Source organism: Acomys minous (assembly GCF_964271855.1).
Source record: "Acomys minous genome assembly, chromosome: 19".
Taxonomy (NCBI): domain Eukaryota; kingdom Metazoa; phylum Chordata; class Mammalia; order Rodentia; family Muridae; genus Acomys; species Acomys minous.
This window is the reverse complement of record NC_140499.1, coordinates 30065528-30137006: the sequence shown is the minus strand read 5'-3', so window position 1 is coordinate 30137006 and position 71479 is coordinate 30065528. Positions and strand designations below refer to the sequence as shown.

At 42.9% G+C, this 71479-nt stretch overlaps 2 protein-coding genes and 1 long non-coding RNA gene across 4 annotated transcripts; all 3 read right to left on the bottom strand.

Annotated features, from left to right (window-relative positions):
- Nucleotides 1–524: 524 nt before the first annotated feature.
- Nucleotides 525–19351, bottom strand: LOC311590441. Its single transcript, XR_014776881.1, has 4 exons — nt 18899–19351; nt 16319–16422; nt 2445–2564; nt 525–575 (listed from the first exon to the last, which is right to left on the bottom strand). It is a non-coding gene; the product is annotated as an uncharacterized lncRNA (long non-coding RNA).
- A 9697-nt stretch (nt 19352–29048) lies between these two features.
- Nucleotides 29049–35287, bottom strand: COMMD2 (COMM domain containing 2). The gene is made up of 5 exons (XM_084769415.1): nt 35139–35287; nt 34965–35042; nt 34100–34182; nt 33297–33470; nt 29049–29562 (listed from the first exon to the last, which is right to left on the bottom strand). Exons 1-5 carry the CDS (start codon nt 35203–35205, stop codon nt 29365–29367), a joined length of 600 nt encoding a protein of 199 aa, XP_084625541.1. The 5' UTR covers nt 35206–35287; the 3' UTR covers nt 29049–29364.
- A 5619-nt stretch (nt 35288–40906) lies between these two features.
- ANKUB1 (ankyrin repeat and ubiquitin domain containing 1) lies at nt 40907–61858 on the bottom strand. Of its 2 annotated transcripts, none has more exons than XM_084769741.1 (6): nt 61305–61858; nt 60225–60368; nt 54190–54406; nt 50088–50202; nt 44920–45846; nt 40907–41841 (listed from the first exon to the last, which is right to left on the bottom strand). In XM_084769741.1, exons 1-6 carry the CDS (start codon nt 61392–61394, stop codon nt 41739–41741), a joined length of 1596 nt encoding a protein of 531 aa, XP_084625867.1. In that variant the 5' UTR covers nt 61395–61858; the 3' UTR covers nt 40907–41738. The 2 variants fall into 2 exon arrangements, with proteins under 2 accessions (XP_084625867.1, XP_084625868.1); XM_084769742.1 differs by having other exon boundaries at nt 60225–60340; nt 61305–61406.
- Nucleotides 61859–71479: the final 9621 nt, after the last annotated feature.

Below are 71479 nucleotides of genomic sequence, written 5' to 3'. Positions count from 1 at the left end.
TGCGTATCCTTTTCTCAAACTCCGTTATTTACAGTGGTATACCACAGTCTCAAGAAGGTCAGCAGGATATGTTTGTCTATTTTTTTTCCCCTTGGTTGGTTGAATGTTCATTAGTTTTCTAATTAAGGCAACAAATCTGTATAACAAATTTTATCATCTTTACCATATTAAATAAAATGTATAGATCGCTAATATTGAGCATTCCTGATAGTTTCCTGTTAAAAGACTATACTTTTTGGCTTCCTTTGTGGTAGGAAGCAGGGAACCAGGAGGGCATTCTCTCATCCACCTGCGTGGGACATATGGCTCAATTTCCTGCAGGTGACATCCTGTCACCATGTGACCAATAGGCATAGTCCTGCATGCCTAAGGTCAGCTGTGACTCTCCCTTTCTGCCTCTCCATCTTTTTAGGTTGCCTCAGAAATCTAACAGTATTCACACTGACAGTTCAGCCAATGGCCCCACCGTTTCATCCTGTACACTTGAGAGACTAAAGTTAGATGGCTTACCTGGCCGGTGGACAGAGAGAGAGAGGCATAAAGGCGGCCATCTTCCAAGATTCTTCCTCACTCTCCTTAGGGCAAAAGATTGGCAACTTAAAACAAAGGCCGTGAGGGCTTTCTCCAGCCTACCTTTCTTCAAGCTGACCAACTCAGAATTAGGGAAGGAAAACTCTTTAGAGGCTTAAAAAACAAAACGAAACAAAACAAACAAAAACAAAACAAACAAACAAACAAACAAAAACAGCCCTAGAGAAGAGTCTGGATTTTCAGCTTTGCAGAGGGTCCTTTTCTCTGTGTGTCCTCTGCGCGTCTTTCCTCGCCCCCAATAAATGCCTTTCTTCAATTGCTGATTCTGACTCTTCCTGTTTGAGGTATTAGAGATTTCTCCACTGCTGCAATCCCTACCTCTGTCCTGGCAGACACCATATTACTTTTTCCTCTATGAATCTGATAACTGTAGAGGTGACTTTCACTGACGTTGTATTAAGGCTGGTCTCTGTATATCCGATTGTTAATTGCTAAACTGTTAGCGAGCTAAATACTAACAGATTCTGGCATTGTCATTACTATTGAATCTCCTGTCTCAATGTCATGTGAAAAATTGTTCTCTATTATCTCTGATTGGTCAATAAAGAGTGGAACAGGCTAAAGTGGGAGGGAGAGTTAAGGTGGGACTTGTATTTTTTCAGGGGGGGGTGCCCGTGGGAGCAGGGAGAGAGACAAGGGAGGGTGGGGGAGGAAGGGGGGTCACGAGGGCATCAGGAGGTTGCCATGAGAGAGTCTTCAGGAGGACAAAGATGGAGCAGGAGCAGCCAGGAGGTATTAGACAGCAGGTGACGGGGCAGACAGATGGGAAGCAGGCCAGGCTAGCATAGAGCTTTAAAGCTATGAATAAATAGCAGGTCTACATCCCATTATTTAGGAGTAAGAGCAGGTACACCAAAAGAATCCTTTAACTCCACAGATTATATAAATATAATCAAACAGTGTCTTCTTGGAGCTGACTTGTTATATTTACATGTTCTCTTAGTTTAATTTTATTTTCAAATTATTTTATGTGGGTGAGTGTTTTGCCTGCAAGAGGATTTTGGATCCACTGGAACTGGAGTTACAGATGGTTGTTCAGGCCTAAAAGCCATCGTCCAATTCTCCTTCCTTCCTCCTCCCTCCCTCCCTCCCTCCCTCCCTCCCTCCCTTCCTTCCTTCCTTCTTCCTTCCCTTCTTTCCTTTGTTCTTTCTAATTCTCTCACACATTATGTCTAGACCACAGTTTCACACCTCCCATCCCTTCCCTGTCTCCAGATCCATTTCTACTCCATTTCCCTTCGGAAAAAGCAGGCCTCCTGGGCTGGAGAGATGCCTCAGCAGTTAAAAGCACTGACTGATCTTCCAAAGGACCCGTGTTCAATTCCCAGCACCCACATGGCAACTCACAACTGTCTGTATTTCCAAGACCTGACACCCTCACACAGACAAACATACATGCAAAACACCAATGCACATAATGTGGGGTCCCAGAGGGTCCCTTATTTGAGACCCCTGAGACTCCTGAGGCCCCAAAAAGGCTTTATCTAGGGGCCAAGCCAACTCTATGATAGGCTTCAGTTTGTTGTTAGCTTAGAAAAGTTCTAAGTCTCCATTTCTCAAATGAGCTCAGTTGTTACTAGGAAATACTGCAGAAAATGGGCAGCCAATCAGAGACAGCCTGGCCACCTGGCCGGAGGAAGATAAGATTGCTTAAGGTTGATTATCTGCTGGTCTGATTGCTTAGAGATGATTTACTGCCAGTCTGGAACTATCTTATTTTATAATTAACTACTGAGTGCTGACTAAGGCTGCCTAAGCCTTTTCAGTTTGCCTGCACTTTTTTCAGTTTGAATGTTCCAATCATGTTAAAGATTACCCAATCCTCCTTGGAATTCCCCTAAATGCAATTTTACCTCAGGGTGGCATTTTGTCTAAGTGGTGACTCCAGCATGCTGGATTTCTTCAGAATAAATGTTCTTTGCAGCTTGCATACTGTTTGAGTCTGGGGTCTTTCCTTCGGTGTGTTTTAGACCCTAACAGTAAGATAAAAACAAATTAAAAAAAAAAAAAAAAGATCAGGCCTCCGAGGGATATCAATTGAACATGGTATAAGAAGTTACAATAAATTTAGGCACAAACAGTTCAAGGCTGGACAAAGCAACCTTGTAGGAGGAAAGGGTCCCAAGAGTCAGGCACAAGAAAGAGTCAGACACCCCACTCCCACTGTTAGGAGTCCCACAAGGTCACCAAGCTGCACAACTATCATGTATCTGCGGAGGACCTAGTTCAGACCCATACAGGCTCCGCTGCTTTGTTGATTCTGTGGGCTCTGTTCCCATGGTGTCCTCAAGCCCTCTGATTCCTGAAATTCTTCTTTTCCCTCTTCAGTGAGATTCTCGGAGCTCCATCTAATGCTTGGCTGCTCTGCAGCTGCTCCCATGGTGTCTGGATGAAGCTTCTTCAGATAGGCACCTATCTACAAGTACAGAATCTATAATTCCTTAGGAATTATTTCATTAACAACTGTGGGCGCGCGCGCGCGCGCGCACACACACACACACACACACACACACACACACACACACACACAGAGTCATGTCTGGTTCTATTCGAGGTCCCTAGACTATTCATCTTCTGGTTCTTGGCCATCCAGGCAATGCCAGGTGTGGGCCTCAAGTTGGACCAACTGGTTGGTTGGCCACTCCCGCAAGTTCTGTGCCACTGTCATCTTTCAGGCAGGACAAATTGTAGGTTGAAGGTTCTTCCGCTGGGCTGATGTCCTTGGGAAGGGTAAATAAAATACATTTTGTAGGTGGATTGGGGGTATGTAGGAATGGGAACAGGGAGGATCAGGCAGGGGTGACGACGGAGGGAGGGAGTACTAGGAGAGAACTAGAACTGGGGTCCATCTGAGGGATGATGTGAAAGCCTAGTGCAGTGGAGACTTCTTGGAATCTCTGAGGGTGACCCTAGGAAGATTTAGTAATGCCAGATATGGAGCCTGAATCAACCATAATCTTCCAACATTTTGTTGAACCTGGATTAACATTGATTGCAAGAGAAGAGTGCCACATAGCCTGAGTGAAAGTTGGCCTGGACCAATCAAATTCTCCTTCTTCTGAGAAAGTGTTCTGACAGTTGCAGGCTTAAGCTTCCATTAAACTGTGAACTAGGATTGAAAGATCAAATAGAGTCAGGGCATTACTCACCGGTGGTCATATCCACAAAGGGAAGAAGAAGAAGATGTGTGTGTATGTGTGTGTGTGTGTGTGTGTTAAGATTTATTTATTTATTATGTATACAACGTTTTGCCTGCATATATGCCTGCCTGCACACCAGACAAGGGCACCAGATCTCATTATAGATGGTTGTGAGCCACCATGTCGTTGATGGGGATTGAACTCAGGACCTATGGAAGAGCAGCCAGTGCTCTTAACTTCTGAGCCATCTCTCCAGCCTGAGTGATGTGTTGTTTTTAAAGAAGAAAATGCAAATTGTTCAATTTTACCAATAAAGACTCAGGAGCCAGATGCTGGGGTAAAAAACCTGTTAGCTCAGAGACGCAGAGAAAGCACCCAGATGATCTTCCTACTCAGCCAAAGCCCCAGAAGGAAAAAGGTAAATGCCCTTTTTTCTCCTCCCCATTGTCTTAAATGTTCTCCAACTCAAAGTCCCTCCTTTCTGTTTAATCCCTGTCAGCTGGTTACTTGCTTTGCCTCTTCACTTAGGGTTAACTTCATTTATTCTTGGTTACAGAAAGCTTTTGAATTAAAGGTGTGTGCTAGGGCTGAGCCACACCACAACCACCTCTTTGCAATAAATAGAGAATTCTTAGATTAAAGGTATGTGCTAGGGCTGAACCACTCCACAACTAGAAACAGGGTTTTGTTTTTGTTTTTTGTTTTTTGAAACAGGGTTTTTTTCTGTGTAGCCTTGGCTTTCCTGAACTGGCTTTATAGACCAGGCTGGCCTCGAACTCATGGAGATCTGCCTGCCTCTGCCTCTTGAGTGCTGGGAGTACATGTGTGCCCGGCTAGAAACAGGTTTTTGTAGTTCACAATCTCAGGGTTCACAATGAGGTCAAATATCCTGCAGCAGAGATAGCTCAGTAGGCAAAGGCATTTGCTATTAATCCTAACAATCAGAATTTGACCCTTGGGACTCACAAGTTTGGGAGAACTGACTCACTCTGACTTCCACAGGCATACTTTGGTGCATGAGTGACCACGTGTGCACATGTGCACACATATAAATAAAATATAATTAGAAGAAAATCTTGAAGGTCCCCTGCTTCCCCAGAGGCCACTCCAGGTGAAACAATTCCAGGTAGACCACCTGCCTACAGACTGTCCCCATTCTCTGAGTGCCTAGAAGTCAATGAAAATGATTGTACAACACATCCAAACCACAATTAACATGGTGCTAAGAAGAAATTTCATAGCACTAAGTGCCTTCATTAAAAAAAAAAAAAAAAAAGAGAGATCTCATATTAGCCACTTCACAGCAACAAAGTGTGTTGAACAAAAAGAAGCAAGCACACCCAAATGGAAAAGACAGCTGAAAATAATCAAACTCAGAGCAGAAATCAATAAAATAGAAACAAAGAGAATAATACAGCCGGGCACGGTGGCGCACGCCTTTAATCCCAGGACTTGGGAGGCAGAGGCAAGCAGATCACTGTGAGTTCAAGGTCAGCCTAGTCTATAAAGGGAGTCCAGGATAGCCAAGGCTACACAGAGAGACCCTGTGGGGGGGGAGTAAGAAAGAAAGAAAGAAAGAAGAAAGAAAGAAAGAAAGAAAGAAAGAAAGAAAGAAAGAAAGAAAAAATAATACAAAGAATTAATGACATAGAATTGGTTCTTTGAGAATATTAATATAGACAAACCCTTATACAAACTAACTAAAAGAACAAGAGAGAATATCTAAATTACCAAAATCAAAAAGGGGTGCTGTAGGATATTTAGTCCCAGTGTGAACCCCAAGATTGTGAACTATAAAAACCTGTTTCTTGTTTGGTGTGGCTCAGCCCTAAGACACACCTTTAATCCAAGAGCTTTCTGTATACAGGATTAAATAATGTTAACCATAGGTCAAGAGACGGAACAAGTAACCATCTGACTGGGAGTAAAGAGAAAGGAGGGGCATTGAGTTGAAGAGTACTTAAGACAGTGTGTAGAAGCAGAGGGGGTTTTGGCTTTTTTCTTCTGGGACATTGGCTGAGGAGGAAGGGCAAGTGGGTATTTTCTCTGTGCCTTTAAGCTAGCAGGCTTTCACTGCAGCATCTGCCTCCTGTTGATAAAATCAAGTGATTGGTATTTTCTTTCATAACAACAAAGGGGAGCATAACAACAGACACCAAGGAAATCCAAAGAATCATCTGGTCATACTTTAAAAATCTATACTCCACAAAATTGGAAAATCTGAAAGAAATAGATAAATTTCTTGAGAGGTACCTTTTACCAAAATTAAATCAAGATCAGATAAGCAATCTAAATAAATCTATAACCCCCTAAGGAAATTGAAGCAGCCATTAAAAGTTCCCCAACCAAAAACCAAGAAACAAACCAAGGCCAGACAGTTTTAGCTCAGAATTCTACCAGACTTTCAAAGAAGAAGTAATGCCAATACTCCTCAAATTATTCCACAAAATAGAAACAGAAGCAGAAGAAACATTGCCAAGTTTATTTTATGAGGTCATAGTCACCCCATACCCAAACCACTCAAAGATTCAGTAAGGAACGAGAATTACAGATCAGCTTCCTTTATGAACATAGATGAAAAAAATACTCAACAATATACTTGCAAATTGAATCCAAGAATACATAAAATATATCACCCATCATGATCAAATAGGCTTTATCCCAGAGATGCAGGAATGGTTCAACATATGAAAATCTGTTAATGTAATTCACCATATAAACTAACTGAATGAAAAAAAAAAAACCCCACACGATCATCTCATTAGATGTTTAAAAAGTCTTGTAGAGGAATATTAATTCAAAACATGGCTTCTCTGACGAGAGATCACATTAAAAAACCTTCTAGGTCTGTGTGATCTGGCTGGAATATAGACATGCCTTTAATTCCAGGAGACAGAGGCAAGCAGATCTCCGAGTTCAAGGCCAATCTGGTATAGAGCAAGTATCAGGCAAACCAAAGTTTAGGTTCAGGAATGGTGGTACATGCTGTATTCTTTCAGATCCTCAGATCCCAGGTCCAGCAAACAAGATATTCATAGGTTGCCCAAAAGTCAGCAAAGGAGTGGGTCTGGGGGAGAGAGGAGGTGTGAGTGTGTGTGCAGAGGTGGCGTTGGTGACGGTAGAAATGGAAGGAGAGAAGGCATGTATTGTGTAAGAGAAGATTACAATTTGAAAAATGCCAAAGTTCCCAGCACTCAGGGAGGCAGAGGCAGGTGGATCGTTGTGCGTTCCAGGCCAGCCTGGTCTACAAAGCAAGTCCAGGACAACCAAGACTACACAGAGAAACTCTGTCTCAGAAAAACAAAAAATAAAAAAGGAAGGAAGGAAAGAAGGAAGGAAGGAAGGAAAGAAGGAAGGAAGAAGAGAAAAAAGGCTAAAGTTATTCCAACGTAGGGCTTGAATAATACAGAGCGTGACTGTTTATGACAAGCGAGGGCACACCACTGCCGTGCCAAGCGCTGGATCGTGATTATGATCCAAGTTTTGACTAAACTGTAGTGTCTGATAGTTTAGGAAGGAAGTGGGGAGGCAGACTATAGAGTTTTCAATACATGAAAAAATAAGAGAATATACATAATCTGGGTATATTATCCCGGAGGGTATGAAGCAAGTCAAGCGCCTAAGGAACAGTTCTGTGATTCTCACTGGATGGCTTGTTAGAGTGGTATGAGACAGACCCAGCTCTTAGATCTGTTTTGAGTTGCTTAGTGTCAGCATGTATGTGTCTCCATACAAGGGTGGTGGTAATTTGTACATGTGTTTATATGACAGGAAGCAAGGTTAGGAGGCAACAGTGTCCCAATTTCACTTGCCATGTATTACAGTGAATTTATTGGGCACATAGTCTGAAGTTACTTCTTCCTTCTTTCTTCTTGTGGCCTCACACAAAAGGCATTTCTACAAGAAACAAAGGCCTGAAATTAAGCAATAAGGGCATTCTACCAACTACCAAATATTTTACATCCAAATTATAGCTTTACATACAACACTTTCTTAGAGTAATGCTCCCCAAACTGTGGAAGCAACTAATGAGTTTCTCCTGCAACTCAGTTTATCACTTGGAGACACTACACAAAGGACTGAGTCATCCACAGAGATGCAATGATATGCTGTGAGCTTTCCCATAGAGGAACTAATTGGATAAATGTAGTGCTGTGGGCATTCTGATGACAGTGGCAAGGCTCAAACTAAATTTTTTTTTGTTTCAAACATTTATATTTCACAACTGTCTCAATTTGCTGCTGAATTTTTCTTCCATGATATTGACTTTTTCACCCATATTGCTATTACTTTTTCTTCTTCTTCTTCTTCTTCTTCTTCTTCTTCTTCTTCTTCTTCTTCTTCTTCTTCTTCTTCTTCTTCTTCTTTCCTCCTCCTCCTCCTTCTTCTCCTTCTTCTTCTTTTTTTTGGTTTTTCTTTTTTTTTTTGTTTTGGTTTTTCGAGACAGGGTTTCTCTGTGTAGCCTTGGCTGTCCTAGACTTGCTTTGTAGACCAGGCTGGCCTCAAACTCACAGAGATCTGCCTGCCTCTGCCTCTCAAGTACTGGGATTAAAGGCATGTGCCACCACCACCTGATGCTATTACTGACTTCTTAAAAAATGAATTTGTATTAATTTATTGTATGTGTATTGTATTCACATGAGGGTGCAAATCATGCCACACACGTGCAGGTTCGAGGACAAGTTACAGGAGTCAGTTCTATATATCATGTAGGTTTCAGGGACTGAATTCCAGTTGTCAAGTTTGGCAACAAGGATCTTTTTGTTGTTGTTGTTGTTGTTGACTTTCATTTCCAGATTCTGAATTTAATTTGTGTGTTAGCTTTTTGGGTTCTGTTGGGTTTTGTTCATTGTTGTCATTAACCCGACACAAGCCAGGGTTATCTGGGGACAAAAAACTTAAATTGAAGCCAGGCATGGTGGAGCATGGCTTTAATCCCAGCACTCTGGAGGCAGAGGCAAGTGATCACTGTGAGTTTGAGACCAGCCCGGTCTGCAGAATGAGTCTAGAACAGCCATAGCTATTACACAGAGACCCTGTCTTTAAAAAATGAACAAACAGCCGGGCATGGTGGCGCACGCCTTTAATCCCAGCACTCGGGAGGCAGAGGCAGGCGGATCGCTGTGAGTTCGAGGCCAGCCTGGTCTACAAAGGGAGTCCAGGACAGCCAAGACTACATAGAGAAACCCTGTCTCAAAAAACAAAAAACAAACAAACAAGCAAACAAACAAACAAACAAAACCCCAACAAACATAAAGAAACTTCATTTGAGAAAATATCTCCATCAGATTGGCCCGTAGGTAAGTCTTTGTGACCTTCCCTTGATAAGTGGTTGTCATGGGAGGGTCTGCCCGCCGTGAGCAGTGCCACTCTGGGTCATGGGTTGTATTAGAAGGAGGGATAGTGTTTTTCCCATGATCTCTGTTTCTGTTCCTGCCTCCTGGTTCCTGCCCCACCTTCCCTTCAGTATGGTCTGTAAATTAAGCCCTTTCCTTCCCCAGGTTGCTTTTTGTCATGGTGCTTATCAGGGCAATAGAAAGAAACTCAATCAATCTGCTTTGAGCTCACTGACCATTTTCACTAGTAAGATTTGGAAACCTTTCTTTCAGGGCCCTCACATCCAGGGGTTGAGGTGGTATGCCCTTTGGAGGAGTTGCACAGCCTCATTTTGCATGCTTTTGTGTTTCTGTGCTGTGATTTGTATACTCTGCTGGAAAGATGCAGCCGTGGGTGGGTATCAAGTTTCCTGCAGATGGTCTTGAACGATAGGTGGGTGTGTGAGTGTGTGTGTGAGTCCCTCCCCTCTCCGAAAGATAAGGCTCTGAGCTATTAACACCGGGGTTAATTACAGTTGATGAGATCTCCTTCAGGCCATTGAGGATGGGTAGTCCTTCTCACATTGCTGCCTGATCCAAGCCTCCTGCTGCCAGACCCTTGGGCTCCTTGGTGTCCACTGTTGCTTTTCACCTCATCCTGTAGCCATGGCAGCCAAACCACACTCCTGGAGCTTGAGCTCCTAAAGGCACTCAGCTTTTAAAAGTAGATTCTCTTTCAAGATGGCGCTGGCTACTGCCCTGCAAGCCATACAGCAAGAAAAATTGGAATGGGAGCCGGGTGGTGATGGCATACGCCTTTAATCCCAGCACTCAGGAAGCAGAGGCAGGAGGATTGCTGTGAGTTTGAGCCCAGCCTGGTCTACAAAGTGAGTCCAGGACAGCCAAGGCTATACAGAAAAACAGGGGGGGGGGAAAGTAGAAGAAAAAAAGAAAAATTGGAGTTGGTTTCTTGCCAGTGTTGACCTGTCTGCCAGGGAATTCAGTCTTAACCAAAACCAAAGTTAGAGGAGAGATCTGAACTCTTGCCATCTGGTTCCTTCCACACCACTAACCGTGTGTCCATCTTACTTCTGTGTTGTCTGTCTTTTCCTCTGCTCTCTTAAGTTACCTGAAAAAATACCATGAAACTTACGGGGAAAAGAGCTTAATTGGAGGCTTATTGTCCTAGAGAAGAGTCCATCACCATTATGTGGTGAAGTATGGCAGCAGGCAGGCAGATGGCTGGAGCTGAGAGATGACATCTTATATCTTAAACCAGAAGCAGGAAGCAGACAAAAAGTGCACAGGGAACGGCACAAGGCTTTGAAACCCCAGTGACATATGTCCTTCAGCAAGGTCATCTACCTCCTAAACCCTCTCAACTAGCACCATCAGCTGGGGACCAAGTGTTCAAATTTCAGAAAGCATTATGAACATCTCATTTAAACCACCACAGTAGCTTTCACTCCCTGTGTGGGTTTTTTTTCCCTTTCTTTCTTTCTTTCTTTCTTTCTTTCTTTCTTTCTTTCTTTCTCTCTCTCTCTTTCTCTCTCTTTCTTTCTTTCTTTCTTTCTTTCTTTCTTTCTTTCTCTAGACAGGTTTTCTCTGCATAGCCATGGCTGTCCTAGACTTGCTTTGTAGACCAGGCTGGCCTCGAACTCACAGTGATCTGCCTGCCTCTGCCTCCTGAGTGCTAGGATTAAAGGCGTGCACCACTATGCCCTGCCTCAGAGTTGGCTTTTCTCATCATCCACTCTAGCTCCCAAATAAATGATAGAGATTTAAACTGGGCACATAACCATATAAACTTATCCTGTATGCTAATCTTGCTATTTTCCTAGCCATATGCCCTGAGTTACTTGCCATATTGGTTTTGACTGGCCTGTTTCTGCTCCTCATGGCAACATCCTCTGTCTATCTCTTTTGCCTTCTCTTTTCTTCCTCTCTCTCCACCTCACAGTCCCTACCTGAGATCCCAAGACAGGGAATGAGAATTCCACCTACCTATCTCCTCTACCTAGAATTGGCTGCCCATCTTCTTTATTAACCAATCAGAGATAACTGGGGAGCAAAATTTACATACCATTGATCAGTGTATGTGACAATGGCCCCTCGTCTGGACTGCAACAAGATCTCAGGGCCCATAATTCAGCATTTGAATATACAGAGCACTAGGCCGACCCCCAACACTCTTTTTCATCTAAGAAATGGTGACGCTAATCAAAACCTGGGAGGTGTTTGTGATTCTTTCTTTTCTTCATGCTCTGTATCTAACTTCTCATCAGGTCACCTGAGCACTTTTCCTACAATCTACCCAAACACCTGTTTTCTCCCCCTCGGTGCTGCTACCACTGTGCTCGAGCCATTATTGTCTCTTACCTGGAGTGTTGACACAACTCCCTAAATAGTGCACATGCTTCTGGCTATTCTACCACCACTCGGGTCTCTACACGTGGCCCGAGGAATTCCTTAAAGCATCAGGCAGCCAGGTAAGCATGTAGTTTCCTTTTAAAATTCCAGTAGAAAATTAGGAACTTAACCGTGGTCTGTGAGTTGTTAGGCAGGAAGTTGGCTGTGGGAAGGGACAGCCAAATAGATCCTCCAAGAGGAGAGTATAAAGCAGCAGCAGCAGCAGCAACAACAACAACAACAAAACCCAAAACAAAGAAACAAAACAAAAATATATACTTTGGATTAGGTGAGTCTAGCTGGGTTATTTTAAGCTGGTTTCAGCTCTTACCTGAAAGTGCCAGGATTCCCTTTCCCCTAGAGGAAATGCTTAAGCCTCTTATTAATATATGGCTTAAACATATTCATTCTTAGCGGGGCATGGTAGTGGACACCTTTAATCCCACTACTCTGGAGGCAGAGGCAGGAGGATCACTGTGAGTTTGAGGCCAGCCTGGTCTACAAAGCAAGTCCAGGACAGCCAAGGCTAACACAGAGTCCCTGACTCAAACCAAACCAAACCAAACCAAACCAAACCAAAACACAAAAAACAAACCAAAACCCAACATATTAGTCCTTACACCTTCTATGCATACTTTAACTAAATTTCGGGTAAATGGGCTTCCAAGAACACGCCCCTTCCTGGAAGTGGCCACCTTGAGGCAAGACAAAGAGTGCAGTATAAACGGCTCTTGTTCTAAAGAGTGTGTTCCTGCTTCCTTGTTTGTTAAATTGAAACTCTGGCCATGTGCTCTATTACTTTATCCTGTTGTACTCTTCTCCTTCAGGGGTACTAGAATATAAGACCGAGGAAACTGGAGACCCACCTGCAACACTTTCTCAAAGTGGCCGTCAGCCACCTCACCTACCACTGTCCTTGTCACCATATTCCAGCTCTCTTTCATCCAACAGGATGTGGGCATCTTTACCCTGCTCAAATATTTAAATGGCTCATCTCCCAGCTCTCAGGCCTTTCTCAGGTAGACATTCTGTGCCTGTTTAATCTCAACTTACTCCCCAGTGTTTCTATGCCGTATTTGTTTTTCATATAATATTGAACACTCTGTGAGGTCATCTTAGTTATTGTTGATTATTAGTTCCATGCCAGTGTTAACTTGGAACTCTAAATCCTTATAACAAAATAATTTATTGCAAATGCATCCAGTTTTCTGCTAAAGAGGAAACAAGAACTTGAGTATGATACAGATGACACCTCATTTAGGTCTAAAAATAATTCCCAAAGGTAAATATAGTCATGAAAGTTACAAAGACATGCAGGAAAGCTGGAAATGTTGCTGGGGGCTCAAGACCATGCTGAAAAGAAACAAGAAGAAAGAAAGATGTCTGGTCCCAAAGCTTGATTATTTCTTCCATTCACAAGGCCTCTCAAACAGATCTCGAGTACTTGGCTGTCCTTGGCTGTCAACTTGACACACCTGGGAAAAGGGAACTTCAACTGAAGAGCTGCCCTCATTCAGATTGAGTGCTAGGCTTGTCTGTGGGGCTTTTTCTTTCTTGTTAATTGATGCAGGAGGGCCAGGCCATTGTGGATGGTATTATTAAAGGCAGGTGGGCCTGTGCCACCTAAGAAAGTTACTTGCACAGAAGCCTGTAAGCAATGGTTCTCCTTGGCTTCGGCTTCAGGTTCCTGCCTTAAGCTCTTACCCTGACTTTCCCCAATGATGAGTTGTGATATGAAATCATAAGCCAAATAAACTTTTTCTTCTCCAAGTTGCTTATGATCATGGTGTTCATCACAGCAAAAGAAAGCAAATTAGACAAAGTAGGTACTCTAATTATGTAGTTGGCTAGAGATGTTATATTGAGAGATGGATACGATTTCCAGGTGGGGTGTAGTTGGAGAGCTGAAGTTCAGCATATAACATGCATCCCATACTCTTTAATATTTTTTTAAATATTTGACTTAAAAATAAATTCACACATACACTAAAAAGCTAGGATTGCCTATGCCAATTCCAAACAAAAGAAATCACAGACTCTGCATTGTCTCCTAAACTGGTGTATATCTTGTATTTTTAAATCTATGAAACAAAGTTCTGTGGCAGTTGTACCTTTAATAAAATAAGGAACATGTTGCCTCATGTTCCTAACATAGAAACATGAGAAGTGCAATGCGGTACATATGAGTAACATATTGTACACATGCTAATTTATCTTTCTGTTATACCAGTAACAAAACCAGCCAAAACAATAACAGAGTGATAGAGATCCCAGAGGCGATTGCAACACTTTTAATTTTTAATTTTTAATTTTTAATTTTTTGAGACAGGGTCCTTCTGTGTTAGCCTTGGATGTCCTAGACTTGCTTTGTAGACCAGGCTGTCCTCGAACTCACAGTGATCCACCTGCCTCCGCCTCCCGAGTGCTGGAATTAAAGGCGTGTGCCACCACACCCGTCTTGACTGCAACACTTTTAATGAGATGTAATTTTGTTTCATTTTGTGTCTGTCCAGCCTGCTCAGTGTCATGCCTCTACCTCCCAGTGCTGATGTTACAGGCACGGGCCACCATACCTAGTTCTGATGTAATGCTTCGTTGTGTTTAAATAACTGCGGCATACCACTGTCTTCTATATCCCTGTCCTCCCAGGAAAATCGCTCCCAAGTTTGGTTGTAGAGACACAGTTGACCAAATTCTGAACATAAAAACTCTAAACATTGAAGATTGTTTGTGTCAAATGCAGAAGCTGTCATCCCAGTCTTTTGAGGCCTAGTTACTCCCTCAACTAAATTTAATCACAGTTCTCACAGAATCAAAAAGTAGCACTCGCGCCAAGCAACTACAGGACAGTGAATTTCAGGACAGCCAGGACTATGTTGAAAGACCCTATCTCAAAAACAAAACCAACCAAACAAAGCCACTCATGTAGAACTCTGTGAGTGAAAGGTCAGTCTAGTCTATATAGCAAGTTCCAGGAGAGCCAAAGTTACACTAGTGAGACCTGTCTCAAAAACACAAAATTAAAACAAAATGAAAAATAAGTAGACAGCTCTTGGGAGGCAGAGGCAGGTGGGTCTCTGTGAGTTCGAGGCCAGCAGGTCTACAGAGTGAGTTCTAGGACAGCCAAGGCAACACAGAGAAACCCTGTGTAAAAAAAGCAAACCAAACCAACCTAACAAAAACATTTGGGCCTAGGACGATTGCCGAGCACCCATGAGGCTCTGGGTTTGCCCTTCTGTACTTACTTGGTCATGTGGGTGGAGAATCCTACAAAGTTTGAATCAAAGGAAAATAACAAATATTGTTGTTGTTGTTATTATGTATTAGAGAACACACACACACACACACACACACACACACACACACACACACACACACTTGATTTTCAAGACAGGGTTTCTCTGTGCAATCGCCCTGGCTGTCCTGGAACTTGCTTTTTATACCAGGCTGGCCTTGAATTTATAGAGATCCACCAGCCTCTGCCTCCTGAGTGCTGGGATTAAAAATGTGTGCCAACAACATCTGCCCCCCCCCCCCTTTTTTAAACATTGAGTCTCACTATGTAGCTCTGGCTGTCCTGGAACTTATTATGTAGACCAGACTGGCCTTGAACTCACAGAGATCTGCCTCTGCCTCTTAAGTGCTATGAGTAAAGGCATGTGTGATGCCTGGCTATTTACTTTTTAAAAAATTACATGTGTAGGAACATAGGTACACATGTAGAGACACTGCACATGTAGAGGAAACCAAAGGACAATTTTCTGAGTCATTTTTCTTCTTTTACTATGTAGGTTTCTGGATGAACTCAGGTTTTAAGCATTGGAAGCAAGCACCCTTACGGCTGAGCCGTTTGGCCAGCCCTTGATTTATTTTTTAGTTCAATATCTGTATAAGTGAATAATGGCTGCTAAGTTTTTTTTTTCCTTCCTGAGACAGGGTTTCTCTGTGTTTCCTTGACTGTCCTGGTCTCACTTTATAGACCAGGCTGTCCTCAAATGCACAATGATCCATCTGCCTGCCTCTGCCTCCCTGAGTGCTGGGATTAAAAGTGTGCCCCACTGTGCCCGGCTCTGCTAAGTGTTTTGAACATATATTTTAGGATTAGTCCATAAATATTAACAGGTTTAGACAATAAATGTTTTTATTAGGTATGATCAACATAAAAATATAAGAATAAATGTGAGAGTTTATTCATAATAATAAAACATTAGGGCTGGTGAAATGGCTCAGGGAATAAAGAAAGCATTTGCTAGCAATTCTTAAGTTCCAGTTTGATCCCTGGGACACATATGGTAGAAGGAGAGAACCAATTCCTGCCTGCCAGGTACTCTGTGACCTCTACACACACACACACACACACACACACACACACACACACACACACACAATGCACACATGCACATACACACATGCACACATAAACATATACACACATACACATACACAACACACACATGCACACATAAACATACACACACACATACACAACACACACATGCACACATAAACATATACACATGCACACATACACACAAGCACACATATACACATAATGAACCAATTTTTTTCAGAATAAAAAAGTGCTCTTAGAAACATTTACAGATTACTTCACTCATTTGGCAAAGGTGTGGGTGTGCTAACATACCCCACCCTAACCACTTTGTAAGCACGTGGTGCTCTGCTTCTTGCCTTTTGTAAGCAGCTTCATTCCAGTTCGCTTTGTTAGCTCTGAAGACACTCTTGTCTTTCTCTAAACACAATGAAAATGCAGCAAGAACAGATGAGGGCCTGATTGCTTACAATAACTGTTAAGGACAATGCTGTTTAAGTTAATTGATAAGAAGCTGCTTTCTCCTGAGTTACCTTAACTTTCTGTCCCTGGTGTCCCTGAGGTAAGTCTTGGCAGCTACCAGGAACGGCTTTGATTGTTAGCAACACTTCCAGTCAGTGTTTCCTCAAACTTGGTGCTGGAATAAAACCAGAAGACAAACCCTGGAGTGAAAAGTCAAAAGGATTTGTCTCCCACACAAAGTGACACTTAAAGACGTGCGCCCTCTGGTGCTTAAGAAGTGAAGGACAAGGGTGACAATTTAAAGGCAGCACACAGGTGAGTGGGAAAAATACGCTGTGAGGCTGTAATTGCCACATTAGTATGGAGAAGGGGCAATGAAAATATCCTCAGCTGAATCACAGAGATAAAACTGGTACATCTGGGAAGGCCACAAAAGGGTCTTAAAGACAGGTCTGCAACAGCGTGTGAAGTCAGACATTTTCTAAGTCACGTCTGTACCCTCCTCTTTCTGGGGCTTCAAACCGCCACGGAGCAAACATCTTCATTTTCGAAATAATAAAAGTTGCCAGGCAATTAGGGCCATGCTTACACTGCAGAGTAATCAGGGAGGAAGATTCACATAAAATTATGCTCCCAAACTATCTATAAAAGAAAAATGGTTTTAACAACTGAAATTTCACCCCAACTCTATGAGAAAACAGACCATTCTGTTATCTCACTGCCCCGGTGTGGGCACAGTAAGGTTAGCAGGCCCTAGGGATGGAAAGATCTGCAGGATACTCAAAACTGAAGAGGCTATGGCAGTGCCCTTTTCATGGCTGACTAATGACTTTTTTCTTTTCTCCTTTTTTTGTTCTGTTTTTGTTTTTGTTTTGAGACAGGGCTTCTTTGTGTAGCCTTGGCTGTCCTAGACTCACTTTATAGACTAGGATGGTCTTGAACTCACAGAGATCCTCCTGCCTCTGCCTCCGGAGTGCTGGGATTACAGGTGTGAGCCACCACTGCCCAGCAAATACCAATTATTAAAGTGTAATAAGAAACATAACCAGCTGGGCGTGGTGGCGCATGCCTTTAATCCCAGCACTCGGGAGGCAGAGACAGGTGGATCTCTGTGAGTTTGAGGCCAACCTGGTCTACAAAGAGAGTTCTAGGACAGCCAAGGCTACACAGAGAAACCCTGTCTTGAAAAAACAAAACAAACATAACTACAAGCAGGCTTGAGTCCATGATGGCTGGATAGTACATTTTCTGTTTATGGGAAACTTTTCATGCAAATTATAACGAGGAAGGTATTTGTGGAGAGAAAGCTCTAAAACAGTGAGTCCTTGATGAAGGAGCATTGATACTCTCTGAAGAATAGCAACAGAAGGGGAGGATAGAATTTTTGTGTAAGTTCTAAAATTGTAATTACATTCATTTATTTATGTAGTGTGTGTGCTACATATGTGCCTGTGTGATGTGTGTGTGTATGTGTGTGCTCGTATGTGTGTGTGTGTGTGTGTGTGTGTGTGTAGGGGGTCAGAGGATGACTTACAGGAGTTGGCAGTCTCCTTTCACCATAGGGATCCTAGGTGTTTGAATTCAGGTTGCTAAGTTTAAAGGGAAATGCCTTTATCCATAAATTATGTGCATGCAAATAGGGAAGGCATGGTCAGTATTATAATTCAATAACTTTTTTAAAAAAGTCTAAATACTGTTGATTGTATAACTGACATTTTTGAGAAGTAGAGGGCAATGCTTTCCTTGCAGCTGCTGACAGAGCTCGAAGGATAGGAATCTACAAATCACTCTCCATAGAACTGAATTTTTTTTTCCTGGTTTTAATATTCCTTAATTTATTTTATGTGTATGAGAGTTTTGCTTACATGTATGTCTGTGCATCATGTGTGTCCTGAACTGGAATTAAGGATGAGTGTACGCTATCATGTGGGTGCTGAAAATTGAACCAAGGTCTTCCTAAAGGAAAACAGTGCTCCTAATAACTGAGCCATCTCTCCAGCCCTCCTTTTATTTGTGTTTATTATTCTCATCTGTCTTGAATGTCAGTCAGTAAAGAAGTAACAGAAAAGAGGATGTAGAAAAATTGCATGCTATTTTACTGTGTATCAGTTAGAGTCACACGGAGAGATTTTATGGATTTCAGTACAATCAAGTCAAAATATATCAAGTCAAGAATCAGCTTGTTTATTTTTAATTATTTTTTGCAACCACTACATAATTCCAGTAGGTGGATTGGGTTAAAAACCACTTGTCCAAGGGAGAATCTTGCTTTTGCCATTCAATGTCTTTTTACTAAGAGAAAAGAAGGCTGACATGAGCTTTGAGAGGTTACTGCAAGCCATAACACTCGACAAACGAGCCAACATGCAGGTTTTGTTCTCCATATTTTATTTTCTTCTTCCTCTCCCATCTTTCTTTTTTATTCAGTAGGAACTAACCATGTTCCAGGGGCCGGTGAGATGATTTGTGCGTGCCTAAGAGCACTTGCCCCAAGCCTAGTGACTGTAGCTCAATCGCTGGAACCCACGTGGCAGACACAGACAACTGAGTTCTCCTCTGAGCTGTTCTCTAACCTCCATGTGTGTACTGTGTGGCATTTCTAGCCACCTTTGTTGTTATAAGGAAACACAATCCCAATTGCCCCATTTTACCAGAGAAGACTCAGGAGCCAGATGTCGGGTGAAAGCCTGCTAGCGCAGAGAGACAGAGAAAGCGCTCAGCTCACTTTCCTACTCAGGTCGTGTTCCAGGAGGAAAAAAAGTCTCTTCTATTCAGCTCACGTCCCAGAAGAAAAACAGCTGTTCCTCCTTCTCCATGCTGTCTTAACTACCCTTCAACTCAGTGTCCCGCCTTTCTACTTCCTGTGCATCTCTCTATTGGTTTTCCGGACTTCCTCCCACTCTATGGTTCTTTTGCTTGTTCACTTCCTGTCAACCCGGTTGCTTGCTCCACCTACGGTTAACTTTATTTAATCCTGTTTACAGAAAGCTCTTGGATTAAAGGTGTGTGCTAAAAAAAAAAAAAGATGTGTGCTAGGGCTGTGCCACACCACAAGTACTTGTTTACAGTAAACAGAAAGCTCTAGGATCAAAGACTGCACCATACCACAATTAGAAATAGGTTTTTAACAGTTCACAATCTTGGGCTTCACAAATGGGAACCAATATCCTGCAACACAGCTTGTTTTGTGCATGTACGCATATTACAGGAAAACTTGAATTTTTATAAGGCCAGCATGAAGCACTACGGACATAGTGAAGGGGTTCTGTTTACTTGGTAAACAATGAAGGAGGGACCAGAGAGTGTAACGTCGTGGTCAAAGTCACAAAAATTAGGAAACTAAAGATCATAGCAGAGGAAAAAGAGGTAAACATGCATCCTCTTGAGATGAGGTATATTGAAGCCGAAGCCAGATTATAAGACTTTACATGTTAAGAAGTTTAGACTATTCCAAAAAGCAATGTGCATTAACTAAAGAGGAAGGACGGGATTCCTATTTTTAAAATTTTATTTATTTATTATGTATACAGTGTTCTGCCTGTACACATGCATATTAGAAAAAAAGACACCAGATCTCATTATGGGTGGTTGGGAGCCATCATGTGGTTTTGTTTTTTTGGTTTTGTTTTGTTTTGTTTTTTTGGTTTTTCGAGACAGGGTTTCTCTGTGTAGCCTTGGCTGTCCTGGACTCACTTTGTAGACCAGGCTGGCCTGGGACTCACAGCAATCCATCTGCCTCTGCCTCCCAAGTGCTGGGATTAAAGGCGTGCACCACCCCACCCAGCTTGCATTCTTATTTCTGATTGTGCTAAAAATCCCCTAAAAGTAAGATCTACCCTTTCTCCTAAGGTTCCATTGACAAACTGAGACACGAGCCCACGAAGGGTCATGCTGGGGGAACCAGTGAGGTTATTAGGGTTTGTAAATAGGTGAGAGGTTACTTATGGGGTGAGCGTACTTCCTCCCCAAACAGTTTGTACCTTGGAACACCTTTACTCACCGGGGATGAGGGTTTCCTCAGAGTGACCCTCACCCAGCTCATATGCACTCTAACCCCTCCCCCAGGCCACATGCAATTAAGGCCCAGTTGCTTATACCAGGTGGTAAGGGACAACTGGATTCTAAGACGGGAATCTCATGTTCCTCTCTGTCCCTCTGTGCAAAGCCCAGCTGGCGTGATCTTTTTCAAGGGGGCACAGCTGACTGCCCCAAGATGGCAGTTGCTTGGCTCAGAGGACTATCATCACCACAGAGGTAATTCTGGCTGCTGCGTGAGAAACACATCTTGAGAAGGGGCATGGAATAAGCTTGACACGAGGGAGTCAGATACTAGGGAAAACCCGAATCTGGTCCAGGTAAAGGAGCCCAGGCAAGAAATGCAGCAAGAGATGATGTTGCATCAATTGGCACAGGGTGGTGGGACTAGAGAGAAATGGGATCACCCGAGACAGGCTCAGGAACAGTACTATCAATATGGCTTGAGTCATGCTATCCAGTGCCAATCTGTGGAGACATGGCTCAGGACAAGGTCCCAGAGAACACTTAAAGAAAGAGGGACAACCAGGAGAGGCTCACGTGGAAGAATAAGAAACAGCACTACAGGATGAAAAATGGAACGACCAATCACACAGAAGGGCTGGGAGAACTGTTTTTATGTCATTAGCCATATAGACCGGAAAGACAGAGAAGTCAGAGCTGCATTTAGCAACCCGGCAAGGGCTGACAGCGCTCCCTTGAGTGCCTGGGGAGGGAGACAGACAATGGAAAAGAGTGTGTGGTACCTGGAGAGGGGATGTAGGCCAAAAGATGTGAAGATGAGATAAAGGAAAATCTTTCTTTTCCCTTTCAAATAAGTGATGAAAGGCACTAAACAGAAGTTTAGAAAGTGTCAGGACACTGGAAGAGGGACTCGGACACATGAGCAGCAGTTCTGGTGCCAGAGAGGGTGGCAGCCTTGACACCAGCAGTGGAGGAACGAACGTCTTTCTCATCGCTTCTTCCCCTTCTCTGAAGAAGACAGCCATGGACAAAAGAAGACTGTGGAACACATACATCATCAAATGTCCTGCAAGGACACTGCTGAAATCAACCTGTGTCAACTGGCTTGAGCCCTTGGTTTCAGAATCCCTGGAGTGACATGTACAGATTCAGTGTAGCACTGCCAAACCATAAGGGGACTGGGAGGAAAGTACTCTCCAAGCATACATGGGGCTCTTCATGCAAAAGCAGTTACCAAGATGCCATGGAAGCCATTTAGCTGAAACCATTCCTAAAGGAAAATCACATTGTAATATCTAAAACCAGCAAAAATGATGAACGAAAGCAGCACTTCTCCCCCATCCCCACATACATCCCTCTTCTTTTTTTGAGACAGGATTGTAGTCCTTGCTGTCCTGGAACTCACTCTTAGACCAGGCTGGCCTTGAACTCACAGAGATCCACCTTCCTGGTTTCCTTGCCTAAAGGCATTTGGCATCACTGCATGGTTTTTGTTTGTTTGTTTGTTTGTTTGTTTTTGTATTGTTGTTTTTCATTTGCATAGATCTTCATCTGCCTAAAATACTTGACCTGAATTTATGCTAAGTCTCATTTTTTTTTTCAGTAATTTATAAGCCCCAATGACTGGCTACCAGAGTCATATCACCCAAAACCCAATGTCATCGGGGAACCTCTCAGTTTGGCTCCTTAAATCAGTTTAGAAATATGAGATGCCATTCAAGAATGGGACATAGAATGAGGCGATGGTTGCGGCAGCTCCAGCTTCCCATATATGAGTATGAAGGTTACAGACTGTGGTCCAGGGAGTCCGACAGTGGTTGAATACTAACAAAAAGTCCAAGAATCTAGTAGCTGCTCACTTCATGAGATTGGATGTCTCAGATGGTCATCGGTAGACACTGGAATCCTGAAGAAGTCGGCTCTAATGCCACTGAGAGTGAGGGCAAGCATGCAAAGAGAAAGCAAGCTTCCGTCTTGCATGTTTGTTTGATTTTTTTAAGATTAAAAAAAATTTTATTATGTATACAGTGTTTTACTTGCATGTACACCTGCACGACAGAAGAGGGCATCAGATCATGTTACAGATGGTTGTGAGCCACTATGTGGTTGCTGGGAATTGAACTCAGGACCTTTAGAAGAGCAGCCCTGCTCTTTACCCTTGAGCCATATCTCCAGCCCCCATGTTCTTTATATAGGCTGCCACCAGAAGGTGTGGCTCAGATTAAAGGTAGACCTTCCAACCTTGAAAGATCTGGATTAAGGGTATATCTCCTCACTTCAAAGTATCCTGAGTAAAAGTGGGTCTTTTCACTTCAAACGATTTAATCAAGGGGGAAAAAAAAAGTCCCTCACAAGTCTCCTCCAGCCCCTTGTGATTTTAGTTAATTCCAGATGTAGTCAAACTGACAACCAAGAACACCCATCATCCTGAGTTCCAGGCCAGCCTAGACAATAGAGTGAGACCCTATCTTAAAAACTAACAAACAAGTTAAATGCAGTGGTGCACATCTTCCTTCAGTATCAGCACTTGGGAGGAAGAGGCAGGAGGATCTCTGTGAGTTCAACGCCAGCCTGGTCTACATAATTAGTTCTATGCTAGCCAGAGCTACCTAGTGGGGCCCTGTCTCATTAAGAAAAAAAAAAAAAAAGACAAAAACTAACAGTTAAGAGCACAGCATTAATGTCAGCACTCAGAAATGCAGAAGCAGGCGCTTCTCTATGAGTTTGAGGACAGCCTGGGCTATGGGCCAGCCAGGAGTACATAATGAGCCCCAGTGTCAACAAACAAAAACGTAACAAATGAAACAAAGCAGAACCTTTCTTTTTTTCTTCTCTTTCTTTCTTTTTTAAAAGATTTATTTATTACGTATACGGTGTTCTGGCTGCTTGTACACCTGCAGGACAGAAGAGGGTATCAGATCACATTACAGATGGTTGTGAGCCACCATGTGGCTGCTGGGAATTGAACTCAGGACCTCTGAAAGAGCACTCATTGTTCTTAACCACTGAGCCATCTCTGCAGCCCAAGCAGAATCTTTTTTTTTCTTCTTTTCTTTCTTTCTTTTTGTTTTGTTTTTTTTTTGAGACAGAGTTTCTCTGTGTAGCCTTAGCTGTACTGAACTTGCTTTGTAGACCAGGCTGGCCTTGAACTCACAGAGATCCGCCTGCGTCTGCCTCCAGAGTGTCGGAATTAAAGGCGTGCGCCACCATGCTCGGCTCCAAGCAGAATCTTTCTTGAGCTCTTGTTCGATAGCATTTTTATTATGTTACAGTCCTTCAACTCACTTGACCTTTGAAGGATTTTTTTTTTCTTAAATTTGGAGTAAGACCATAGCATTTTCAGAACATGCCCCCAAGCCCATATTCTAACCATTTTTACTTGCTTCAGTGAAATTCTGTTACCCTGGATTTTCTTTTCCTCATTCTCTGAATTCTAATCTTTGGGTTTAGTCTTTGAGTTAACTGAGAAACCCTTTTATTCTGTGAACTAAGCACATTCCTTTATAACCACAGGCACGCACTTCTCATTGGACTCATGACAGTCACAACATTGGCATGCAGGTAAAAAAGAACTCCATTTGCTTTTCCCGTCACACCTCTAGTCACCTCAGGGAACCCCACTTCAGTGGGAAAGAAACAGGACAGTTTCTGCCATGCTATCCATGTTCTGTGTTCCTCTGAATACTCCGAGGCTCTGGCCACTGGAGTGCACTACAGCTCTGCTTTGGCTTCTCGGCTGTGGCACAGCTGCAGGGAAACGCTGTCAGCAGATAGGGCTGAGGCATTCCTTTTGTCCAGAACACCCACTCAGGGAGTCTGTTCTCTAGCCAGGGAGCTTTAGGTGAACCAGCTCTGCAGGATAAAATGAGCCGAACACGCCCAACTGGAAAACCCACACATTATCCTTTATTCCACATGCAAGGACCACTCCAAGCATGTAATAAATTGAATCTGTCTGTACTATGTCTAAAAAGGAGCTGGAAAGGTTTCAAGTTGTTCTGCTTTTTCCCCATGCATACATACCACAAATAAGGGTATATACCTTTAAGAAAATAAAGAGAGGGGGAAAAGAGATATAAACCTCATATGGTTGGTTCTGTTGTTTCTCTTTTTAGCTAGTTGCTGGACAAACTACTCTATGACACCTGAAAATGAAAACAACAGGGATGGAGAGATGGCTCAGGGGTTAAGAGCACTGTCTGTTCTTCCAAAGGACCTGAGTTCAATTCCCACATGGTGGCTCACAACCATCTATCATGAGATCTGGTGCCCTCTTCTGGCTCTGGTGTGCAGGCAAGACACTGTACACATAATAAATAAATAAATCTTTTTTTTTTTTAAAGAAAAGAAAATGAAGAGAACAGTCTAGTCTACTTTGTCCCTACATGGCTTGGGGTTTAGAACCCTGACTAGGTCCGATGAAGGAATTCAGACACTAAAGAAATGACAGATACACGGACACAGAGAAACTGGAGTGAGGTGATGTGGGTTCCTAAAGGGAAGCACTACAGTACCCCAGAAGAGCAGCATGTTTATTGTACTACAGTTGAACAGGGAGATGGAGGTGCCACATAGAGCTGAACAAGGAAGGAAAGGCAGGGTCCATACACACAGCAGAACATGAGGCAGGTTAGCTAACCTCAGCAGGAGCAGTCTCTATGAGGGAGCAGTCTCTCCAGGGGAGAAAACTATGGTGGGCATTTTCTGCTTGCGTTTTCATCATCTTCACACAGGCCACAGGAAGGCTTTTCCATCTCTTTGACTCACCCAGGAAGGCTTTGTCATTTCCATAGGCTGAGGCATTGAAGTTCTTGACATTGCCATGGCCGTGTCAACAACACACACATCCCCTCACTCCCTACACTAATCCTTTGCCACTAAAATACAGTGACCTAAAACCAAGTTCAAGCAAAGACCCACTAAGTAATTTTTAAACACACACACACACACACACACACACACACACACACACACACACACACACACACATTTTCAAGACAGGGTTTCTCTGTGTAGCCTTGGCTGTCCTGAAACTCACTTTGTAGACCAGGCTGGCCTCGAACTCAGAGATCCACATGCCTCTGCCTCCTGACTGCTGTGATTAAAGGCATATGCCACCATCACCTGGCTAAAATAAATAAATCTTTGTAAAAAAGGCCTGATATAATGCTAAATATTATACATACATAGTTCCATTTAATTCATATACTGGAATTTGGTTGTTGGTCCTAAATTTTTAATTACTGTTTTTGTGTGGGGTGCTCATGTGGTTGGGGGTGTCCATCTATGCATGTATGTATGGATACATGCTAGTGTCGTGTCTTTCCTTAGCTGCACTTCACCTTCACTCTTTGAGACAGCGTCTCTCACTGACAATGAAGCTCACTGATTCAGCGAGGCTGGCTGAACAAGCTTTTGGCATCTACCTGTCTTTGCCTCCCCTGACCAAAGGCTAGGGTGACAGTCATGTGATGCAATGCTAGCTTTTCATGTGGGTACTGGGAATTCAAACTTCGGTGGTCTTGCTTATATGGAAGGGCCTTTACCAACTGACCCATCTCCCCAACCTCCCTAATGTGTTATTGCCATATAGTAACAGTATTTATGATGATAACAATCTGAATTTTAAAATGCATTGGAGAGGAGGCTCAGTGGTTAAGAGTATTTTGCTGTCCCTCCAGAGAGCCCATGCCTGAGTCTCGGCACCTATGTCTTGGCTCACAGCTATAATGCTAGTCCCAGGGGATGGTCTCTTCTGGTCTACAAGGATACTATTCACATATGGTACACAGACATGCATGCAGGTGAAACATCCATACACATAAAAATAATAAATAAAATGTTCAAAAGGTATTGAAATAAAACATTAATGGGACTAGGGAAGATGGCTCAGTCAGCAAAATTCTTGATATATAAGCATGAGGATTTGAGTTAGGTCTCCAGAACCCAAATGAAAATGGAGTGTGGCCAGGCGGTGGTGGCACACACCTTTAATCCCAGCACTTGGGAGGCAGAGGCAGGCGGATCACTGTGAGTTCAGGGCCAGCCTGGTTTACAAAGTGAGTCCAGGACAGCCAAGGCTACACAGAGAAACCTTGTCTCGAAAACCAAAACCAAATCCAAAACTGAATGTGGCAGCATGTTTCTATAGCCCTCCAGTTTGAGAGGGCAGCATGTTTCTATAGCCCTCCAGTTCAGAAAAGGCAGCATGTTTCTACAGTCCTCTAGTTCAGAGAAGGCAGCATGTTTCTATAGCCCTGCAGTTTACAGAAGGCAGCATGTTTTTATAGCCCTCCAGTTAGAGAAGGCAGCATGTTTCTATAGCCCTGCAGTTTAAAGAGGCAGGTAAGTTGCCGCTGGAGCTCACTGGCTAAGGAGAGACCATGTCTCAGGACAAAAAAAAAAGGTAGAGGGTAGTTGAGGAAAGCACTCAGTATCAACCTATGGTCACCACTTGTTATATGTATAAGACCATTCTCGTGTGCATGGGTGTAGCGTGTGTGCGCGCACGCGTGCACACGCACACACACATACGGCAACACATATACATGTTAAGATAATCATACACAATTTTCAGGTTGGATTCATTCCAGGGATGCAAGGAAGTTTCAACATATGTAATCAATCAATGTAATATACTTAAACAGGCTTAACATGTTCACATCAATAGATGAAGAAAAAGTCACCGACAAAATTAACATCCCTTCGTGATGAAAGCCCTGAAGAAACTAGGACTAGATGGAACCTATATCCACACAATAAAGCCTATGCATAAATCTATAATACATTATACTAAATAGGGGATTGAAATAATTTCTTCTTAAAGTCAGGAAAGACTCGAAGGTGCCCAGCCTTTTAGTCTTATTCAACATAGTGCCTATATCCCCACCAATACAGTAAGAGAAACAGAAAGGATACAAATAGAAAGAAGTCAAAGTATCCTCTATTTGTAGATGGCATGATCTTATACTTGAAATTCTAAGGAGCCCATCAGAAAACTCAGACCTGATACAAAATGTTAATGAAGTAGCAAGACACAAAAATCAATATATATAAATTGACAGTGTGAGTGTGCATGTGCGCGTGGATGCATAATGAACTTGTTGAGAAGGACGTCAGAAAAATCATATTCACAATAGCTTCAAAAAAGTAAGTATCTAATAAGAAATCTAGCCAAGAAGGTTGTAGTGATTTGAAAGAAACTGTCCCCATAGACACATGTGTTTGAACCCTTGGTCCCACGTTGGCACTCTTCGGAGAAGTTATGAACTTTGGTGGAGGATGCGTTTCACTGGGGCAGGTTTTCCCTCACTTCTTGTTCATTCCTTCTGCTTCCTATGTGTGGTCTCCCGGCTTCATGGCCTGCCCCAAGCTGCCATGCTTTCCAACCATGGCTGGCCTCTAACCCTTGGGAACCATAAGCCAGAATAAACCTCCTTCCTCAAGTTGTTGTCAGTCATGATTATTCATCACAAGAGACAAGTAACTAATGGAGAGGTGAAAGACAATTAAAACTAAGAAGAAAGTAAAGATTCTAGAAGATGGAAAAGCCTTCCATGGTCACAGATCAGTAGAAGTGATATTGTGAAAATGGCTGTATTCCCAAAAGTTATCTGTAGATTCAACTCAATGTACATCAAAGTTCCCATAACATTCTTTAGAGAACCAGAAAACAAAACAAACAGCTGACATTCATATGGAAGCACAAAGAATGCAGAATAGCCATAGCAACCGCTATTTGTTTGTTTGAGATGGGTCTCATTATGTAGCTGTGGCAGGACTGCAGCTCACTATGTATATCAGGCTGCCCTCTGCTTCCTGAGCACTGGGGTTAAAGGTGTACAACACCACACAATATCCAAAGCAACCTTAAGCAGAAAGAACAATACTAGAAATATCACAAAATTTGATCTCAAATTAATACTATATAGCCATAGTAACAAAACCAGAAAGACACTGACATGAAAATAGATGTGTAGATCAATGGGCTAGAACAGAGGAGTCAGAAATAAGGCCACAGAGCTGCAGCCACACAATTTTGCACAAGGCAGTCAAAAACATACCTTAGGAAAGAGATGCCACCCAAGCCAGGCCTAGTGGTGCACGCCTGTAATCCCAGCACTTGGGACGAAGAGTCAAGTGGATCAATGTGAGTTTAAAGTCAACCTGGTCTACAAAGAGAGTCCAGGGCAGCCAAGGCTACACAGAGAAACCTTGTCTTGAAAAGCTTCAGCACCCAGTGCAGGCTCACAGCCCTTTGTACGTTTAGTTCCTGGGACTCCAATACCCTCTTCTGGCCTCTGTGACACTGAACACACATGGAGCACAGACATACATCTGGCAAAACACCTACATGTTTTTATGCACACACACACAAAAATAAAAATTTAAAAAAGAATTGATCATATTACTCTTATATCCATTGCTTATAAGTGCAAATAATGGTGTATCTCTCAGTGGCTTTGGGAATGGGGAAATTAGTCCTTAGTAAAATGTTTATCACTTAAAATCAATTAGCCCCAATAATGCAAACGTAAGCAATATGGTAAATGCTACCTGTCATCCTCACATACAAATGAAAATACTCAAGCTACCTGTAACAATATACAAGTTGTAAAAATTCAATTTATCAGAGGCAGGTGGATCCCTGTGAGTTCAACGCCAGCCTGGTCTACAAAGTGAATCCAGAACAGGCAAGGCTACACAGAGAAACCCTGTCTCGAAAAAACAAAACAATTCTACTTATCTTTTTCTGTGGCTGTAATTGTATAGTACTTTTAGAAGAAAAAAAATTGAACTGTCTAATAGTAACAGTGAATTTTATTTTGAATTTTTGATCAAGGACAAAAAATAAAGCAGGCAAAAAATACTCACACTAGAAGAGTCACATATACACAGAAGACATGAAGAGTATTGATTCACTTTAGCTGAGTCCATCCTATTTACACATTTAAAATAGAAAATGTTATTTCAATCTGTCAGGAAGCTGACTGCATTTAGCACCAGAAAAGAACTGTACTTTAGCCTCTGATCAGGGTTTCAAAGAAACTTGGAAAAGAAACTCCAGCTGTGCTACTGGAATCCCTGTACTGGAGCTGAGAGGAACTGAACTTCAGGGCTACTTGATGCTGCGGACAACTCTCCTGCAGTGGTTGGTTTTCATCTCCTCCAGGGCTTGCTCCAGCTGCTGGGCCAAATGAAGCAGGGTAGCTGGGTCTGTCTGCAAACAATGGCTACTGTGCTCACCGTTCTGATCAAGGTGCAGCTTGATAGTCACTGATGGCTTAATCTGTTGCCGGAGACTTCTGCTTGCAAGCTTGGAGACACAAAAAGAGCACAGTAACTAATAACTATGCTGCGCAGGTAACATTTAAAATGACATTATACCATGTAAAAATCAAATTTGAGAGGAATCACAAACTTCAAAACGAAAAGTAAATGTTAAAACATTTAGAAAGAAAAACATTAGGCTGTAAAAGAAACCTTATGGTATGGATTCTTTAGATAGGATAAAAGGTGCGCGAGCGCGCGCACGCGCGCGCACACACACACACACACACACACACACAAGTTCAAGGGCAACGTGATCTACATAGCAACTTCCAGGCCATCCTACATAGTGCAACCCTGTCTCAAAGAGCCAAAATATAAGTAAGAAAATTGGGATGGAGACATGGCTTAGAGGTTAAGAGGACTGTCTATTCTTCCAAAGGTCCTGAGTTCAATTCCCAGAAACCACATAGTGGCTCACAACCATCTATAATGAGATCTGATGCCCTCCTCTGTCTTGCAGGCAAAACACTGTATATGTAATAAAATAAATAAGTAAATTCATCCATTCACTAAATTAAATAAAAAATAAAGCAGAGGTTGGTAATTTTTTCCCTGTAAGTAGCCATGTAACTAGTATTTTAGGCTGTGTGCACCACACAGTTTCTGACACATTGACTCATTTCTGCTTTTGTATTTTAAGAGCAGCCACTACCTGTAAGCAACATGGCTACACCCACTAAAACTTTATAGAAATAACTAGCAAGTTAGATGTGGCCAGTTTGCTGAGTCCTAATTCAAACATAATTTAAGGCAGACAATGGTGGCACATGCCTTTAATTTAAATCCAGAACTTGGGAGGCAGAGGAAGAGTGATCTTTTGAGTTCAAGGCTAACCTGCTCTACAGAGCAAGTTCCATGATCGTCAGAACTATACAGAGAAACCCTGCCTGAGCATAAAACCAAAATGAATGAATGAATGAATGAATGAACAAATGAACTACAATTTAAAAAGGAAACAAAATAGCCAGGAGGTGGTAGCATATACCTTAAATCCCAGCACTTGGGAGTTTGAGGCAGGCTGGTAGCTTCTGTGAGTTTGAAGCCAGCCTGATCTATAGAGAGAGTTCTAGACAGCCAGGGCTACACGGAGAAATCCTCTCTAAAAAAACTGGAAACACAAAAAAACAAACAAACACCCACCCCCAAAATCAAAAAGCAAAGCAAACCAACCAAACAAACAACCCCCCAAAAGGTAAGAAAATAGAGTAAAGAGATAATAGTAAGACAAAAAAGATCTATCAAATAAAAAGGAGGATAATGATTGTAAAGACTTACGTTCCTTTTTTTAAAGATTTATTTATTATTATGTATACAGTGCTCTGCCTGCATTAGGCCTGCAGACCAGAAGAGGGCATGAGATCACATTATATAGATGGCTGTGAGCCACTACGTGGTTGCTGGGAATTGAACCCAGGACCTCTGGAAGAGCAGTCAGTGCTCTTAACCTCTGAGCCATCTCTCTAGTCCGAGGTTTACCTTTCTTTTACTTCTAAATTCTGATTCATTCAAGGATGCCAAATTAATTTTTAAAAATTAATTGCTTCAATATTACATGTTTAGCAAAGAATCTGAAAGGGCTTCTTCCTATTCCCTGCCATATGACATCTAAAGTCTTTATCATATTTCTGCAACCCATTTTGACTACCTTACTTCAGGTCACAAAGACTCCTCTGTGATAATGGTTCACAGACTTTTGGCTCCTGTTAGCAATCCCTGGGTTAAAGGGGAGATTTTTACATTTCTGCAGTCCAGGCCAAATCAAGTGGGGCACTGATAGCAGATCATTTAAGTTAGAGAACTAGTTCACTGTTACACATTCTATCCCCAGTATCAGTCCCCAGATTCCTATGAGCCTTTACAACCGAGGTTCCCTCTTCTGTCAAAAATATAGACCCCTGTTGTCTATTTCAATTCTTCTTCAAAAATGTCTTTTTTTTTTTTTTAAAGATTTTATTTATTATGTATACAGTGTTTCACTTCATGTGTGCCTGCAGGCCAGAAGAGGGCACCAGATCTCAGTATTGATGGTTGTGAGCCACCATGTGGTTGCTGGGAATTGAACTCAGGACCTTTGGAAGAGACAGTGCTCTTAACTTCTGAGCCATCTCTCCAGATCCAGAAATGTCTGTCTTGTTAAGACAATGACTTGGGTTTATGTGGACACACATAGGCCACCAGCTATAAAACTTCTGAAACACCCAGTTGGCATTTTATTAATGCAATCGTATTTTTTTTTTCACCTTTAGAAGTTTGTTTCACAACAATCTTAAACTACTAGCTATTTTAATAATGCTAACCAGGCGATAGGTAACATCTTTATAGTTGAAAAAGTACCTCACACTTGTTACCCAGACTACTCTCCCACTCCTGGGCCAGTGACCCTTCCACTTTTGCCTCTCATGTACCTGAGACCTGGGGTGTGCACTGTGTGTGGATCTTGGATCTATGAGTCTTTCCAAAAAGCTAAATGACAAATCTTTCAAAAATAATGATTTGCATCTATGAGTGGTGGCGCACGCCTTTAATCCCAGCACTGGGAGGCAGAGGCAGGCGGATCTCTGTGAGTTCAAGGACAGCCTGGTCTACAAAGTGAGTCTAGGACAACAAGACTGTTACACAGAGAAACATCTTGAAAAACCAAACCAAACCAAACCAAACCAAACCAAACCAACCAACCAACCAAACAAACAAAAAATGGTCTGCAAAAGGAGCCAGACACAAAAGCCAGGCATGGTGGCACACGCCTTTAATCCCAGCACTCAGGAGGCAGAGGCAGGTGGATCGATGTGAGTTTGAGGCCAGCCTGGTCTACAAAACAAGTCCAGGACAGCCAAGGCTAACACAGTGAAACTGTCTTGAAAAGAAAGAAAGAAAGAAAGAAAGAAAGAAAGAAAGAAAGAAAGAAAGAAAGAAAGAAAGGAAGGAAAAGAAAGAAGCCAGACACAAGAGATACTGGTTAGTTTTTGTTAGGCCTGGGCCTCCCAGACACTGGGAGAGTGCTCTACCTCTGCACTAGACGCCAGCCTGACGGATGCATTTTGTTTCAATCACTGCATGCACAACTAAAAATTGGTTTTAAAAAATCAGTGCTACAGCTTAGAGTGCTGGTTACCTTTGGAAAGGGGGAAGGAGCAATTGCTGGTGGGAGGTAAGAAAGATCCCTGGCCACGGTCACGTCTCCTTTACGAGAGGTGACTGTGAGATACTTATTGAGCACAGTGCCCTGTACACTTTCCTCTGTGTGTGTTATGCTAAAGAGAGAATTAAACAACAAACTAAGCATTGCCAAAAACCAAAATAGAAACAAACAAATACATCTGGTTTTTATCATATTTTTTTCTAAAATAATTTCTTAAAAACTTTGCATATTAGGGCCTTTGAAATGGTTCAAGAGGTTAAAGCACTTGCTGCTGTGCCTGACTACCTGAGTTCTAGTCCTCAGGACAAACTTCGGAAAGTTGTCCTCTGGCCTCTACACCAGTGCCATGGACACTAAATATATACATGTAATTAAAAACCTTTGAAAAATAAACTCAGTAAATCATTAGAAACAAAAGGAAATGAGCTATTTGTGAAAAGACCCAAAAATGAGCATTAAAATTTACATTTCTTTTTCAAACCAGAACTTGGCTAAGCTAGTAAGCAACAGAGCTCATAGTCTATGTTAGATTTAAAAGAGAAAGCCAGCCAGCCAGCCAGCCAGCCAGGCAACCATACCTGCACGTCTAGCCGCCATTCAAGACTGTGGTAACTGGGAAGACGTGGTGCCAGCTCATTCAGAATAGTTCTGATCTCCTTTCTGTTGTCCAGGTACAGCTGAAGCAACAATTTGTTCAGTTCTTCAGAGAATCCCAGGACAAAAACAGAGTCTTGGAAATCCAGTTCAGAAATCTAAAGACAAATTGAGTTCAACAGAACACTGGAATTTATCTTTGTCTAGTAAATGCTAAAACACTTCTAAACACAAAAGTATGGTCTATCCTCTAATTCATTTTTTTTGACAAAAATTAAATACTGCCAACAAAACAAACAAATCTGTTTTCACATCCCATTTTTTTTCTACACTGATTTCTTTAAAACTATGCAAATTAGGGCCTCTCGGATGGTTAAGGCACTTGGTGCTATGCCTGAGTTCTAGCCCTTGGGACAAACTTCTTTACAGTTAAAGACAATCACTGCCCACCATTCCAAAATCCAAGTTACTAATATATAAAATGGCCTTATTAAAATAAAAAGAGAATTAAGATGCCCAATTTTATTATTTTTCTATTAAGCCAGTTATTGACTGCTCATACATTTAAAAAGCAATATTTCATTCTCCCTTCTCCTAAGATACACATATGATACTGATTTAAAGACAATTATAATTTATACCAGGGAGAGGTATCCATATTAGATAATGCCATTAACACTTACCATTTAGATATACTGTAAAAATTCGATTATGAGTTACTAATTTTTATAACAGGTGCTTATTTGAAAGGATCTGGGTAATACAGTACAGTTCTTAGAAGCCTTACCATGAGCCTGGAGCTCTCGGTGAGGAGATAGGTTAATCCTTCCACACCATGCTGGATAGTGTCACTACTCACATTGAGTTTTCCTAAGGAGAAGAAAAAAGAAAACAGAACAGGTTATCCATGGGTTGTTTTCAAACCGTACAATGAAAATGAGTTAAGCGGAGAGTCTTGTTCCTTCTCAACCCACCCCACAAACAGGCCTTTGGTATTTCCTTCCAAGCAAGCATTATGAAAGAGTGGTCTGTGATTTAATCCCAGAACTCAGGAGGCAGAGGCAGGCGGATCACTGTGAGTTCGAGGCCAGCCTGATCTACAAAGCGAGTCCAGGACAGCCAGGGATACACAGAGAAACCCTGTCTCAAAAACAAGCAAACAAGCAAACAAGCAAGCAAGCAAGCAAACAAACAAAGAGTGGTCGGTGAACAGAGACACAAAGCCCCTTCACGGCAGGCAGAGGAAGAATTCAACAGGGGCGCTGTTAATCTCGCCACCCCACCCCTCCTCCAGCTTTAGCATAAGCAGTTTCTGGGCAGCGAACGTTAACCAAATACTTGATTGATGCTCTCAGCTAATCTAACAGTTCCCCTTCTTCAGCACGCAGGATTTTATTAAGCACCGTAGTATTACTGAAAGGCGGGTGGGTGCTGTGTTCATTTCAAATGTGAAGAGACTTTTCTCAAACTAGCTTATTCACACAGCCACTCGCAGAGTTTGCACCCTGACTGACAGACAGTTCGGCAGGTTTTTAAAGGGCTACAAGGGGAAGAGGACCCTAGGACTTGCAAACGCCCCCGCCGGACCGAGCGAAGAGAAAGTAGAGCGCTTTGCAGCTCAACAGGCAGAGCCTGTCTCTTCCCTTTCTTACTAGCGGCGCCTTCGTAGATCTTCGGGTTAGATCCCCGTCTGAGGAACTCCAAGGCGATCCTCCCGAACTCGGCCACCACTGCAACGGAAGTCAGGAGGCATGAGTGCCGGTCAGTGCCCCGCCCCCCCCCCCACCCCGGACTGTCCCCGCCGTAAGCACCCCGCACTCCCTTACCTGCACTGTCCACTTGAGGCAAGAAAGCCAGATGCTCCTTGTGCTCCTCGGACAAATCCAGCAGCATCTTAGCAAGTCGGAGGACTCTGCTACTCAGCGCTGGCCCCGCCCTCGCCACTTCCGATCTCTGTGCAGGCAAAAAGAAGTTCCGGCGTGGCTGTACTGCCCATGCTTTGAGTTCCGGTCTCTCTCAGTCCTAAGAGCTCTCAAATCTCAGGGCTTTCTTTAGAGAAGACTCAGGTAAGACGAGTCGAAGGCACAAGTCTTCCATTCATAAATCACCCTACAAAAGTGTAATTTGTCTTGCAGAGGACCCAGGTTCAGTTCCAGCACTCGTATGGTGTCTCACAACCGTCACTAACTCTGGTTGTAGGTGATGAAACATCCTCTTCTGTCCTCCATAGGCACAAGGCACTAACATGGTGTGTATACATGGGTATAAGTCACATACATGGCTTATGTACATGGGTACCAGGCACATACATGGCGTACGTACATTCAAGCAAGAAACTTACACACTTAATTCTTTTAAAAGTGTAATATGTGCTTGCTACGTGCACAGCTCTAAGATCTATGGCATCTGCCTACTTGGGGGAGCATAGATTAATAATATAAATAACTAACATTTATAATCAGTGTCAAGAATGCTTTTATATTGAGCTCACACTGTGTAAGTCCATTACCACTCTCACTAAATATAAGGTGAAAGTGAAGCGACAGAAACTTTGATTATTGGTCTGCACACAACTTTTGTATGTTATTTCATTTAGTAGTTTCAATAGCAATGGCTTCCTTTTTAAAAATAAAGAAGCCGAGTCAGAAGATTATATGTCAAAATTTGAAGGAGAGTGTTAGAGGCCTCATGGAACTGGAAATTTATAATTTATAGCAGTTAACATTTATGCTACTATAATGTTTATTATTATTATTATTATTATTATTATTATTATTATTAATCATTATCATTATTATTATTACATGTGTACATGATGTTTGTGAGTCCATGTGTGTGAGGTGAGAGGTCAACATTCAGCAATAGTGTCTCTTTGTCCACTGTGGTATCACAGGAGAGAACAGGGCATCAAGCTTGCCGTATCGCTGGCATTTCTGATTGTTTAGCTTGTTTTTTTTTTGGGGGGGGGAGGGTGTTGCTGTGGACCAAACTCAGGATTTCATTCATGATAAACATGTACTATCCTACTAATTATATCCTCAGCCCTGTGCAAAGTTTTGTGTCTGGTTCTAAATTATGATGACAACGACAATAATGATGATAATAACAGATGCTTGCACGATTCAGAGCAATCAATGCCTTTATCTTTTGTCGATACGTGAGAATTTGGTCACCTCCTTTGCTTTGGCTCATATATAAGACGCTGTAGAATGGTAATTGATAGCGACTCTGCAAACCTCTCTGCTGTGGGAGGGAGAAACAGGAGAGGAAATGGAAGGGAAGGAGGGGAAGGAAGGAGGGGAGAATTCACTGCTGTCTTTTTATTTGGGTGTGGCTAGGGATTTAACCCAGGACCTTTATTTTTTCTTTAAAAAGATTTATTTATTTATGTTCTGTCTTCCTGTACATCTGCATTTCAGAAGAGGGCATCAGGTTCTATTATAGATGGTTGTGAGCCACCACGTGGTTGCTGGCAATTGAACTCAGGAGCTCTGGAAGAGCAACCAGTGCTCTTAACCACTGAGCCATCTCTCCAGCCCCCAGGACCTTTTAAGTGCTTAGTCAGGTGCTGTTCTTCATCTTCAGCTCTAGACACCCTTTTCTAGAGCCTGCCACCTACACAGAAGTGAAAATTAGTTTTTATACCTTTTCCGTTTCTACCGAAAACCTTTACGGCTAGCTATAAGTGTTTGCTCCACTGATGTCTCTGAGAAGCAAATGAGGGGTACCCACTGCTCACTGGTGGTCAAGTGTTAAGAATTGTTAAGGTGCTATTGAAACCATTACTAACCTTAGTGATTGAAATGTTTGAGTTCTTGTAAGAATGCCTTCTGCTGTTCATTGTTCAGTAATAAGCAGAGACCCTGGGGGAGTGGAGGCTTGACTGCCTAGCTGGCGGCTGTTAGTCTATCCTTTTCTGTTCTGTACGCCTTGAGCAAAAGGACTGCCAGCCCCACAGCCAGGCTGGACTACTCTTACATAAGTTGTGACCATTTTGTACACTCCACAAACACGTTGAGGCAACTACACAGCAAGCACAGGTGTTTGCGTTGGTTTCTGAAGGTCCAGCCCCTAACTAGGGTGGTTTTAACATGAACCTAAATGAGCTTGTAGCCACTTCTACTTAATGCCAGAAAGGAAGCACTTCCCCCTGGTGGCCCAGCCAAAGGACTGCTATGTTTGGCACAAAAAGGAAGATGCTGACCAAACGTACCTTCACTCACATTTGAGGTTTGCTGCAAATGGTGCAAACACCATTTCTTTTGATTTAGAAGCTGGCTGTTCAGATGGTGAGCTGGCTGGAATAGGCACCCCCGCAAACCCTTTATACTGCATCCCTTGCTGCCGCAACTTTGGACCCAACGGTCTTTTCTTGCTCACTGCTAGAGGCAGCTACAGTTCAGCAGCTGCAGCTGCAGCAATGAGAAAAGCAACTTAAGTGGCAACAGCTTCAGCAGCTCAGCAGCATGAACATCAAGGCATAGAAGTGACAAAGCAGCCTGATGCTTGACAGCAGAGGAGAGCTGAGAGGCAAGAATGGTGGAATAGCCTGTTTCTTAACAACTGGACAGGGATAGAAGATGGTAAAGAACCAAACAGACTGGCTGGGTAAGATGGCTCAGTGGGTGAAAAGTGCTTGCTCCAAAGCCTGAAGACCTGAGTTCAATTCCTGGAACCTACATGGCAGAAGAGAAAACTGACTCTTATAAGTTGGTCTCTGACTTGCTAAAACACACTGTGGCACATGTGTTCATGTGAATATGTACTCTCTGTCTCTCCCTAATGTAATAAAAATTATTTGAAAAATAATCAAAGGCCAGGTGTGGTGGCACATGCCTTTAATCCCAGTTCTTGGGAGGCAGAGGCAGAAGCAGGTGGACCACTGTGAGTTTGAGGCCATCCTGGTCTGCAAAGTGAGTCCAGGACAGCCAGGACTAAAACAGAAAGCCTGTCTTGGAAAAAAGCCAGAAACAAACAAACAAACAAATGAACAAACAAAATCAAAGAGCAGGCTTTGGTTCCTGGAAGAGTTTTTGATTTTTAGGGAGCCAGTGTTCTGTTCTGGTTTTTTTGTTTGTTTGTTTGTTTGTTTGAAATATATATATATTATGTATACATTGTTTTGCATGCATGTACCCCTGCATGCCAGAAGAGGGCACCAGATGTCATTATAGATGGTTGTGAGCCACCATATGGTTGCTGGGAATTGAACTCAGGACCTCAGGAAGAGCAGGTGGTGCCCTTAACCTCTGAGCCATCTCTCCAGCCCCTGTTCTGTTTTGTTGTTTTGTTTTTGAGACACAATTTCTCTGCATATTCCTGGCTGTCCTGGAACTTGCTCTGTTGAAAGGCCAGCCTTGAACTCAGAGGTTGGTCTGCCTCTGCCTCCTGAGTGCCAAGATTAAAGCTGTGTGCCACCATGCCTACCAACAGGCTAGAGTTTAAACATAGTGGCAAGGCATTTCAGCAAGCTTTGGGGGAGGAAAAGTTCCTGAGTCAGGGTCTGGCATTGTCTGTTCAAGATTTATTCCAACACCTAAGGCCTTCTACCAAGGATCATTTGCAGGGTTAAGAATCTTGCTACGGAAACCTGCACAAGAGCTGTAGCAGCAGAGGCCACCACCACTGCTGGGCCCAGCTGCTGTGTCTTCTGCTGCCAAGGGTTGCAAAAACTGGCCAAGGCTAGTGCTGTAAGATGTTTTTATTCTTACCTGTGATTTCTGAGTAGGGCAGAAGGAATCTGGCCAGCTGCTTGGAAACACTTGAGCTTGTTTGCCAGGCCTTGAAGCAAGTGTCAGGGAAGCACATGGAATCAGATCTTTTCTGTTGCTTGTCAAAGTGTGAAATTACAAAGGTGCTCTAAGAACTCTTAGACAGTATCTTAGAATGATGATTTTGTACTCACCCTATTATCAAATAATTCTGTTCCTATTTATTTACCCAAAAGAACTGAAATCAGATACCCAGAAACCACTTTGGTGATACTGTCTATAAATGCTTTATTCACATGACCTCAGAAATGGTGACAGTCTAAATCTCTATGCATTTCAATGGCTAATATATATATAATACATCCATAAACAGAACCCTAACTACACAGGAATTGAAGAAAAAATCTAGTACTGGGTTGAATGTGGCAGTTTATGCCTGTAATTCCTAGCAAGGAGGATTGCCACAGGTATCTCCTATCTAGAAACTGAGGTCAGAACAGCACTGTCCACTGTTGCCGGACATGGTGGCATACACCTGTAATCCCAGCACTCACATAGGCAGACACAGGAGGATCTCTGTGAATTCGAGGCCAGGCTGTTCTACAAATTGAGTCCAAGACAGCCAAGTCTACACAGAGAAACCCTGTGTGGAAAAAAAAAAACCAACCAACCAACCAACCAACCAACCAACAAACAAAAAGAGTACAGTTTTTTTTCCCCCCTGAAACAAGGTTTCTCTCTGTAGTCTTGGCTGTCCTGGACTCACTTTGCAGACCAACCAGTCTTGAGCTCTCAGTGATCTGCCTGGCTCTGCCTCTCTGGGGTTAAAGGTGTTTGTCTCCCAGCTTTAAGGCTGAGATTTATTGAACAGCTTGAAGAAACTTCCTAGGGGGTAACTAAGGTAACTAAGGTGTTCTACATGTTGACTGGGGTCTCTTTACACAGACACATACTTGTTAAATCCACTGCATGTTACATGTAACATCCATGTGGTTCGTTGTATGTAAGTTTTACTTCAGTTTGAAGAAATAATAGCAAGAAATGCTCCGGCAGAAGTTAGAATGATGTCTGAACCTAGCTAGGAACTTTTGCTAACTCTCTTAAGGACCTTATAATGCAGAATTTTATGTAAAAATTATCGTACTATTTTTTTTTATTTATATGACTTTTAAACTCCATGGCATTAAAACAAACCCAGAAAAACAAAGGTAAAAAATAGGATAAAAATTCTAAACTTGCGTTTTTATATCCTCCTTAGTTTCCTAACCCCACAGGCAACTTCCGGTGTCAGCTTTTGTTTGTCTCTTTGTCTTACTATTAGTCCTTTCTGAATCTTTGATGGAGGTGGTTCTTAAATTTTGTCATCAGAACAGCACTGTCCTTTAAGGGTTTAAGTCATTCAGATGCCTATATCCTTAATGGTTAACCTTGGACATGCACTGGGCTGGGCCTAAAATTGTCTAAGAGATAAGCCTCCAAATCACACTGTGACAGGTGATCTAGGTTAAGGCTAGCCCAGAAAATTTGTATGAATGGTTACCTGGATAAAGGTTAGCCCCAAGAATGTGTGTGGATGTTTATTTGGATATAGGCTAGCTTCAAGAATTAGTGTGGATGGTTCTCTGGGTAAAGGCTAGCCCCAATAATATGTGTGAGGGCATTTCTTGATTGAGTTATTTAAAAATTTGTAGATCTATCATAAATGGCATCTTTTAAAAAAAGATTATTATGTATACAATGATTTTCCTGCATGTACAACTGCATGCCAGAAGAGGGCACCAGATCTCATAGGCAAGTCTCTTAGTTGTAAGTTGTAGTTTTATTGATGTGAACAGAGACCACAACCAAGGCAGCTCTTATGAAAGAAAGCATTTAGTTGGGAGCTGGTTTACAGTTTCAGAGGTTTAGTCCATTGTCATCATAGTGGGGAGTGTGGCAGGTCTTGGGGCAATAGTGGAAAGCTACATTCTGACCCGTAGGCAGAGAGAGCAGGGAGGGAGGGAGGAATGGAGGGAAAGAGAGAGAGAGACAGGGAGACAGAGAGACAGAGAGAGATTGGGCCTGGCATGGACTTTTGAAATCTCAAAGCCCATCTCCAGTGACACACTTCGTCAAAACCGAAAACCAAACAAACACCAAAACCCTAAGTTCTCAAATATATGAGCCTATGGTGGGTGGTGGTGGTGGGGGCATCCTTTTTCAAACCACTACAACAGCCATATGTCAGGGTGTCCCAGGGAAAAGCTTTGCTTCTCGTCTGCTTGCCTTTGTGCCTCAATTTCTCCATTGTTGTTGCTGCTGCAGCATTCCTTTACATCTATCTTCTTCTGGCTACTGATGTGGAGGAAAGACCTGGAATCCTTCATGTATTTGGCACCAGGTTGGAATTGTGGGACAATCCAGCCTCCTGTGTTGAGCAGGTACCAGGTTCTCCAGTGTGAAAGCCGCTGTTGTTGGACTCTCCAAACCTCATGTACGCCAATCCCATGAGCCCTTTAAAACACATTCTTCCTATGGGTCTGCCCCTCTAGAGGACATAGGGTAATAAGGTGTCCAAGACAGCTTGCCGTTAAACATTCAACATCTGGTTGAAGTGGCGTAGCATTAAAACTGTTGTTAGCTATGTTGACATTGGACTTGGAGATTCCGTTGGACCATGTCTGTTCAAACCAGGGCTACTGGGATTCTTCAAAGCATAGTTTCTTGAAGGGTTTCTCATTTTGATGAACCTCCTTGGACAGTCAAATTAGAAATGCTCCTTTTGGCTAGGACTCTTGCTATTTCTAGCTGCCGAAGCCATGGCTTCTCCTTAAAGGCGCTACAAAAACAAAAGAAGACAGCACAAACAAAAAACACAAAGGAAGCTCAGTCTCTTCCCTATACATTGCTGAATGGAAATCTTGGGGGGGGGGTGATTTCATTCCTGCTTAGTTTACTTGTCACATAGGTCAGAGGGGAAATGAAACAGCAGTCCTTCTAAAGCTAATCCCTTACAATGGGGCAGGAGGATAGTCTTCCAAGTTAGTGCTAGAGGGTTAGATCTGACCACTAGAAACTGAAAACCACACAAGTCATGCAGAATCTTCTGGGTTGTAACATCTTCTATCTTCCCTTCCTAGGCACCTCTAAGCAGCACACCATCCATCACTATGTTTCCTTCCTGACCTCAGTGGGATTTTTAAATCGAAAAAACAAGTTTGTTTTCACAGTCTTTAACTGAAATGTTAGGGAAATAATTCTTTACTACACTTGCTCCGTGTCTCTACTAAGAAATACAACTGTTCCTACTTTTAACTTTGTACAGTTAAACATGATTCATTAAGGAAGGTTCTTACATGAGCCGGGCATGGTGGCACACGCCTTTAATCCCAGCACTTGGGGAGGCAGAGGCAGTCGGCTTGCTATGAGTTCAGGACAGCCTGGTCTACAAAAGCAAGTACAGGACAGCCAAGGCTACACAGAGAGACCCTGTCTCAAAAAAGAAACCAAACAAACCAAAAAATAAAAATAAAAAGACTGGAGAGATAGCTCAGTGGTTAAAAGCACTGGCTACTCTTGCAGAAGACCCTTACTCAGTTCCCAGCCCCACAAGGCAGCTCACAGCCATCTATAACTCCGATTCCAGAGGATCAGATGCCCTCTACTGGCCTCCACAGAAACTGCATGTGTATTGCACACAGCTGTACAGGCAGGCAAAACACCTATACACATAGAGTAAAAACAAGAAATTAAGAAAAAGGATTTTACACGCTATTAATGTTAATATCATCCAATATTCTATCCATAGAGGTCATTTGTTTGTTTGTTTGTTTGTTTGTTTGTTTTTCCAGACAGGGTTTCTCTGTATAGCCTTGGCTGTCCTGGACTCACTTTGTAGACCAGGCTGGACTCGAACTCACAGAGAGTAGCCTGCCTCTGCCTTCCCTAGTGCTGGGATTAAAGGTGTGCACCACCATTGCCATGACTTAAAAAAAAAATGTTTGTGAGTATTTTGCCTGTACAGCCAAGAGGAGGAGACAGGATGAAATAATCAACCTGAGGACTGAGGGAGTCACGGAGGTCAGGGAGCCTGTAGGGGCCTGACCTAGGACCTCTGCATATACGTTATGGCTGAGCAGCTTGGTGTTCCTGTGGGATTCTTTTTTTTTTCCCTGTGGGATTCTTAGCAGTGGGAACAGGGGCTGCCCCTGACTCTTTTGCCTATTTGTGGGACCCTTTTCCTCCTACTTAGTTACCTTGCCTAGCCTTGATGTGATGGTATGTGCCTGGCTTACTGGAGCTGGCTTATTGTTATGTTGTGTTTGGTTGCTGTACCTGTTCTTCTCTGAGGTGGGGAGAGGGATGGATCTGGCTGAGATAGGAGGTGAGTGGGTGTAGGGGCTCAGGGGACAGGTTTTGGGGAGGGTCAGGAAGAAAAACTGTGGTCAGGATATAATATCTGAGATAAGAATTAAAAATTATCATGAAAAAAATCATGTACTTTAATTCAAAACTTTAATTCTAAGTTATAGAAAACCCAAATTTCTCCCCTCAAAATAGATACGTGCATTAGGACATGCAATATTACAATAGAATTGAAATCAGTAGCAATAAGAGAAATCGGTACCCACAAAATACAAATTAGTTTCATAGGTGATATGCTGAACAGCCAGACAAAGAAAGTAAAGAACAGGGTAAATCTTGAGTAATGCTGTCTCTGGAGGGATTTTCTGCTATTTTTTTTTCAAAATATATTTTACACAAGAAGAAACAGAATCTACCTTGATGTCAGTTGGATTGATCAACATAATGTCTTTCCACTGAACTAGTGACTCTACACTAGAACATAGTTTAGTAAATGCAGATGAAATATAGACAGTGTAATAGCCCTTTAATCGGATTCTGTTAAAAACAGGCTTGGATCATAGACATAAGCCACTATACTGAGGTATGTTGGATTTTTAAAAAATTCTTAGTTTTTAAAAACCCTATAGCACAGAATTTTAAAAAATATTTTTAGTTTTTAAAAAATTGACGTGTAAAGCTGGATTTTGAATTTTGAATTTTAAGGCCTAAATTACTCTTACCACTAGGTGGCAACGAGTTAGGAGGGAAAATCAAACCAAAGCAAACCAGTACAGAGAGGAAAGCTAAGCAAAGTAGCCTTGTTGTAACTTTCTTTCTCCTGATACCAAGCAAAGGAAGAGGCCAATCAAACATCTATGATTCCTTAACCTAGGTACCCAGATATGCCTCGCATGTAAAGCAGAACATACACGACTTAACAGGCAAGTTTTGTTTTCAGTTATGGTAGCGAATGCTCCTGAAAGCCCACTTGCTGCACTCGTGTCTCCTCCGTCACCTTAAACACCAATGCCAGCCCTCTCTCCTGTACATCTTGCCTGGTGATCCTCCTTAAGTCTTTATGGTTCAATTTATTAATTGGTTCTTTTTCTCCTCCTTCTACTTTCATGGCTGTTCAGTCTTTGGGGGCAGTTTTGACGACACCCTCCCATATTTCAAGTTTCTTTGTCCTGTGTTCCTTCCTGAGAACTTGAGGAGCAAAGGGTGACCCATGGACTGGCTAACAGCAGTCTTTAGATCTAAGATCTAAGGCTGAGATAAGATCCATTGATTGCTATCTTGTTTTCTGAGGCAGGGTCTTACTATGAATCCCAGGCTCCACATAACCCTGTCCCTGACTCCCAAGGCCTGGGAGTAGAGGCAAATGTCCCTAGGCTCAGTGAGACCAAGTCTTTGATGCTAATTAGGTATTGAAAATTTAAAACAATTTGCATTGTTTTACCATAGTAAAACATAGTACCATAGTACCATAGTAGGGCCTCTCGGACATTTCTCTGTCCTAGGCCTGCCCTATTAACAGCTTCCCTTTGTGTATTAAAGGAGAAAGCATTACCTTGCCACAGCGAGGCAGTAGATGGCATTCTCTCTTGGGGTCCTCCCACTGTGCTCTGAGAAGGATGTGAAGGCGGACCTTAGCAAGCTGTCAGCCCTGGGCGGCTTGCAGTAGAACAGTGGGTGTGAATAATCCACTCTCGAAACTGCAGGGAGGGGGACCTGGGGGAGGTAGGTGTTTTTCACGTGCTTTTCTTTCATGCCAGCTGGGGCCAAGTTTTCCCCCTGGTTTTCTCGATGGTGATTTTGAAGTTCTGAGACCTTGTTTGCGTCTACCAGGGATGGGAATGTGAGGGCTTGTCCTCTGCTGCCCCGTTGTGACACTGGTAAAAGTTTCCCGCTTGGCTGCAGTTTGCAAGGTGGTAGTTTGCTCTGGGAGCTTGGCTGGCTCTTGTCTCCAGCCTTGTACCAGCTCTTGGAGGTCATTTTTGGCTGACTGAAACCATCCACCATCACAGTGTCTCCAACTCTGGCCCCAGGGATGCTTGCTCTGCCAAGCTGGCCTTTATGGAACCTACGGCTCTGAGCTCTGAGGAGCCACTGCTTTATTTTTATATAAATCCTCATCGGAACTGAAAGTTTTAGAAAAGAAACCGTGGACCACATTTTACTCAGTAAATATAACACACAGTCTTTATGCTGGTGTTTCGCTGCAATGGCCAGAGGCGTTTGTCCTGCTGCGTTCTTACATTCCAGGCACAGGACAGTGCAGTTGACAAAGGCCTTCAGAGTTAACAGCTGGCCTGCCTCTGCAGCTGCATGGACAGGGCAGTTGGAGACGTCTGTGTGAAGGGCTTCGTGGCACCATGCTCGATAAGGATGAACGCCAACCGCTTCGTGGGGCTGCACACCCTGCTCTAGAGCCCATTCAGTGAGCTCAGTGTGCCCATGAAAAGCAGCGATGTACAGGGCTACCCTCCGCTGGTACCTGAATGAGTGGAAAAAGGTTGGCAGGAAGGGTTAGTAAGTCAGCAAACCGACAGAAGTAGTTATAATATAAACATATTCCTTTACAATGCTCAGTCCTTACTGTAACGGTGAACGTGGGTTAGCGGGATTGGCTGTTGGTGCAGAAGGTAAAAGTACTGCAGGTGAGCCTGTAGCCCAGCCCTGTGAGGAGAGACACAAGTGCTAGGACTTGCTGGCCACTGGGCTGGCCAGAGTTACAGAGAGACCTTGTCTGAAGAAAGTAAGGTGCAGAGCGCTAAAGCAGGACACTTGCCATCCTCCTCTGGCCTCCATGGATGAGCTTACACACACACACACACACACACACACACACACACACACACACACACACCACACAAACATACACACACACATCTACCACACACACAAATCCACCACACAAGCACACACACACATCCAACACACACACATACACACACATCCACAACACACTAGTTTTGAACTTACTATATAGCTAAGTCTGGCCTTGAACCCTTGACCCTGCTCTACCTTGTTGAGTGATGGCATTGTAGGCTTGAGCTATTGCACCCAGCATGAGCTATATTTTTTAAAGTGGATCAATCTTGGCCCTTCCTACCCCCACTACGCCCAGTTTCTTCTCAAACCTTGAAAGGCAAGTCAAATTTCCTTCCTATTTCCCTATGCAGAGGCCTTCGTGAAGAGACCTCAGCTACCTCTGCCTAACGGCCTCAGTCCTCGGTCCTCAAAGTTACTGTCTTGTCTCGGGGCCTTTGCATATTGTTCAGGAATATCTACTTCAATGCACCAACTGTTTTTGTTTTCTTTCCCCTTACCACTCACCTGAGTGCCAATTCTTTAGTTCTCAACTCATATTTACCTCTCCTGGGTTCTCTTCACACTGCTTGCATGGTGTGCACTGTCGTGCGACCTGCACTGTGCCCAGTCACAGTTCCTTCATATTGAATAGCAATAGCAACACAGCTTGGCTCTATATCCTATTGCTGCGTGCCAAATATACAATTATTGACTCGTTTAACCCCTAGAAACTTCTATGAGATAGATGCCCAGGTGTGCCTGGCTAACAGTGAGGGCACAGAGCTTCAAACTGTGATAATAAGGCCTCGGAGTTCAGAGCCCCAGATATTTTGCAGTTCTGCTTCTCCAGGAATTGGTCATTTGCATTTCCCCCTTTTCTGTACCTTAGGCTTACCCAATACAGCAACCATCTTTTTTTTTTAACTGCTGAATTTCTTAGATCTTTACAGTACATAGTAAGTGCCCAATACGTGCAGGAAACTTATAACCCCTACCCAGATGGACAGGACATTCTCCCCAGTTGAGTGGAGAGGGGGTCTGACTTTCACATGAACTCTGGTCCCCCATATTTGACCACGTCCCCTGGATGGGGAGTCCTGGTGGCACTCAGAGGAAGGATAGCAGGCTACCAAGAAAAGACTTGATACCCTATGAGCATATACAGGGGGAGGAGGTCCCCCTCAGTCACAGTCATAGGGGAGGGGAGTAAGGGGGAAATGGGAGGGAGGGAGGAATGGGAGGATACAAGGGATGGGATAACCATTGAGATGTAATATGAATAAATTAATAAAATGTATTTTTTAAAAGGTGCTGATTAGGTGGAGATGACTAAAAGGAGCATCTCAGTCTGACCATGTACATCTTTGAAATCTCTGTTTCCTTACCTGTAAAACAAAATGAAGAGTAACCACTGCATGAAAGTATTGTACATATGAAGGCAATACACATAGTCCAGCGTTTGAGCTTGGGCTGCATGCTCTATACCACCAAGTGAAGATAACACTATTTGTTCAGATTTAGAATATGAAACAGGACTACAACTATTGCTAAACAGAAACTGATGGAAACTGTAAGAACTCTGCCTTTAGTCTTTCTTTTTTTTTTTTTTGTTAATATATTATTATTTTTTTTCTGAGTGATGAGTTTTTATTTTTATTTATTTTTTAATACATTTTTATTAATTTATACATATTACATCTCAGTTGTTAGCCCATCCCATGTATCCTCCCATCCCTCCCTTCCTCCCACTTCCCCCCTACTCCCCTCCCCTCCCCTAAGTCTGTGTCTGAGGGGGACCTCCTCCCCCTGAATATGCTCATATGGTATCAAGTCTCTCCTTGGTGACCTATTATCTTTCCTCTGAGTGCCACCAGGCATCTCCATCCAAGGGACATGATCAAATATGGGGCACCAGAGTTTGTGTGAGAGTTAGATCTCCTTCTCCACTCAACAGTGGAGAATGTCCATCGGCTAGTCCGGGTAGGGGTTCAAGGTTTTTACTGCCTATTTTTTCCTTGGCTGTTGCCACAGTTTGCGGAGGACCCCAGGGCCCAGACTCTCCTGTAGTTTTCCAGGACCCACTGGATCCTTCCATTTCCTCTTTCTCCCAGGCTTCTCACACCTAAAGTTTCAATAGGATGTCCTCCCCTCTTACCCACTATTCTGGTAGGTACAGTTTTTCATGGGGACGTACACCTTGGACTAGTGTCTCGATATAAGTGAGTATATACCATTTAGCTCTTTTTGCTTCTGTGTGAACTCACTCATTATGACAATTTCTAGTTCAATCCATTTGTCCACAAATTTTGGAAATTCCTTGTTTTTAATAGCTGAGTAGTCTTTCTACGGAGCCCTTGGAGCACCTGGTGGTGTCTGCACTTTGGCAAATCGTGGTTAAATCACCCACAAGAGGGCACTGTTCTAAAACACCCTACCACTAACAACGTATTAAACCCAGGCCCTTTGGGTAGCAGCTGGTTGTAGTAGCACAGTAAAATGCCCACCAGCTTCTCCAAGCTAACACGTTCCACAGCCCCAGGCACACATTGCCCTGCATGTATGGCAAAAGAGTGAACGATGGCTCCAGTGAGAGGGAGCTGTTTATCTGGTTCTCAGCAAACACATTCATTCACGCAGAGTGAGATTCATGGCAGAGCGACACAGACAGAGTGCAGCTTGGAATCCTGTCTGGGATGTTCTGATGGTCACTGTATGTGCAGGGGCTGGGTGGAGATAATGACAGGTGGCCATGTCAGTTCTTTTTTTTTTTTTTTCCCTAATAGTGGATTTATTAAAATATTTTTAGTATCTCACAAAATGTCCAGATTGGCTGTGATAATTTACATGCTTACTAGCAGCATTTAAATAATTTCTTTTATCCACATCTTCACCAACATTTTATTTCTTTTCATATTTGATAATAGCTATTCTTTTTTGGTTTGTATTTGCTTTTATTTTTTTGTATTTTAATTAATTAATTTATTCTGATTACAACTACATTGTTCTCCCATCATTTGTATCCACTCCTCCCTCCCTCCCTCCCTTCCCCACCCTATTACCCTCCCCTAGGTCCATGATCAAGAGGGATCTCCTCCCCCACATTATGGTCACAGGCTACCAAGTCTCAGCTTGGTAGCCTGCCTATTCTTTCTTTGAGTGCCACCAGGCCTCCCCACCAAGGGGGAGGTTGTAAGGCCTCTACAGAGAAGCCTGACTCACTGTCATTTCTAAGCTCTGATACAACCAAATGTTTAAAACTGAATAACAGCTTACAGTTTTGTAACAATGCCTGTCGTTAAACCCTGGCATTTCAAAGAAAAACCAATCACAGTTATAACTCAATGCAAATTCAACAATTGTATTTGGAGTTAAATTATTTTAACAATTACATTTAGCTAATAAATTTGGCTGTAGGAAGAAGTGGTCACCGTTTTCAGCTTATCACCTGGCAGATTTTAAAAAAAATCTTACTGCTTAATAGGATAATTAAATGTGAGTGGCAAGATATGTATTCTGAAGATAAGAATATTGAATCCCATCACCCTGGAGGCAGAGGCAGGTGGAGTTTAAGGCCAGCCTGCTCTACAGACAATTTCCAGGATGGCCAAGGATACACAGAGAAAACTCTGTCTTGAAAAACAAACAAACAAACAAAGTATGATGTGCAAATTAAACATCATAGATTTAGTTAGTGTTCCAGAGGAAAATCTGCCTGGATTGCAACTCAGGACGCATACCAATCCTGGTGACACTCCTGCTATCCTGATTCATCAAATAGTTCAATAATAGTAATAATAATAAAAATATCTTATTGGATTGTGTAAGGCGAAGTTGGTTTGCAGCAGGCCATGGCTACAGAGAGAACTCAGGAGGCTTAGAGTAAAGTGACTTAAATCTGTCTAACATCTGTGTTAGCGCCCGTACTTGAGTACTGGTCCTTCCTTTGATAAGTAGCGTTGGACTTTAGGTTTTTGCCCAAGAAGACATCCCATGAGAAATTCTTTCCATCCATCCCAGACATCCAAACGAAGCGTTGTGCCTGTGGATCAAGAGAGGCAGTTTATGGTCCAGTCTGTCGCTGTGGCTCAGCAGTACCTTAAGTTTTAATGATAGCTTTCTCCACACGTAGTGAGATGCATAGGAGGACGAAACCTTGGAACCGGGCGCAGGGAAGGGATTTTCTTTTAAGCCTTTGTTGGCTGGGAAAAGCCCTTTAACATCACGAACTTCTGCTTTTCCTTCTGCTCAGTGTGTGCATATAATGCCTAAATGACAGGGATTTTCATGAAAAAGAAAATCCCACACTTATGAGCAGTTTTCATTCTTCTTATTTTGTTGTGCCCACATCCAAAACGGGTCTTCTTATACTCTTTGCCCAACAAATTTTATGCAGTTTTGGGTGAATAGGTATGTCAAGTCACCACCCACATGGTGGCTCACAGGGACCTGTACCTCAAGCTCCAAGGGATCTGATACTTTCTTCTGGCACCTGTGGGCACATACACATCCAGAAAAACACACACACACACAGGTTTTGTTTGAGATAGGGTTTCTTCCCTGGATGCCCTGGAACTCAGAGATCTGCCTGCCTCTGCCTCCCAAGTGCTGGGATTAAAGGCCTGACAGATAAATATTTTTAAAAAGTATTAAATTTGGTTGAGTATTTGATACATATGTAGATCATTTTCAATAGTTTTCAGAGTTAACTCGTGTTTTAACTTTACGATTGTCACTGCTGGGAGTGTTGCCTCACATAGCTGTCTACGTACCACAAATGCTGAAGGATGCTTAGTGCCATTTCAGAATCATTGAACATTCTGTCCTTAATCTCAAGCCAAGATTCACTTAATAGTATCTGTGTGCAGGTACATGTGTTTAGAAGCTAGAAATCATGGTTGAGTGTCTTTTTAAATCCACTTTTTACTTTTTTCTTTTTCTTTTTTAAAAATATTTTTATTAATTTTTTTGCATATGAGTGCTCTATCTGCATGTGCACCTCCACATCAGAGGAGGGCATCAGATTTCAATATAAATGGTTATGAGTCACCATGTGATTGCTGGGAATTGAACTCAGGACCTCTGGAAGAGCAGACAGTGCTCTTATCTGCTGAGCCATCTCTCCGGCCCTTACTTTATTTTTTTTTCAGACAAGATCTCTTATTTGATCAAAACCCCAGCAATTTAACCAGACAAGTTAGCCAGAAGGCTCCATGAAGGCCCTTGTGTGTGTCCCCTAGAGCATGGTCTATAGGCATGTGTCATTGCACCTGGAGTTTATGTGGGCAGTGGGGACCAAACCTGGGTCCTTCTGTTTGTGTGGCAAGCACATTGTCAACAGAGCCATCTCCTCAACTCTCCATCTTAATATTTTCTTTTGGAGATGGGGGCAGTCAATGTCTCCCTAGGTAGCCAGCTTGCAACTTGCCATATAGACCGTGGTGACTTTATATTCATGGTGATCTGCTTGTCCATGCCTCCTAAGTGCTAGCATTCTAGGCATGTGCCACCATGGTTGGCTTATTGAACTGTGCTTCCCTGTGTTGTTGGGGAAATCCTTTCAGTTTAGTCTCTGATTTTCACCCTCCCTTTAGGATTACTATATGTTCACAATCCTATAGTGAGACTTTTTCTACTGGTCTGGAAGCCCAGGATGCTTTCATTTGTCCTCTCTGACCATCCATAGTTCTGCATCTTGTGAGTTTCAGCCCACATTCTCCTCAGGGACTCCTTGTGATCCCATTAACTTACACCAACTTGGTTTGTTGGATTATAACCGAGGACTTGCCCATGGCTCATCTTTTCCCACTTTGCTGTAAATGCTCAGTGTGCAGAGGCAGCTTTGCGCATTTCTGCATGAGCTAGTATGTATGATAGCTTACTCACTGAGAAACTTAGGTCTTCAGTTTTCCAACCTGGACTTCATGACACATCCCACATTTGATTTTCCACTGCTTTGGGAGAGTGATTCAGAGGTTCCTTTTAGATAGCCTCAAGGATGGCTCATTGAATGGAAAGGGTCTCCAATGAGAACGCTGGCCGGGATTCCTCTAGTTAAAGCAAGTGGGCTGGCCACCCAGGGAATGCTGGGTCTGCCTTAGGAATGGCGAGAAGCATGCGGAAGTCTCACCACCGCCACCCCATCCTTCTCTTGAGCCTCCCTTCCAATGTTCTGTGTTCTCCAACTCGCCAGGAGATCTTCCTAAATGGTCCTGGGCTCTGGATTCCTCAACATATCTAGAGTAAAACATTAAGAAACTTGTTTTGTTTTTTTTTAATCTGGGAAATGTCGGTTTGGACCAAGTAATTTCTAAATTCTTTCCAGCTTTAAGATGCCATATTCCAAGAAGCAAGTGGAAGAATGCCATCCAGAAATTATCCTAGTTTTGATTTATCATTTGATTTTTACTTAAAGAAATAGATTACCAGTTGCCTGGGCACTAATGACAGTGCGAGCTCTATGTTCCAGGCCGTGCGAGCCTCCATCAAGTACTGAGAACTGAAGTATCACTCTGGGGACAAAGCCTACAACTTCACTTTCTCTGATCAAAAGTGGAGGCAACCGTTGAAACCAAAGTTCTTAGCTCCCTAGTTCCAAACAACATGAAAATAGGTTGCTCAGCAAATAAGAGCCAGGAGAAATAGCAATACATGTGGATTTAGCAGTTACACAAAGCAAAATTATTTAACTCAAGCATGCCTACAGAGCCCCGTGTGTCTTAGGAGAACTCAGAATCCTCTGCAGCAGGTGTTCTAGCGGCCTTGCTCTCAGAGGCGGGCTGCTCTTCCCCAAGGACTCGCTCCCCTCTCTGACAGTGCAGGTTAGACAGAGCAAGCACTTTTCCTTCTTGATGTTTGGCTACAGAAGCAGTGACCTGAAAGTATGGTATTGAAAGAGAAGCTGTTGGGTAGACTTCTGTTGGGTAAATTCCAGGCAGCTAAGGCAGATTCTCATCCTGCATAGCACTGCTGATAAAAAAAAAAGTTGTTTTAGAGCTGGAGAGATGGCTCAGAGGTTAAGGGCACTGACTGCTCCTCCAGAGGTCCTGAGTTCAATTCCCAGCAACCACATGGTGGCTCACAACCATCTGTAATGTGACCTGACGCCCTCTTCTGGCCTGCAGGTGTATGTTCAGCCAGAGCACGGTATACATAATAATAAATAAATAAACCTTTTTTTAAAAAAAAGTTGTTTTCATATAACTGACAACATTCAAAAGTGAGATTATACAAAGCAAGTGTCAGAACATTGTATCATAACGCTGCCACCTGCGTTAAGAGAGAAGAAAACTTAAACTCCCATATGTGCTTGAAATATACTTTAAAAGACAAAGATGCTGTTCCTTGAGTTTCGTACTTCCACCCTGAGGACATTAGCAAAACGTTGCTTTAAGAATGAGTAGAGATGAGCCAGAGAGATGGCTCGGCCGTTAAGAACATGAGGCCCGCTCTTGCAGAGGACCTGGAGGTCAGATCTCAGCACTCGTATTAAGGAGGCTCATAACCACTCATAACCCCAGCTCTAGGGGATCTGACTCCCTCTTCTGGCCTCGAAAGGACATGTGCACATATACATCTGCACACACACAATTAAAACTTTTAGATTAAATACAGGTATAAGTAAAGCTACAAGGCTTTTATTTCCTATTATACGAAACCAGATGAAGGCGCACACATTGGTAATTTACACCCCTGGTGTGCCTTCTGAGCTTTCAGTTTTGCAACCGCTCCATTTGTTTCGCCTCAGTTTGTGGTTTTTAAACCGTGATAGCAGTCGTGGTTCCCTGTAGGGAGGTGACTGAGTGCCCAGGGGGCCAGGAGGCCTGGGAGAGGTATCACCATACATCCATTTATACTACTGATAGTTAAATCACACAACATATTCGCTAATTTAGGGCAAATAAGGAAGCTTAACAGTCTGCAGATAAAAAAATCTAGGCTTCCATTTTTCTCCAGAAAAGTTGCAAAATCTGGTGTAGAGGAGCTCCGGCTCTGGGTGGCAGCTGACATGAACGGTGAAGGGCAGTACCGGCATCAGTCTGGTAGTCCCCGAGGGCGTTGCAGTCATACATCTCCAGGCCCTTTGGCGTCCGGAGACAGTAGACGCTCACGGGGAAGCCACATCTTCGAGTGACCAGCTTTCTCAGGTCAGACACCTTCTTCTCCAGGATCGACGCGTTCTCCATCATAGGCATCCTCTCCTGGGTCACAGCATTGAACACATAGAGAGTAGGCTTGTCTTCTTTCTGCAGGAGAGAAGAGGGGACACTCACTGTCTGAAGGCTGTCTTAGGGACACCCGACTCTGAGCACCTCTATCTCCCGTGACATCTGTGCGAAGGGGGAAAAACAGAGCCAGTTGCTGTGATTGAAAGGATGAAGGCTACGGGGCTCAGCATTCCACAGACGCAGATACAGAAGCGCAGTGGTAACTGCCAGTTTGCACCCCGTGCTTATAGAGAGGACACTGCAGAGACCACTCCTCCACTATGCTGTGCTTAACACAGAGAGACTGTGGTTTCTTAACCTTTGGCCAATTTTTTAAAAAAGTCCCTTTTCTGACATTCACTCTGGAGGTAGGATCCAAGTGAGTGCATAAGGATCCATTTCCCTACCGTTGTGTGTTCTTCCTTGTCTATGTGGTTTGCCTTTTTTTTTTAATTTTTAATTTTATAAAACACACTAACCACTTATATTTATTTTTTGCTGTTTGAATATGGAAATACAAAATATAGGTTTTAAAAAAATTTTTCTTTTATTCCTTTTATTTTAGAGTCCAACTAGGAAAGCAAGTAGAATTGAGACATCTGAAGTGACGATAGAACGTTTGGGGGAACGTTCACGCTCTCGGTGGCAGCTTAGCTAAGCGAGGCCAGGAAGGAGTGGGGAGATGAATACCTTTCCTCCAGTCTACGGAAGTGAGACTGGCCTTACTTCCCCTTCAGCAGCTGCAGGACTGTAACATTCTTTCCAGTGCCCCGTTATTGGTTGGGCATGTGCAAACGCATGGTACTGCCCCAGAATGTGCCCCTCAAGGCAGCTTTCTCAGAAGGGAATACTGGCTTTCAGGTCCTTTGTGCACCCTTCAGCCAACCCAGCCACTTACCACATCTCACCTGTAGAGATTTGAGAGGTTGGGAGATAAAGGCAGGGGGGTCAGGAGTTCAAGACCAGCCTCGTCCACATAGAAAGTTTTCTATATAACTGTCTCAAAAGACAAAAGGTAAATTCTTCTCTGATTTCTCCTGGAGCCTGTTCCTGCTAGAAACTTACAGCATGTTAAATCCATTCCCCTTTTCCCAGATACCACTGTCATAATATCAATATATGCATCTCAAAAATTCTTGGAGGAAGAGTGTTTCTGATGAAATATGAGGCTCTGGTGTTTTGATTGACGGCCCAATTTCATTTACCAAAACCAGTTGAACATATTCAGGGGTTCTTCTTTACACTGAGAGCCAGCCCAACAAGCTGAGATGCTGTCTGTGCCAGTGGGCTAAGTGTTCTGAGTATAGGTTGTAATAATTTCACTCAGTAAGAGTGTTCACATTTCCCTTTGGCTCCCTCCAGTAAGTATCTGCCAAATTTATCCCTGAAATATTTATAGTCAGTCAGAAATACTATAACCGTATAATTATAAGGCAGCAGAGAGGGACTGGAAAGGCAGTTTAGTGGTTAAAAGCACTTACTGCTTTTCCAGAAGACTCAAGTTCAGTTCCCTGCACACATACAAACATATCAGGCAGCTCACAACTACTTGTAAATCCAGTTCAGGTGCTCTGATGCCATCTTCTGGCCTCTGCTTCTCCCCTCAGGGTATCCAGGCTCTTTTCCCAGGGGGCTGGGCTGGAGGAAGTAAAACTTAGCCAAGGCAGGTGGGTGTAATGCAGAATCTTGGTCAGCAAGTGAGTGCTCAAGAGCCAGCTTCGGTGAGACAGCTCATTTAATTGGGAGGAACAAAGGCTGTTTAAATCTTTGTGGATTAGGTGGGGCTATTGAGGTGAATGCACATCATTGGCCAGGGCCAAGGTGGAGGGGAATGCCTTATTTACAAGAAGAAGAGTTCCAGGTGCTTGCTGGGCATAACCTTATAAGGAGAGAGGAAATTTAACATGTAACTTGGCTGGCCACCACATTAAATGACCACCTCAAGGATGGCAGAGATGGGGGCTGTAAAGCTACGTTCACCAGAACATGCAGGCCCAGGGTCAGGAGGGCACAATCCTACTCCTGCTGGTCTCAAGACAAGACTTTTGGGGTTTGAACACTTCCCAACTTCATTCTTGCACCAGGCCAGCTCCCTTGGTCACATGACTCCCCAGCCCCACATGTGGACACCTGCACATATGTGACGTATGCGTATGTGTGTGTGTATAGACACATATACAATTTTTAAAGTAGTGGCAGAGAAAGAAAATTTATAATTTATACAGCAGCAGGTTCTTATTTCTTTAGAGTCCCTGATTTCTTTTTATCTCTCTCTAATTTATATTTATCAAGCCAGGCATGGTGGTGCAGGCCTTTAATCCCAGCACTGGGGAGGTGGAGGCAGGTGGATCATTGTGAATTCGAGGCCAGTCTGGTCTACAAAAGTGAGTCCAGGACAGCCAGAACTGTTACACAGAGAAACCCTGCCTCGAAAATCAAAACAAAAAATATTTATCAATAAATGCAAAAAATTGCAAATGAAATGCAAATAAACAGATAACAACATGCAATCAAAACTGTAGAGGCTTACGTTGATCTTAACAGTTAACTAAGTTGATCTTAATAAAAAAATATATATGTATACATATACATTTATATATAATTGAAACAGGGCAGAATATTAATTATCTTATCATTATAAAAGGTCTCTACTCTGTGTATGTGTATATATATATATATAAAATTTTGGAGCAAGTATTAACAATGAAAGATTGCAAAATAGCTGGCAGCTTTAGATGAAAATGAGAAGTGACTGGAAAAAAATACTATCTGTGTTTCATAAGTCTCCGGAAACACCTTCAAGTCTGTTGCTTTTTTTTTTTTTTTTACACACTAGAACTTTTTATCAATGAACACAGATGACATCCCATTTCATTTGCAATGTGGAGAAAATAGTTTCCATTGCGCTATTGTAACACTTGTCCGCTATTTTATAAACTCTGTGTTCCTTTAGTAGTTTGAATTGTATGATGTATAGCACCAGAAGACAGGTCTGCCCTGGATTGTATGGAAAAAGGAGCATATAGATGCCTTTAGGAGACACAGAGGCCCTTGTGCCTATAGATAAGCAGAGGAGAACCAGGAAAGTTAAATACATAGGGTTGTCCCTTCAGGGGAGAGATGCAGAATCTGTTTTCCACCGAAAAGGCTACGAGCAGATGTGCTTATTAGCCTGGTGCTTTCTGTGCTGTCTGTGTGGCTGAGATCACACTGGATCTTCCTCCATCCTCTATCACCTATGTTTATGGAATGTGTCACATGCAGTCAATCTAGAGAGCCCATCTTTAAGGAGGATATCACATGTATTTGCACAAAGAATTTTGATATAATTATGTCTTTTTAAAAAAATATTTTTATTTAATTTATGTGCGTTGGTGTGAGGGTGTCAGATCTTGGAGGTACAGACAGTTGTGAGCTGCCATGTGGGTGCTGGGAATTGAACCCGGGTCCTTTGGAAGAGCAGACAGTGCTCTTAACCACTGAACCATCTCTCCAGCCCCTAATTATGTCTTTTTTATTGTGTACATAGGCTGTTTTAATTAATTCCGAATGAAAACAGGTAGTTCAATTATATGCAAGTATATCAGATGGTATTAGATAAACAACACCATATGCAAATCAAGGTTGGACACATATAAGATTAGATTTGAGAGGCCCACCTGCCACCACATGATGGGCATGGGCAGGCAGAAGAGACCCACCCCTGTGCAGCCTGCTGGCTATGGGCACCACTGCGATGTGCAAGTATGTGGTGGAGATATGGTAGACAAGGAGAAGCAGAATGGTTTGAACACTATGAAGAGGTGGGACGGGAGAGGTGAGAGTGCTGAGGAACAGCCTGTGCTACCACTTGAGGCCATGGTCAAGTCTGGCCTGTGTTGCTGCTGAGGGTCTACAGCCCTGCAGCAGCAGGGGTTTGTGTTGATGTCTATGGACCATGTTACCCCCAAAGGCCATACAGATGCCCCTGGTCTGGGTTGCTACCTGGGGCCAAGTCAATGTCCAAGGGCTGTGCAGAGCTGGCCCTGTCCCTCGTTGGCTGAGGCACTCAGGAGAGCTGGCTTCACTTCTCACTGGCTTCAGCAGTCATGGGAACAGGGGATGGGAGTGATGTCCTCCTCTGCCCTTGCCCTTCACCACCTGCACCAGGCAGTCAAGAGAGTGGGAGAGCTGACCCTGCTCCTGGCTGGTTGTAGCACTTGGGTAAATTAGCTGGGGCAGTGCTGGAGAGCTTGCCCTGGTGGTGTGGGTGCGGGAGCGCTGGAGGGCTGATTAATTCAGCTACCATCCAGGCAAGATCACACCCAACATCTATAAACTTCTGGTGTGCATGAAGGGGCAAGTCCGGAAGATCCAAAACTGCAGGATCTCCATGACATAGGACGGCAACAGGATATCCCAGAGGAGTCCCAGTGAGGATCCTGTATCCATAGTCTAGCAGAACCCACAGCCTCAAACCAAACTAATGATTTAAAGTTGCAATTAACACTTACAAGTAAAGATGTGTGGTCAGGAGCTGGTGCAGAGACAATGGAAGAATGTTGCTTGCTGGTTTGCTCCCCTTGGCTTTCTCAGCCTACTTTCTTATAGAACCCAGTTCTTACAGAACCAGCCCAAGTGTGGTACCATCTCCTGTGCAATGGGTCCTCCTACATCAATTAGCAATCAAAAGCATGCCTCATAGGCTAATCTGGTAGGGACGTTTTCTCAATTGAAGTTCCCTCTTTCCAGATAACGGTAGCTTGTGCCAAGTTGACATAAAACTGGCCAGTACAGATGCTTCCCCATCATTCTTATTACTACTGAGAATCTCCGCTTCATCATGTGACTCCCCTGAATCCTTATGACCAGGGAGGTGACCTCATCTGCTCCTTTCTGTACAGATATTTCAGAGCCATCCTTTAAGAGTTTCTGGTCTATGGTGAGTCCTGAGATGATGCGATGGGGCAGATGGCAAGGGATGAAGGAAAAAGGAGCGAAAGAACAAACAGGGGACAAGGGGAATGGTGTATCTGTGTCTTACTGCTCTTTCTAAGCATGAAACCCACATTTGACCTTGTGTATACTGTAGAGGAGAATACAAGGCAAGAATGGCTGGAGAGATGGTTCAATAGTTGAGTGTGTACTACTCCTATAGATGACTTAGGTTTGGTTCTTGCATACACAATTATGTGTACACACATACATATAATTAAAAATAAATCTTTAAGGGGCTTGAAAGATAGCTCAGAGGTTAGTGGAATGTACTGCTTACAGAGGACCTGAGTCTGATTCCCAGAACCCACATCAAGTGCCTCACCATCACCTGTAGCTCTAGCACCAACATCTTTTTTTTTTTTTGCCTCCTTAGACACCAGGCATGCACTTATACACATAGAAAAATAAGTTTAAAAATTAAAAATATATATACTTTAAAAAAGTAAATAAAAGGGGCTGGAGAGATGGTTCAGAGGTTAAGAGCACTGACTGCTATTCCAGAGGCCCTGAGTTTAATTCCCAGCAGCCACATGGTGGCTCACAACCATCTGTAATGGAATCTGACACCCTCTTCTGGCCTGCAAGTGTACATGCAGGCAGAGCACTGTATACATAATAATAAAGAAATGAATTTTTTAAAAAAAAGTAAAGAAAGGAAATCCCTATTTTTTAAAAAAGGATCTTGCTATATAGCCTATGCTGCCATCAGACTTATGATCCTCCTGCCTCTGCCTCACAAGCACTGGGATTACAGCTTTGCATCAACCACACCAGCCCATGAAAAGCTTTTATTAAGCTATGAAATTACTTAGCTGACTATCCACAACTTACCTTCAAGTGAGAGAGACATCTTGGCCAACCATTATCCTAACGATCATACCTTAAGAAAGCATTTGAGAGTTGAGCAGAATGATATTCCGACATCCGACAGACTCCAGCTGTTCCTCAGGGCAGCTCCAGCATGCAGCAGCTCCAGATAACACCTGCCTTGCTTGTCTTCAGAAAGGGGAATGTGGAAATGATCCTTAAAGAGCAATGGCATCTTGTGAAAACAGTCTGCCTCTTTATTAGCAGAACAGAGATACAGTGGTTCCCCTCCCTCTTTTCCTTCTTTCTCTCTGTCTCTCCATCCCTCCCTCTTTCCCTTTTCCTCTCTTCCTCCTTCCTTCCATACCTTCCCATACGGAATTGTAATGGTTTTAGAACAAAGGAAAGAGTAGGGTTCTTAACTTTGAACCCCATTGTTCTCCATTAGTTTATGTTTAAGTTTTAATTGGAAAACCCCTACACATTCATTTTTTAAAATTATGATGTTTTTGTGTGTGTGTTAGTGCTTTGATCGCATGTATGTCTATGTACCACAAGGGTGCTTGGAACCTGGTGATGCTACAAGAGGGCATTGGAGCCTCTGGAACTGGACTTAAAGATGGTAGTCAGCTGGCATGTGAGTAGTGGGAATTGAACCCAGGTCCTCTGGAAAAAAAATAGCTATTGCTCTTAACCACTGAATTCTCTCCAGTCCCTACAGATTTATTTTTGTTAGCTCTAAGTGAAATTGAGTTTTTTCTTCTTTAATTATATTTAAGTCATTATCTGTATAGACTACTGTACCTGTCAGACAACTGGCACATTCTTTGCATATGCTAAAGTTAGTGCCATATTCCTTGTCCTTTTATGAATAATTGCAGTAAGCTATCTGGCCCAGGCATAACCCATGAATTAACTAAAGAAAAGTGAAACTTGACAGCTGCCCCTTGCCCCCCCCTCAGTTTGTTTTCTTATCTAAGATTCCCATATATACCATATTCTTAATCAATCTACTATGTAAACATAATATTTTCCAAAGCCTTTGTTCCTTGTGTTAAAAATGTACCTAATAGTATATTTATCCTATGCACATTTTAAACTGTAAGGCATAATTAAACTGACACACGTCATATGACCTTAACAAAGCACATACCTTTACCATCTGCTTGATGGCTTCCACGGACTCATGTGGTGAAACATCAAATGCCTCAAAAGATCCCTCAAAAGCTATGAAGATCCTCATCGTTCAGTTACCTTCTCAAAAACAAGATGCACAAAACAAAAAGCCAGTTTTTAAAAATTAGCTGGAAAAATTCCCAATTCCCAATTAAAGACAGAATTGATGACCAGAGGCAGCTGTCACTGTCTGTTCTCCATGGCGACTTGACACATTCACAGTATCCCAGTGTGGGACAGTCCAGGAGCTCTGCTGGAGGATGTGTCTCTTGCACAAGATATTTACAACAGCCACCTGGTTCTCAGATTACAGAAACCAGTGCCTGTGACAATGGCGGAGACGAGTGTGAGCAGGCTTCTGGCATGCAATGCAAAGATCCTACACACAAGTTACACTTTGGTGATGCAGTTGCCATCCTGTGACTCCTGAGTATATATTGACTCAAGGACAGCTGATCTTAGAACCTGTAAGAAAGCTGGCACACAGCTAGGCAAATGGAGCTGATTTTGCTGAGTGAGACGGTCCTGAAAATTCTCTGTAAATATCTGCGTGCAAACATTCTTGTTTCCATAACAACTTTGTGTACTTGTTCCCTGGCAGTGTGTCCGGTCCTGCCGTGGGTTCACAGAACAATACCCATTCGCACCAGGGAAACGCATGTGGCTTGCCCCTCCCATCCTTGTATGGTTAAATGTGCTGCATAGCAACACGACATAGTTGATATTGCTTTTAGTCTTTGTACATCTCAGAACACACATTGAAAATAGATTCTTCCCTTATGCAAATACAAAATACATTCTAACCACAATTTCCCCTCCCTCCTCCCAGGTTTTCCACCCCTTCCCTCTCATCTAGGTCCACTCCCCCTCCATTTCCCTTCAGAAAAAAAAAGCAGATATCCAGGGCACAACAGCTAAACAGGAAAAAACAATACAATAAGACAAGGCAAAGGCTCTCATATCAACACTGGACAAGGCAACCCAACAGGAGGAAAAGAGTCCCCAAAACAGGCAAAAGAGTCAGAGATATACCTGTTCCCACTGTTAGGGGTCCCTCAAAAACACCACCACAATTTGATAAATAATGCCACCCAAACAGCCAGCTCCTCCATACGGAGGTAAGTTTTCTTTTGATTTGGTCTTGGTATGGTCGAGAACCATGGTGATGGGGGGTGGGGGTGGGGAAGCTGGACATGGTTCAGATTCTGAACTGGCTGCCTCCCTCCCTGTGCTCAGAAAATAAAGCTTTCATATTAAGGTTCTGCACTTGAAGTGAGTTTTCTCAGCTTCCACTCCGAACCCAGAGAGCGCTCAAACCTGTAACTTGTAACCTGTTTTGAGTATCCCTATTATGTGCTTTGGAAATCTATTTTGTGGTATCAATCTGAGACCCAAAAAGGTCAATCTGGATGTAGCAAAACTCCTAGGGTCTGAGGAGGTGGATAGATGTTCTGGCTCCTCTCTCATTCCCTTTGGGGAACAGCTGGTTCTGGTTCTGGTTTTGGGCATGCCGGTCTGTCCATGTCGGCCAGTCTAGTTTTGTAGTTTTGTTTAATTGTCTGATTGTTGCTCTATGTGTCATATTCCGGGGAAAAAGGTCAAACCTCATCTGCACTGCTTATACCTCAACTTAGTTTTAACTCAAAGTTGTTGTTTTTTTTTTTTTTTTAAAGCTGCTGAATTGAGACAACAAAAACGGATAAGCTGACTCTGCCCTTGGAGTTCTACACCTGCAGGTGGCAGCAAGCCGGGAGCTGCCTGATCTCTACAAGAGGCACCTGCTCTTAAAGGGGCCCCAGAGCCATCTCAGCCTCTTCAGTAGGGACACTGATGGGTAGTCCTGCTACAAGATCTCTGTGCCCGTGAGAATTGGAGTCAGCAGGTAGCAAGGTGCTTCTCCCTTGAAATTCCAACTGGAGAAAGTAATTAAAATGTGTCTGATTTAAACATATAAATAAATATGGCCCCTACATGTTGGTTTCTGACTGGTCTTACATATATGAATTTACTATGGTCTCTGTATCTTGTACATTATTGGCTTATAAATTATTGTATATGGTTAAAAATTTTTAACATTTGTAATGAAAAGTTAACTTAAACTTGTAACTTAGATTTGGAGCCATTCTGGGAAGCAACAATTGGCATGAGCCAACCAAAGAAACAGGTCTCCAAAGATACTTTTAAGTTAGGGTAAGATTTTACATAATTTCTGTCCTATCTTAAAAAAAAAACAGGTTTATAAACATGGTGACGCATGCCTTTAATCCCAGCACTTGGGAGGCAGAGGCAGGTGGATCTCAGTGCATTTGAGGCCAGCCTGGTCTACAAAGTGAGTCCAGGACAGCCAAGGCTACATTAAAAAAACAAAAACAAAAAACCCTGTCTCAAAAAAAAAAAAAAAGATTAGGAGGTATATGGCCTTGTAAGTGTAACACTGTTGGAGGAAGTGTGCCACTGGGGGTGGGGCTTTGGGGTTTCAAAAGCCCAGGCTTGTCCCAGTGTCTCTTCTTCCTGCCTGTGGATCCGGATGTAAAACTCTTAGCTGCTTCTCCAATACCATGCTCGTCTGCAGGACGCCATGCTGAACCTGTGAACCTGTAAGCAAGCCCCAGTTAAATGCTTTCTTCTGTGAGAGTTGTGTAGTCATGGTGTCTCTTCACAGCAACTACAACTATATATATTATATCTTCAAGCTTCTAACTTTTATGATTGTACATTTATGTGGGAATGAGTATAGAAGCCAGAACATAGAAAAGGCACCCAAGGGAGTTGGATAATGGCACCCATATGACATGAAAGTGGGAGGTGTAATCCTGGGACTGGAATTGTTTTTTGTTTGTTTGCTTTTGTTTTTGTTCTTTTGGTTTTTGGTTTTTCAAGACAGGGTTTCTCTGTGTAGCCTTGGCTGTCCTGGACTCCCTTTGTAGACCAGGCTGGCCTCGAACTCATATTGATCTGCCTGCCTCTGTCTCTCCAGTGCTGGGATTAAAGGCATATGCCACCACGCCTTAATGGCCTGGCTTAATGGCCCTTCATATACAGCTTGAACTTTTACTGCTGCCTTAAAGATTTTGAGTGACTTCCAGGAAAATCACCAGGAGAGAGTGGGATAAACATCAGTTTCTGTCTCTGACTCCTGCAAACTCTGATGCTTAGCCTGGACCAAAATGGGATTATCTAACATGCCTCCAGATGAGGCTAATGTGATCATTCAAGGGCTATACGTTGAACAATAATGCCTACCACACCCCCGCTTTCCATTCATCTACCATTAAACTATCATATTTGAGTCCTGTGAGCTTCTTTCTTATCCTCATATTTTCAGTTGTGTGCCCCTGTCCAAGCCATGCCATTAGGGCCTTTGAAGTTCTCGCTTTCTCTTCCTCTTTCTCTCCCTCCCTCCCTCCCTCCCTCCCTCTCTCTTTCACTTTCTTTCTTTTTAAAGTTTTTTGCAATGAGGTCTCTCTATGTAGTCCTGGCTGTCTTGAAACTTGTCATGTAGACCAGGCTGGCCTACATAAGAAGGATCTCCAACTCATAGAGTTCCACCCGCCTCTGCCTCCTGAGTGCTGGGATTACAGGTGTGCTCTGTCATGCCATTCATTCTTACAGAATGTACATTCCTCCCCTCCCCCCCCCCCCCCCCCCCCCCGTCATTTGGGGTGATTTGATGGGACAGTTAATGAGAACGATGGTCATGTGTCACAGCAGTGGACATCTCTCTCACTGCAATCTGAAGCAGGAGCACAGTGATGAAAATGCCTTGATGAGGTAAAAACATTAATTAGGTATAGTGATAGCCATTTAAAAGATTTTATTTTATTTTACGTATATGAATGCTTTGCCTGCATGTATGAATGTGCATCATAAGGGGGTGCTGGGGGAACTCAAAGGAGGGTGTCTGATCCTGTACAGTTAGGATAGTTTTGAGCCTCTATGTGGGCGCTGGAGATCAATCCCAGGTCCTCTGCAAGAGCAGCTAATGCTGTTAACTGCTGAGCCATCTTACGAGGCCCAGCATTCTTTTTAACCCTGAGCAGTCCATATCTTCCAAACAGATTCCCTAGCTACGCTGATATTTACCAGCACTGGCTCTTGTGACTGGCAACCTAAAAGGCTCCATTTCTCAAGCCTTGGCTTCTGTCAGCTGTCAGAGAGGGTTCTCTGATGGCCTTGTTGTATACCACAGGGCTCCCCCTAAATGTCAAATGCTTTTCTGTATCTATTGTGCTAATTTTACAGCTTTTTACTTAATGCCTTTTATATTGCTGTCTTACAGTCCTGGAGAAACTGGATCATAGTTTCATGTTTTCACGTTTTGTTTTGTTTTTATTATTGTTGTTGGTTTTTCAGCCTTTACTTGGGGCTTTTCTGTATGTATTCAGTCAAAATGAAGTTGATCTTTAACTTTTCTTACTAAGACTGTCAAATTTTGACATAAATTATATTTTCCTCATGGATTATATGAACTTGATTGTGAAGAGTAGATAATAATTCCTTGGTTGTCTGATGAACTCACCTTTACAATGTTTTAGTTGAGGTTTTAGGAAGAAGGTTTCTGAGTACTGGTTTTTGCGGTTTTGAGGGGTAGGGTTGTTTTGTTTTGTTTGATTTTGTTTTTTGCTTTAGCCCTCTAAGTTTTCCTGTATCTTTTCAAATATTCGAGTCTGTTTGTTTTTAAAAGAAAATAGTTTATCTAATTTTTTAAATTATCCCAGGTTAACTATAGTTTTATCTTAACTTTACAAAGTTCAATCTGTAACTTGGGAGATAATGTATGGGCTAAGAGCTCTGGTTGTTTCTTCCAGGGAATCAGAGTTCAATTCCTAGCATTAGTCCCAGGGGACCTGACTTCCTTTGCTGACCTCTGTGGGTTCTGCACATATAACATACATCCAGGCAAACACTCACAAACATAAAATAAATGAAATCTCACATTTAAAATTAATCTCTTATTTAAAACTAGTACTATATTCTCACCATAGCATAAGGGCTAAAAGCCTCCAATTCTCAGATACTTAGTCCCATTTGCTTTATGACATAATGTGCTGCTGTTTGGGGGAAATTTTCACACACACCCAAAAGGAATAGCTTCGAGGGTCTCTGTGTGATCCTTATATTGCACAAGGATTCTATGTCCCTATTAATATTTTGCCTGTTAGAGTAACTGAAACTGATGAAATTTTGCAATGGTTGCTGCTCTGCCAACTCTTTGGAGCCCAGAGCCTAACCAATTCTGGAGAATGTCTCGTGTGCACTTTAGAAAAATGTATGTCCTCGTGATTTTTGTGTGACATGCTTCATGTAGATTTATTAGGTCTATATGGTCTCAAGATCTGTGTTCAGCTTGTAGCCCATGGGCCATGAATAATTGAACATGGCCTAAGAGAACACTGTAAGTTTAATTAAAACTTGTTCCTTTTTTCATTTTGGCCAGAGCTAGTGATTAATTAATTACTAATTATTTAATTTCTTTACATACTGACCATAGTTTCCCCTCTCTCCTCTCCTCCCAGTCTTCCTGCCCCACGTCTCCCCGCTCCAATCAAGTCCTCCTCCCTTTCTCTTCAGAAAAGAGGATGCTTGCCGAGGGTATCACACAACCTTGGCACATCAAATTGAAGTAAGACTAGATGCATCTTCTAACGAGGCTAGATGAGGCAGCCCAGTTAGGAGACAAGGTATCAAAAGCAGGCAACAGAGTCAGAGACAGGCCCTTCTCTCTCTATTAGGTGTCCCACACAAAGGCCAAGCTGAGCAACTGTTACAGATATTGAAGAGGGTCTAGGTCAGTCTCATGCATGCTCCCTGGTTGGTGGTTCAGTCTCTGTTGGCTCCTATGGTCCCAGGTTAGTTGATTCGGTAGGTTTTCTAGCACAGCCCTTGACCTCTCTGGCTCCTACAATCCTTCCTCCCACTCATGCGAAAGATTCCTCTAGGTCCTCCTAATGTTTGGCTGTGGCTCTCTGTTTCTGTTTCCATTAGTTGCTGGGTGAAACCTCTTTCATGATAGCTGTGTTAGGCTCATGGCTGCAAGAATAGCAAAATATCATTAACCGTCTCACGGGTGGGCTCCCTCTCATGGCACATGTCTCAAGCTGGACCAGTCATTGGTTGTCCATTGCATCAATTTCTGCTCCATCTTTGCCCCTGCACATCTTGTAGGCAGGGAAAATTGTAGGTCAAAGATTCTGTGGTTGGGTTAGTGTCTTAATCCCTCTATTGGGAGTCTTGCCTGGCTGTAGGAGATGGCCAGTTCAGGTTCTGTATGCCCCATTGCTAGGAGTCTTGGCTAGGGTCACCCTTATAGATTCCTGGGAGTTTCTATCACCCTGGGTTTCCCAGTGATGCCCCCCCCCAGACTAATTCCAGTTGTCTCTCCCAGCACTCTCCCCCTCCATCCTCCCCACACCGGATCCCTCTTGTTCCCACGCCCACCCCATCCTTGTTTACCTACTATGTTTATTCTATTTCCTCTTCTTCAATGAGAGATTCATGGGTCCCTTCCTTGAGCCCTCCTTGCTACTTAGCTTCTATGGGTGTGTGGATTGTTGCATGCTTATCATTTACTTAGCAATAATATCCACTTATAAGTGAGTATATGCCATGTGTGTCTTTCTGGCTTTGGGTTACCTCACCTCCACTCAGGATGAGCTTTTTTAGTTCCATCCATTTGCCTGCAGATTTTATGAGTTCCTCATTTTTAATAGCTGATGAATACTCCATTGTGTAAATGTACCACATTTTCTGTATCCATTCTACTGTTAAGGGGCATCTAGGTTGTTTTCCGTTTCTGGTTATTGAGAATAAAGCTTCTATGAATATAGTTTAGCAAGTGTCCTTGTGGTAATGGTGGAGCATCTCCAGGATTCTCTCGGTTTGTGTTTTCTTTATTGCTTCTATTTCCAGTTGCAGGTCTTGATCAGCTTTATTCATTTCCTCAATTTGTTTGGCTTTTTTTTGTATTTATTTATGAGATTTACTCATTTATCCTTTAATGGCCTCTATCATCTTCATGACTGGATTTAAAGTCATTTTTTTGTGCTTTATCTATATTGAAATATTTAGAGCTAGTTGTAGTAGTTTATCTGAGTCCTGGTGGTGCCATGTGGCCCTGGCTGTTGTTGTGTTCTTACACTGACCTCTAGCCATCTGGGTTTGGACGTTATTATAGGTTTATGTTCTGATTTCTGTGTTTATGTTTGTTATATGGGTATTTTTTTTAAAATTTCCACTCCACAACCATCACACCCCCAGTTTCTGTTTCCTCTCTGATCTTCAGGCCTGATTGGCCTGGGGTTTTGATGAGCATTGAGTCATCAGGTCCAGTAAGGTGTCTCCCCTGGGATTTTTGCAGTCTGAGAGACCTCCAGGGTTCTGGATACCAAAGTTGTCTATGGGGTCCCTAGAACTGGCAAAACTTCCAGGAAAGCAGAGGTCTTCTGCCAAAGTTGTGGGTTGGAATGTGGAGCCTAGGTGATGGGTACAATTTGTGGCTATTAGGGGTACTCTAAGGGGGACTTTTTTTGGCACAGGACATAGGGGTCTTACCTGGGTTTGCTGGTGCCAGTGTGACATCCGGGAAAGTAGGCAGAGTTGTGGGCTGGAAAATGAAGCCTGGGCGATAGGCTGCAGTTGGGTATGCTTTAAGGGGATTAGGTAGACACAGGGCCTAGAGTGGGGTCTTACTTGGGGTCCTTGGTGCTGAGGGTGACCTCTGGGCTTAAACTAATCTTTTGCATTTTTTTTGTTATTTTATTGTGTGGTTCTCAAATGTGAACCACAAGTGTAGAAAACAATATGGTATCATAGTGTCAAAAGGCTATAGATACATGGAAGTGAAGTTCACATCTGTTCTGTCCTTACTGATTTTCTGTCTGACTAATTAATCATTGAAACTGAGTATTGAAATCACCTCTTTCACCAGTATTTTCTTCCTCCCAGATCAATTAAGCATTTCTTTAATATGTTGCCATTCTAATGCTGGGTGCATATATTTATAGTTGTTATGTCATAAACTGATTCCTGTCAAGGAATTTTAATCCAGCAACATGGCTACTCTGGCAAGGGATCATATCCAAAGATCTATGTGTGATATTGATGGAATTCAGACACATTTTACTACACACCTTTAATATCTTTGGATAATATATACAGACACATCATCAGTACACACTTTTAATCCCAAACAATGATGTCTAATTGGGAGGCAGGCAAAGTGATGAATCAGAGGAAGATACGACAGAATGAGTGATAGAAAAGGTATGCCCAACTCTCATGACAACAGACAGGAAAGAGAGGCTACTGAAGAGCAGTGCAGAGAGAGAGAAGGAGGGAGGGAGGGAGGGAGGGAGGGAGGGAGGGAGAGAGGGAGAGAGAGAGAGAGAAAGAGAGAGAGAGAGACAGAGAGAGAGAGAGACAGAGACAGAGACAGAGAGAGAGACAGAGAGAGAGAGAGACAGAGAGAGAGAGACAGAGAAAGACAGACGACAGACACACACACACACACACACACACACACACACACACACACACACATGACTATATTCCAAAGGATACTTCTTTAAAAGCAGCACCTTGTCATCTAGTTAGCATGCGTCTCATCTTAGATATTTTGGGCAAAAGATTAAAAATAGGAAGTCCACATAATGACATTTAGACAATGTCATTTAGACAAAATGCATAAATCTGTGCTTTCCCAAAAGACTCAGAACTAAATGCTGGTTACTGTAGTCAAAATGCACAATATTTGGGGAAAGAATATCATGTGAGGAGTCAAAATGCACAGTCTGGACCTTAACCTTAGAAAGACACAGAAGCCAGTTGTAATTTATTTTTTACTTACTTACTTTCTTTCTTACTTTCTTACTTACTTACTTGTATTCTGGTCAGCACCTTTGCCTGAGTTCCATCACTTGCTTGAGAAAAGATGGTCCAGTCCATTTTGTTTTCTTTAGTGCTGAGGGCTTGAATGCATGCTGGACCTGGGACTGCACTGAGTTTCCTGCAATGACTTGTGCTTGTTTCTTGATCCTAGACGCCCCCTAGTGTCCAAAGTGCAGCAGAGGTGGATTGTCTTCTGTAGTCTTTATACTAGGGAAAAAGGAAATTATCAGGCTGACTTCTGATGAGAATTGACTAGCTTCCCAATGCCTCTCTACCCGGAACACTTTAACCTTAGGGCATGTGTGTCTTAGTACAGATGTATTGGCAATACTAATAAGCCAAAGAGTCTCAAATGCCTTGTGCTATAAATGCGTTCTTTTGTAGAAAGGGTCTCTCTGTGTGGCCCTTACTGTCCTAGACCATACTATGGAGACCAGGCTGGCCTTGAACTCAAGAGAGCTACCTAACGCTGCCTTAAGAATACTGAGATTAAAAGGATGTGCCACCACACCCTGCTTACAAATGCACTTTTATTATTTTTGTTTTCTTTTTTCCAAGGTTGCTAAGCTATTCTTTCAGAAGTGTGATTCTCAACGAGAAAGCACACATATTGTGCTTTCTGATAATTGTTACATTCTTTTGTACCAGCTGCTGTGTTGATTATTTGAACATGGTGTATCTCAGAAAAGAATTACAACACATTGTGGGGGCGTGCGGGGGGGGGGGGCTGAATGCCTTGATTTGAAGGTTTGAATCTGGTGACATGAAAGGGACAGAGGGCGGTATCTACAGCTGGAGTGATGCCTTCTAACTTGCACCCTTAAGTGTAAAGAAAAAAGTGGAAGGCACACACATGCAAACTCACACACATGCACACACACAGACAGACAGACAGACAGAGACAGAGAGGCGGGGGGAGGGGAGGGAGAGAGAGAGAGAGATCTTTGAGAGATGGAAGCATAGTAGAAGGCAGGAAAACACCCAGTTCTGGGCTTGATTTAGCTGTCAAATTGCTGCCTGACCTTGGAAAAATAACACTGTAAAATGAGGAATCTTCAAACACAACGGGATGGCACTCTTGGACTCACTGGAAAGTAATAACAAAATCCAAGAACTCTGGAGATGGCTTACTAAAACAGAAATGTCCTTCTTGTAGTTTTGGTGGGCATGGATTCTTCAGAAGACTCCATCTCTACTGAGGCGAGCTTCCTGGTCATAGACAGACACCATCTTACCTCTCTCCAGTTCACCTTATCTGACTGAGGA

Excerpts from the sequence above, each read along its gene's own strand:
- COMMD2 (XM_084769415.1), bottom strand. The coding sequence starts at position 35,205 with ATGCTGCTGGATTTGTCCGAGGAGCACAAGGAGCATCTGGCTTTCTTG. Across the intron at positions 35,043-35,138 it reads GCCTCAAGTGGACAGTGCAG|TGGTGGCCGAGTTCGGGAGG; the intron begins GTAAGGGAGTGC and ends CTTCCGTTGCAG. Across the intron at positions 33,471-34,099 it reads CCGAGAGCTCCAGGCTCATG|ATTTCTGAACTGGATTTCCA; the intron begins GTAAGGCTTCTA and ends ATTTGTCTTTAG.
- ANKUB1 (XM_084769741.1), bottom strand. The coding sequence starts at position 61,394 with ATGAGGATCTTCATAGCTTTTGAGGGATCTTTTGAGGCATTTGATGTT. Across the intron at positions 50,203-54,189 it reads GGACTACCAGACTGATGCCG|GCACAACGCTTCGTTTGGAT; the intron begins GTACTGCCCTTC and ends CTTGATCCACAG. Across the intron at positions 45,847-50,087 it reads AAGGAAGGACCAGTACTCAA|GTACCAGCGGAGGGTAGCCC; the intron begins GTACGGGCGCTA and ends CCACTCATTCAG.